Source organism: Catharus ustulatus, chromosome 2, assembly GCF_009819885.2.
Source record: "Catharus ustulatus isolate bCatUst1 chromosome 2, bCatUst1.pri.v2, whole genome shotgun sequence".
In the NCBI taxonomy this organism is placed as follows: domain Eukaryota; kingdom Metazoa; phylum Chordata; class Aves; order Passeriformes; family Turdidae; genus Catharus; species Catharus ustulatus.
Genome location: NC_046222.1, coordinates 88854853 through 88925826, shown reverse-complemented (window position 1 = coordinate 88925826; position 70974 = coordinate 88854853). Strand labels below are relative to the sequence as shown.

Here is a 70974-nt window from a genome sequence, read left to right as displayed (position 1 = left end):
CACTTATTAGTGTAAAAGGCATCCCATAGAAATAGTCAAATCCATGTTTTAAAGGGTGATGGCAATGGTCATTGCGGGATTCACAGTTAACACCTTGATGCCACTTCCCTGAAAATAGAGGTAATTAAAATATAAAGAGATAATATTTTAAAAGAATGGACTTTTCCTTACACAAAAAAATTCTCAAAAAGTGGCTAGTTCTTTTCTGTTCGTGATAACTACTTCATCATTCATATAAATATACCAGTAGTGTGTATATATATATGTAATATATATATCTATATAGTTATAGTAGTTATATAATGAGATTGACTCTAAACCTCTACATTTCTAAATTTTCAACAAATTTATTGGTGCTCTGTATATACTTTCATGCCATATAGCTTTGATCAAACATTTTTTTAAAAAAGCATATAAAGGCAATTAGAAATTGAGAAAAATTCCAAACTGAACAAAAATATATGGTCTTCCTGGCTACCTGTCAAAAGTATCAAATAGGAGGAAGCAGTCCTTTTGTAAGCATAGGGAAAAATAACCTTGTTCTGTTGCCCCTTTACCTTCAAAGTGCTGTGCAGACTTGTTCCTGGGAAGTTTTGAAGTACCTGATTTCAGGGATATGGCAACACTCAGTGTTGGTGCCAGATTGATAAGGGGAGATATGGATAGAGCAGTCAAACTGGCAGCTCATGTTACTGTTTACCAGACAAACTACTGGATCCAGAAAAACTTGAGCTCAGGACATTGGGATTTCTTATGAAGCAGTACACTTGTAAGTAACTTTGATGGTCATTACATCTCCATATACTGAATGAGAACATAAGAGTTTATTTTAGAAATATTGTTGCCATTTATTTGTCTTTAATCAAATTGTAAAAAGTTAAAGTCTTCTTCTTTTAGATACTGAAGTCTTCATATATCAGAAGGAGCACCTTTTGCAAGACAATTTGTTCTTCATTGTGAACATACCAACTACTATCACAAATGGCACAACAAAACCATGCTTTTGCTTCCCCTCTAGTCTATTCAAACAGACTGGTAAAGCACTTACATGGTGACATAGCAAGTTGGCTCATTGGTTCAAGCACTGAGTTTTGAGAATGTCTGAATTGAGTGAACAAAATCTACCACTCTTTAGAGGTTTAATTGCATTTTATGCAATCTTGGATGTCAGATCAAAATGGACACTATGAATTTTACTCAAAAACTAATTTGAAACTATCTCTTATTGTAGAGAGGAACTGTGCACTTCCAGGATGATGTTATCCTCAAGAAATGGTTCAGCATGTTATCAGTACATATAATAGCAGACAACCCTGTGTAGGTTTCATTAGAATTGCAGTGTATTACAACAGGAGCAGAAAAACTGCCCCAGAGCAGAAGAATTGCTGCTTCTCAGCTGTAAACATAAAGAAAGAATGGAAGTTCTAGCATGGGTGGATGAATTGCTTTCAGCTAAAATCTCTACCCAGTTTACCTTCTGACATATTTAGAGCTCGCTGTTGAATGAAACAGGTTTGTAATCAATACATTGATGAGTTGGTCATAAATACAGGTGCAGATAAAGTATTCTTGGGATTCAGATGCACTCCAATACCTACATCTCCAGCTGAGGTCGATGCTAGAAAATAATCAAATTTCCAGAAGCTAAACAAAGTGTATAATTAAGATAAATTAATCTCTGGGGGCTTTAGTTATACAGCATTGGTTTTCTGACTAAAAAGAACCTTCAAAGCATTTCCCAATGAAAAATCTCATTATCACCTCAAGCTGCAGGTTATTAATAGGATTTACCTTTGCAATTAAACTGGTTGTGCTCAGGGCAAAACAATCACAAACAATTCAGGTGAGACTACTTAGTGCTCATTCAGCTGTGGTGACATGGGTAGATGTTATGCTAAGATTTTTTTTGCTTCATGACTTGAATGTAAAATTCTCGTGGCATTTTGTGAGTCACTCATCATTGGTGCTTTTCATCAGCCCCTGTGGTGCAATTAATCAATATCTGTCAATCTGCTTAATCTAAGTGATGTTTTTGGCATCTGTCATGTGATTTTAGCTGAGATGTGCTCAGGGAAAATGCCTCCCCATTTTGTTTCTGGGAGGCAAGCAGCACAACTCTGCTGCAGGGCAATTCCCTGGGGAGAGTGGAGACAAATCTGATTGTTTTGCCTGTGATAACATGTTGAAACCAAGATGGGGCATTCACAGTCTGCTTTACGAGCTGATTAAAACAAATAAAATAATGCTGTTACAAAACGAAGAGGGGATGGAGCTTCAGTAATGTAGAAATTAAATTGCTAGGAAGACTTCTTTTAGTTTTGTCCCATGTGGTTTAGATTTAATCTGTTGAACGAATACAAATCTATCTCTGCAGGAAGTTTTATTAATAAATTCAGTTGGTTTGTGCAGCTAATATTTTTATGTGCCAGATACAGATTTAGGCATTTTTACATGCTCAGATGAGGTATGGCAAATAGCTGAAAAATCAGACAGAAATGTTTGTGCTTTATCAGTCTACGGAACTATGTGGCAAAATATCATTTGAAACAAGGTCATGACCAAAAGTTACAACTGTGCTAAAAAAATAGCACTGTAAAATATAAATTAAAATGAAATTCACGTTGATGCTGAAGAAGGCAGTGTGTTTGGGCTGTACTGAAGTCTTGGTGAACTACAGTGGCATACTGTGACTGAAGAAAATAACAATTTGTTTCTGTTTCTGAAAGGCCCAATCTTGTGACACTATTAAATGTCTTTAATGTTTTAAGTAGCAGCTGTTCCCTTTTGTGTGAATCTTCACTGAACTGTGTAAAACATCATCATGCATATTTAAATGACAGTCATATTTTTACTTTTTAAAAATGAAATAATATTGGGATTATTATCTTGTACCTGGTATAATAATATTCAGGAATTAATAACATTTTCTGTTATGTATTTTAACAACCACAGCTGTGATTGAAAGTGGGTCAATGGTAAAAATTGTCATCTTTATCATATGCTTGTTCTTTTAAGAGAGGTACTTTTTGGTCAGAGTTTCTTTTTACGTATTATTCTTAATCAGAAAATAAAAAAAATTACAACTGAAGTACAAGCAGCTACTAACTAAAACAAAGGTTTGAGTGAGATGTTCAAGTGAAACACATTCCAGAACATCCTTAGGAGAGGAGTGTTCCCATACCTATCAGTCCTGTGCTGTAGCCTTGGTGCTGCAGTATTTTGGCAAAAGTGGTTTCGTTTGGAGGAAGCCCTCCTGAGCCAGCATTCCAAAAAATAACACGGTAATCATTTATAGCATCCATCCCTAAAAATGCAGTAAAAAACAATCTGAGTAAGTATAAAGGGTTGAGTACTTTTTATACAACATACTTTTTTGTTTCCTGATTTCATTGAAATGATAGTGTTAAACATTTGTCTTAGTGCTGTTTGGTAAAATGAATCTAAGACCCTGGACAAGATTAGGAAAGAGATAAGACTCACCATAGTTCCTATTCTCTCCATGTATCTCATATTGAAACTTTTTTCTTTAATTTCATTCCAATTGGAATGACATGGTTGTATAGGAGATTTTATAGGTCACAGTGGCACCTAAGCTATCTGAAATGCACTTGCTTAGTGTGAATGTGAAGGCAGGGAGGAGTCTAAGGATATTTCAGCCCACTGTCAGTCTCAGACTCCAGCTCACCAAGAGCTGCCAGGGAACTCAGGGCTTCCTTGCACAGTGGCATGGCTGGTATGTGATCTCCGAGCTCCACAGAGTAGCTATCTTCTCTTCACCTGCAGTTTTACACCCTCCCATTTAGTATTTTATCCTGGCATAACCCCATCATACCACACTTTGTAAAGTTCAATCTGTCATTGCAGCATTGAACATCTCTGGCCCTGTTGCAGTGGGAAAGGGTCGGTACAAGCCCGTGTGTGTTTTCAAACTACCAGTCTCAGTGGGAGCTGTCATGATAAAAGTAGGATGACACAACAGCTTCAAAATGCCTCAGGAATGAAGGCTCTGAAGATAATTTGCAATAGAACAAGCATTTGAAGGCTGCTGTTAGAAACATGTAAAGCTATTTGTTTTTCATACCTCTTCATCTCAGGGATGCAGTTTGACAGGATAGTGTTTTTTCTTCAAAAACACAACCGGGAAAAATAGCATTGCTGTCAAACTGTTATCTCCTAGGACAGATTAATTTTGACAGATACATAAAGAAGCTTTCCCATGAATGACTAGCTCTGCACCTTGACTGGAGGGAATGGACACACATCTGCACAGGCTCTGCAGAGCTGAGCTGCTTCTGACATCTGATGAGACTCATCTATGATAGAAATTAATTTAACTAGTGCTTTGTAAGTGTGTTGTTACTGCTCTTCATGTTTTGTGTAGTGACTTTTTTGAATGTAACAGTTTGCTTTAACTCCATTGTGGCTGCCATCTGTACATCAGGGCATCAAAACATAACCAGAATTGTGCTTTGTTGGGGAGACTAAGGTCTCTGCAGAGCTGGTTCTTCTCTACTCTGCTTTTCCCCAAATTGGTTCACAGATACCCTACAAATACAGAAGCCACCTCAAAGGTAGTTAGCCTATCTGACATCTCTGTGACATCCCTATTTGCAAACCCTCATTTCTTCAGTGCCCATTGTATGATACTGCTCACTCCAGCAATAAAGCAATATTCACAGGCTCTGTGGCTTTGCAAGGCAAACCTGATCGGAGGGGATATCTGCCAGTGAGGAAAGCTGCTCTGCTGGGAGTGCAAAGTGGAGCTGCAGCGATGTGTTGGGTCAGCTTCACTCCTTCCTTTGCCAGGCGATCGATGTTCGGGGTCCTACAAGTGCAACCAGTGCCACCAGATATCACCCAGAGAGTCTTTCACAGAAATAATAAATTATAGACTTACCTTTATTTTTGGAAGTTTCCTCTATTTGAAGATGATCCGGGAACATTTTTGTAATTTATTTTAATTGTATCAAGTGATGGGGAAATATTTATCTTTTTCTTTCTTCATGTATTAATTTTAAGACAATTTTTCTTTTTTTTTTTTCCCTCCATGTCCTATGAAGAGTCTTGCAGAAATCATAGAATTGTAGAATGGTTTGGGCTGGAAGGGACCTTAAAGATCACAAAGATCCAACTGCCCTGCCACGGGCAGGAACACTTTCCACTAGGTGAGGTTGCTCAGAGCTCCATCCAGCCTGGCTTCGAACACTTTCAAGGATGAGGCATCCACAGTTTCTCTTTACAACATGTTCCAGTGCCTCACTACCTTCACAGCAAAGACCTTTCATGCCTCCAGAGCTGCCTTTTCTACACTAGCTTCTTACAGAGAGGTGTATCAGCCTCAGTGTTATCAGTGTCATGGTAGTTTAGTTGTCACAGGGTGACAGTGCTTGACTAGACAAGATGCTACATAACTTACAGTATAGATAAGGAAGCTAATAAGGTATTTCTCATGACATTTATTAATGAATGGAAAAGGAGAAAAATTGAAAGAAATCCTGCATGTTTTCACACTGTAGTGGCAATCTTTCATGGCACCATGAATTAAGCCATAGGGTGAGTAGGTGAGAAGGGAGTGTTTTTCAAGCAGCTGGCAGCCAACAAAAACAAGCTTGCCTAGCACACTAGTTACAGACAAGATAATATCTTACATTTCAGAATACAATATCCCCCCTCCTCCAATTCAAGGTGTGCCTACTTCTATTTTAAATTAGATTGAGATTCAGTTTTACAATTTTGTTTTTGCAATTATCAGTTCAGTGGTGTTCACCACTGAACCTTCAGTAGGATTTTGAAAGATTCTGAATGTTTTGCTGGTTTGTACTCATAGTGTTACAGACTCCTCCCTCAAAGATGTGCTGCCAGGAAACAACTGCAACAAGCTTTTACTCTCTACAGCCTTTGGCCAGAGGTGCAGTCCGGGGTAACTTGGTGAAGCAGCTGGTGCAGTTCCACCCTCCAGCACAATTGCAATCTCGGCTGATAAATACTCCTCCTCAAAAGAGCACTAGGTCCTCCTGCCAAACTGCTATTTTGAAATCCAAAATTGTTTGCATGGCAGAGAACCAGTTGCCAAGAGAGCCCAGATACTTAGGCGCCCTGCTAGTACACCCTGAATGTGTAAAAAGAAAATCCATGCCTTGGGGATGATGCTGTGGAGGCTGGCTTTGCAAGACTGTCAGCTACCTATGATCAGCAGCTGCCTGTCAGGAGCTTGCTGACTGGAGCCTTTCAGGGTAGAATTCCAAAAACTTTGCTGGATGAGGGGAGGGATCATAGCAAATTTGGTTTTGTTCAAACATATTACAAGCCAGCAGGCAATACTGTGGCACAATTTTCAAAGAGAAAGCAAATTCAGTCCTTGAGTATGAAAAAAAATTATTTCCTGGTTACATTGCTCATTGAAGTAATTTAACTGTATTTTGATGTGAGACTGGGAAACAATGGTAACATAGAACTAAAATTAGGTAATGAGTGTTGAAAGAGGGGACAATATTTCTATCTTTGGATATAGCTGGTTTTTAAGTGTTAGGTAATTAATAAATACACAAGAATGATTGTAATAATAAAGCAGAATTTAGCAGCAGAGATGGCCCTAGGAATGCCCTCCAGGCTATGAGATAATCCTGGGCAGAGGATTTCAGGTTTACATTGAATGTCACACCAGATCTCTTCACCCTTAAGGTCACTTTCCTTACCTGATGGTATCATTCCCATAGCAACCTATATCCCCTATGCCGAGATCATCAGCCAGCAGCAGGACAAAGTTTGGCTGTGTGATGGTGGAAGGCTGTGTGAATGGTGCTTGCAGAAGCAGACCAAAAATTAGGGGTGTAACCACGGCTGACCTGAAACACAGAAAAGGGAAAGAAGCCAGTGACCTGGCCATTCATCACTCCCCAGAGACCCTCTGGCTGCAGACCAGACCACTCTGTCCAGACAAGAGGGTGTGCTGAGTGTTTATCATTTACCCAAACTGATGTAATGAAGAGGAAAATGTGAGGAGCATAACTTTAAAATCTCCTTTCCTGATTGTTTCCTGTGAGCAGTCTCACATGGGAATTTACATGTAGCAGATGGCATACAAGTGATTTTGCTTCATGGCTTTGGACGTTTATAGAGTTGTTCTGGGAAGATGAGAACGGGATCAACTTCCTTTGACATTGTTTTTGCTCAGACTGGGACCTTTAGGTTGTGAAAAAGTTAATGACCAGAAAAACAAAGAAAAATCCCACTGTGAGATAAACAATGCTACTCTTTTATAACACAGCATTACATCATTATTAAGCTTTGCTCACTTTAGATTTAAGTATGATACAACAGTAACTCATGATTTTTTTCTTACCAATGAGATGTTAGTTGCCAAATCATTTCTGCATTTGGAGTGTTCACATCCAAGAGTACTTTGTCATAGTTGCATCTTCCTAGTAGTAAATGCAATAAAAATAGATTAAAAACTTATTTAAAGCCTGTTAACATTCTGTTTTATTTACTCCAGAGCACCTCAGATCAGACCCTAAATAAAGAAGTGTAAAGGTATTACTGTTATTTTTATTGCTAGCCCTTCACTTATCAGAGGGATTTTTCCTTTTGTGTAAAGAAGTTTAACTCAAAATAGTGAAATAATTCTATTTTCTAACATGAATCATCTATATAAAAATACTTACTGATCAGAAAGGAAAAAAATGTGTTTTAAAATCTAGTCCTCAATATAATTTATTTTTCTATAATCATAGACAGTAGCAGCATTGTGCTTTTTCACATAATGTCCTAAGTTACTTTTCAGGCTTGTAAGAGGTATTTTTAGTTGTAGAAATTCTAGTAATCTTTTTCCAACAATTATAATTTCTTGGAAGAATTCGTGACCTCCTGTTGTTTAACTCCGAGAATGAAGAGGTTTCTCTGGGCTTTTACTTTCAATGTCAGGACAGTGAGATAAACAATTTGAAGACTTGGAAGTAGGGGCCTAGTGAGCTGTGTTCTAAAGCTTTAAAATGGAATTCTTTAAAATTTATCCCTGGCTGAACTGTCCCAAGCATCTCAATTTTATGATTTATGTTTGCTTTATATTTCTTTTTGTTTTCCAGAAACGATGTATTGAGCAGTTTAGTTAATATTTATAGTTCTTGAATTTTACCCATCAACTCTACAAGCTTCAATGGGAAAAATTAAATTTCTGTGCTTAGAAAATGCCATCCAAGCACCAGAACTGATGCAGCATTGCTATCTAGAGATACTCAGTTTCCTGCATTTGAGTTTGTGCCTTTGCTGCATCCTAAGTAGTTATAGGAAAAGTACAAGAGAACACTTCAGCCATCTCTAACATTTACATCCTATGAGCCTCCAAAGCAGTTGAAGAAAAAGGAGTTGGAAATAATCAGATTTAATTGTGCAGTTGGTTGTCACTAACTGCTTGTGTTTCATGGTAGACACTGATTCAAAGCACAGCCTGGAGCTCAAGGCTGAGCTTTCCCAGAAGCTGCCTGTGAAACAGCAGGCACTATACAGAAAAAAACTACTGGTTTATTAAACTGTCTGGTATTATCCCTGTCAAGCCATTTCCTCAGTGAAAGGTGATGGGAGTTCAGGCAGAGAAATTTCAAGCAAACAGTCCCCTTTGTTATCTGAATTTGGCTTGGAGCAAAACTCTTTCCTCCCTCTCCCATTGTTAATCCCTCCCCCAAAGTAACTCAGTTTTTATCCCTCTCTTCATCTATTTTAATAATCCTAGGGGGTATAGCTTACACATCTTTCATATTTTATCGTTTTCCTGTCTTGATTCAAAGCTTTTACTCAGTCTTTACCTTTGCAAAAAAATACTTACAAGATACTAAAATCCCCTAAGAGAAAATATTCATGGTTTTAGACATACTCATATGCACTCTTCTTGAAAACAGTATGCATTTGTGGCATCAGTTTGGCAACACTCAGTGAAAAGTCACACAGTTTATACCACTCAATTCAGTACTGTTTAGTCTGTGAAAATTTCTTTAAAAATTCCTCTTTTGTAAACTAGGTACAGATAAAAACAAACCCAGACTTGTAAACACATAGCCTGCAGCTCTCACTTTGTACATAGCCTTGTATGTGGATAATGTTGTTGTAAAAGGAAAAGTATTTTAAAAACTTCCTTGAGATATTTTTATCTACAGAAGGAAAAAAATAAATCCAAATAGCCACTAACATTTTCCTGTGTATTTTCCAACATAGTAAGGGAGGAATACAGTACCTGGTCAAGTTATGTGCAAAGCAGGCAGCTGATAGACCGGTGATTTAAAATGATTCCAAATTTTTCAGCACGAGGACTGCTGCTACTGCGCAGTGTTTCTGAAAGCAGTCCTGAAATCTGCCCTAGCTGCACGTCCCACAGCTGACCACAGGAAAAGCTTGTTATGCCAGAGCTTCCAAGCAGCTGGATGTTCTGGCTTGTCGTGGAGTCTCAAGTTGCACAGCTCTGACATTCACTCAGGGCTTGAGGGTCGGGCTGGGGAACACCACAGAGCAGCTAAAATGCTTTTTGTCTAAACCAGCAGTGTCTCAAGGGACAGGAGTTATTCCTTCAAATCTGACACTCTCCCATGAAAGGTACTATAAATAACAGTTCCCAAAAAACCTCTCCTCACTTCCACCAAGGAAAAGAGAAAATTGCTGTACTTACAGAGCAGTAGTTTTTCTGTTGTAGAAACAGAAATTGAGCTAATTTCTTCACTTGATGGCACTCCTGAGTGCATGCTGCAGTGAGGTAGCTGTCTCTGCACACGCTGGGAGAAATAGTTTTAGGGTGGGGAGGAAATGCCAGTTAAAGGCTTGAATTTACTTTTTCAGAAAATGAGTCATTCAGCTTCACTTCTGAGTGCTGCCTGTTTACTACCTATCGCTCAAAGGGACAAATTAAGGTTACATGCTGGCTAATGCTTACTTTCTTGATTTTTTTCTTGTCTGAGTGTTCTTGTACTGAGCGTTTTGGGACAGCATGAGACATTACCCATTACGCAACAGCAATCTTGCTTTACCAACAGAGATTTTCCTCCATTTTCTTATGAGAGAAGGGAAATGTTGCGGTGAGTTGGTGCTATCAATTGCAATGCTGAGGTTTGATTGCTAGTGGAGTACCTCTGAGGCAAGTTACAGCACCACAGGTGATCCCTTCCCTGTTCCCTCCCACCACAGCATTAGCATGCTGGAGTGGTTACAGCCAACATGCACAGAAGTGATCTGCCGGGGTTTTCTTCTCTCAGTGTGTGCTTCCTGCAACCCCAGCTGCATGACAGAATCCTAATCTGTACCTTTCTAGTTCCCATTCCCCTCACTGAGCCTTTATCACTTCAAGGATTCATTAAGGTCTACGGGATTTCTTGTTGTCTGATGCCCTCTACTGCTGCATGTTTTTTAAAAAGAAACACCTTCTGAGCTGCTTCTGGATTTTTCTTCCAGGCTGCAATCCCTGCAGGGCCCCGTTGACTGAGAGAGCCTCTTTTGCAGCTGAGGCCATCTCCACAGCTCTTACATCCTTGTGCTTTTTCCAGGACTTCTTGCAAGTTCGATGGAGTTTGTAACAGACAACCGCAAACTGTAACTGCTATGTTATTTAACTAAATTTAGAATACAGCAGAAAATGGAATGCATGTCTGCAGTTACACTACAGGAACATGCCTTTGCTGTCTTTTACACAGCCCTCTTTAAAAACAGAGAGAGCCAAACCAGTTTGCTGCTCTGAGCGACGCTTGTTGAAATCTGGCTGCTGGAAATTGCCACTGAGCACACCTATGGTGTTAGGAAGTTAAAGGAAGGAAGGTTGTGCTTGCGGTCTAAAGATGTTCAGAGTGACAACTTCTACCCATTTTGGTGTTTGATCTTTGAAGGAGGGAAAGGTGAGAGGGAAGAAGGCATTCCCTCTCACTGGTGCTACTTAAAGATAACATTTCTTAAAAGGTCTAGGCAAAGCTAATTCTGTTCCCAACCTGAATTTGTTCCCATTGAATTTGCACTAGCAGGTCTTTTGTGGGGAAATCTTTAAAAAGTTTGTATTTTTTCAGAATGTGGAATGAATGTCAAATTTTGCAGAAGCCTTGCATACTCCTGTCTTTTTCCCTTGTTTTCTTTACCGAGTACCAGAGGCAGTAACACTATGCTATTGAAATGCTTCAACATCTAAGAGCTGTAGTGGGATTTGATGAAGGATATGATGATTAAGGGGCTCCCTCTAGCGACTTCTATTTGTTTCAGAGAACAGTGGATCCATACTCACCTTTCTAAAAGCCGTTGCACAATGATGTTGTGATGTTATTCCTTGGAACTCTGATTTACACTAGGTCTTCAAGGCCTGGATGCCCAGGAGCAATTGCAGAGCCTCAGCTGTGGTCCTGGAGTGCACAATACAGGTTTATGACTCCGGGAAGAAGCCTGGTTCATGTATTGCAGGACTGCTCTGCAACGTGACCCAAACTGCAGGAGGTGGGGGTGAGTGGGAGAGGTGCTTCAAAAGTGCTTTCCTGGTCTGGGATAAAGCAGTAATTCAGATGCCCCAATTCCTGTCTCAGACTCGGCTTATAGCTGGTAAGTAATGCAACTAATATACTTAGAAGGCTGTAATGCAATTAATTGTCCACATGTTTCCAGTAGGAGACGTAATCCAGTGTTGTTTCCTCACACCACTGAATGGGTTCATATCACCTGGGTTTCACTACAAAAAATTAACTGCTCACATCTAAGCCTGGCCTCTAGATCTGTGATCAATGGTGAAAGACAGTCACATTGAGGGAAGTCCAGCTGTCCTGTAATGCTGTTTGAGGAAGAGATGAAATATCCTTTGAAGGTTCCAGTCTATCTTTAATGCCTATACAGAGAGAATTTCTATGGCTCTGTATTCAAGCTAGATTGGAATTGGTTAAAGTGATACCAAACCACACTGTTAGTCGTTCTAGTAACAAATCAAACAAAGGAATTCTACCATACAAAACTACCTGGGGGTACTGGCTGACAGCCAGCTGAACATGAGCCAGCAGTGTGCCCTGGTGGCTAAGAAACCCAATGGCCCCTGGCCTGTATCAGGAATAGTGTGGCCACAGGAGCAGGGCGGTCATTCTTATCCTGTACTCAGCACTGGTGAGGCCACACCTTGAGTGCTGTGTCCAGTTCTGGACCCTCAGTTCAGGGAGGACGTGGAGATGCTTGAGCACATCCAGAGGAGGCAACGAGGCTGGGGAGGGGCTGGGAACACAAACCCTGTGAGGAATGGCTGAGGGAGCTGGGGCTGTTCAGCCTGGAGAAAAGGTGGCTGTAGGCAGGTGAGGGTCCTTTCCCCAGGCAGCAGCTGACAGAACGAGTGGACACAGTCTCAATCTGCGCCAGGGGAGATACAGGTTAGATATTAGGAAAAAGTTTTTCATGGAAAGAGTGATAAAGTACTGGAATGGTCTGCCCAGGGAGGTGGTGGAGTCACCATCCCTGAATGTGTTTAAAAAGGGACTGGATGTGGCACTTGGTGTCATGGTTTAGTTGACGTGTTAGGGCATGGGTTGGAGTCAATGATCTTGAAGGTTTCTTCAAACCTAGTCATCCTGTGATTCTGTGATTCTGTGATTCTGAGACATGCCATTTAGCTTCCCTGGAGTATATGTGTTGGCAGAAAATTTGACATGAAGAAGTTTTACCCACGGTGATTCAAAAGCCTACAGACTCTGCTACTTTAGGCTGCCTAAATAGCTCTGTGAAGTTTGGATGAATTGTGTACTGGGACTAAAATGACTTTCATTTCATCTGAATCATGCTTTTGTGGCTTCCAGTACTTCGGTACTTCAGTTTTCATAGTGCTTGTGTATCTCTCTACCCAGGAGTTCACTAAAAGCATCTCTTGGACTAGCATGGCCAGTTCAGAGAGTGTGCAGATGAAATTCCTAATGGCCAGTACAGAGGCAGTGAGTCTGCTCCAGGGCAGCTTTTGCTGCTGGGTGAGTGAGTAGTGGAAGTTAGATCTGTGTCTATGGGTTGAATAAACATGCAACAGCTCAGCTGTTGAATGAGCTGGTCTCAGTTTGGCAGGAAAAATGATTTTGTAACAGAATTAAGGAGAAGGTTGTGCCTTTCTACAGAAGGTGCAAATAGACAGACACAGAGGCAGAACTTACCTGCCACTGCTGAGGATATCCCCAAGACATGAATCTCTCTTGCTAAGTGAAGAAAAGGCCCTATTCATCTGCAAAGTCAAGGTAAAGCAACTATCCATGCATGCTTGACATGACTGGGGGTTTTGATTTTGTCCAGAAGGAGAAAAAATAAATTAATAACATTAAATTTAAAAAAGATGGAAAGAGAAAGAAAAGGAGAGAAACTATTGCACGTGTGGAGTTGGCCAATATTTAAAAGTAATCGAGAGATTCAAATAAGTTAATTTTCATATATTAACTATTGTACAGATAGTTGAGAGTACTTCTATGCATCCCCTCTTTACAAAACATCCTGGGTAACATCAGCTGGTACAGCCTGTCTCTACAAGAGAGGTGCTCCATCCCTCTAACCATCTTGGTGTCCCTCCTCTGGGCTTGCTCCAGCAGGTCCATGTCCTTCCTGGGCTGGGGACCCCAGAGCTGAATGCAGCACTGCACGTGGGGTCTCACCACAGCAGAGGGGCAGAATCCCCTTTCTCACCCTGCTGCTTTTGATGCAGCCTAGGACATGTTTGGCTTTCTGGGCTCCAAGTGCACATTGATGGGTCAAGTGCAGCCTCTCACCCACTACCACTCCCAAGTCCTTTTCAGCCAGGTTGCTCTTGATCTGTTAATCCCATTAAAAGTCAAGTTACAAATCATGCCATGAAGGCTATCCTCTTTCATTTGTTTTTATATGCCATTATCTGCTTATTCTAAGTTTGGATAGCTACATTGTACGAGGTGTTGAGTGTCTTTTAGTCACAGAGAAAAAAAGAGGTAATTCTCACTATGACTAACCTCAGCCATGAATCATTTACATAAGTAAAAGTCAAACTGACACAGAAGTGCCTCTCTATGGGCTGCAGTTGGGCACCAGATAGTTACCTCAAAACATGGAGGTGAGGCCTCCTCATGGCAGATGCTGATTTCTTCAGTAAGTCAGAAGAACCTTGTCCTGAGTGTTTAAAGAAGGTCAATGTGATCTCCTATATTCATAACCATTAGGGTAAGAAAATTGAGCAATAAAGCACTGTTTAGCCACAACAGTGTGTAATATTGCCATTTTGCCTGGCTGTTCTGCACAGTCAGGAAGTTTGTGCATCCCAAGGGATCAGTTTCACAATTCCTTTGTGAAGAGAACTAATGAATACATATAAGCAATCACCATCTCTAAAGAAGCAAATATTTGACCAGACTAAAACAACATATCAGCTCTAAAGCTCTGAATTAGAGTGTAGGATCAAAGGGATGGGGTTTACATTATTCCCAGTTTAACAGAAAAGAGGTTTTCAGCTAAAATGAAAGGTATATTAGAAACCAATGAAAATGTGAAGATAGATATAGGCACTCTATTCTATGAAAAAAGGTAAGATATTTATGTCAATAAAAGGACTTATTTTTCTTCTTGCCTCTATGATATTAAATCAAGGCGAGCAAAAGGATTTATAGAAAAATTCTCAAAGCAGTGGCTTCTAAATTACAGAAAAAATATTCTTCTTTCCAACCTTGCTTTTCAACCTGGTTAGCAAGAACAAACAAAACAAATCTTTTGGCTGTTCAGAGGTTGGAGAAGGATCCATTCATGGAGGGAAATGATGGGTAAATAAATTATAATTTCTCATACCAGGCTGAGCTTACATATGCATTGAGAGTGTTTAGATTCAGGTATGTGAATAGACGTAAGTGAGAATTAATAACAAGGTGGGCCTAATCCAACCAGAGCAGTGACCAACATTCTTAGAATGTTTGTGTGTGTTGGTGTGATTCTTGGGGCTGGCCTGAGCAGGGCCAGGAGTTGGATTTTGAAGATCCTTGTAAGTTCCTTCGAACTCAGGATATTCCATGATTCTACAAGAATCACAATTAACCATGGAATCTGGCAGAAAAGCTTACTTCACTGGCACTGGTGCTCCAGAAGCTTTTAGTTCCTTTTTCTCTTTTTCTTTCTTTTTTTTCCCATTTCCATTTGCAGTGTCAGAAGGGATACAGTGTGTTTATAGGGGAGAGGAGTGTTCATGAGCAGCTCATTCTGTGCTGGGATGGAAGGGACGGGAGCTGTGGCTCGGTGCCCTGGTGGGGACAGACCCATGGGTCCTGCCACACTTTGCTCTCTGGTGGTGAGGATGGTGATGACTGTGTGAGGATATCCAACAAAAACTAATGATGGAGGCACTAAAATTATCTTCTTCTCCCCACTTCCCCCCCTTGTTTTTTTTGTTGTTGTTTTTTGGTTTTTTTTTTTTTTTTTTTTTGTGTGTCTGTGTTCTGAATATCATAATGATAAATGCAAGAGAGCACTGAGACAAATAAGGATGGACAAAGGGATTTTGGAAAGGACAAGTAAAGAAAGAAAGAAAACAAGAGATGGAAAAAGTAGCAGACTACACGCTTCTCCTGTTTCTGCTGCTCATTGCATACACTGATGGTGGAAGATGTATTTCTGGCAGCCTAAGAGGTAGGGAAGTGTACCATCATACTTTTACAGACAAAGAATGTCAGACTCAACCACATTTCTCATCTGCCTGCTTTGCTTGTTTGCATCAGCCCTGACTCACTTCCAGTGTAGCAGCCCAACAGAGCATCACTGGTATAATTTTACAGATTGGGCACTGATAATTTTGGCTGGTATTTGTGACTGATAATTGAATAGAGATGTAAGTGTGACCTCTCAAATTACCAGTTGTGATTAAATGCCACACTACCACAGGACTGAAAGGTTGCATGGAGCAATGAAGACAGGCAGCAGCAGCAGCAGCAGCAGCAGCATGACTGTTCTCTTGCTGTTGTCTCGTTTTCATTCATCCCTTCCACAACAGCTACATCTCTGTTACCTCTCCCACTTGCCATCACATCAGATGGGCACTTCACCCCATCCACTCACTTTGCTCTCATTATCTCCTTCTTGGGGTGGTGGGGAGATGGAAAATTGACTCTTAAAGAAAGGAAAAAAAGTTAAGAGTGTTTATTGCAAAACAGACTCATTTAGCTTTTCAAATCCCTGTCATCCTTGTGACTTTCCTGTTCTGAAGACGAACAAAGCTAGATAAGGAATTCTGAGACAGCAGTTTCCCACCAGACAGTGTCTATCTGCTGTCCTCTGGCAAAACTTTTCCCCTTACTCTTCCCCCTTTAAAAATGCTAGGTCTGCTCTTCGTGGTGCCAGGACTTATGAAGTGGCTGTTTTCAAGTTCCCTTAATGTCAAGACAAACACTTTCTAAGAACAGGTAGAACTGTCACCAACCCTTCCACAGCTACCTGAAGTAGTTTGTATGAGGTTTCTGAGGAAAGGAGCTTCCCTTTTTAGTGAAGGAAATAGAAAGAGGTCCCTGAATATCCTGTCTCAAACCTCCATCAAATGTTCCAATGTAACGTTAAATGCTCACAGTGAAGATGGGCCAAAATTGTATTTGCAGTCTCAGTCCTCCTACTTGTAGCAGAAGTTACTTGGTATACTCTCATATTGGCCTTCCCATTACGATCCCCGTCACATTCATTGCACACAATGTCCAGTACCCAAGCAATGATTTTAGAACTTTTCCTCACACTTTTTCCAAAGCATGCCTCTTGGCTTACTGCACTATATTTGCTTTCAGATCAGGATTTATTTCCCCTGGGGCTTTTTCAGAATATTTGTTGCTGTACTACTTCCACAGCAGAATTCTAGCAGAAATATACAGACCCCATGTATTCAAAGCATGCTCCTGCTAACTTCAGTTGCAGCTGTGTGTTTCAACACTTCTGCAAATGAGACCACAAGGGCATCAGTCAGTCAGACAAAGAATGAGGAACATTCACTCAATGACCATCTGTGAAAAATCTTGTTTAAGGAACTCTGCAGTAAAGGCTAGGGCAGTCTGGAAATTTTCAGACAAAATAGAGTTTGTCAAAACCACAGTTTGTGGAGCCCGGCATGCTTGCCTTGAGATATTTCAGAGTGAACAAACTGTTATGAAACTGAAAATTATGTCTGGGGGGAACTCATCTTAGACTTCAAAAAGGGCTGTTGGATGCTGAGCCAAGGAAATTAGAAGTGGAAGTCTCCAGATTCAAAGTAGCTCATCAGCAGTCCTCCCTAGGCTGAGAAGCTTTGGAAAGCAAGTACCCTGAGCACAGCTGGGAAGGTGAATTTGCATAGATGGTGTGATACAGGACTTCCCAAAGCCATTGGAATAACTGACACTCATCAGGACTAGAGAGAGGATCTGTAGATTAGCCAAAAAAAGTTTTTGTAGAAATGTTTTTAAGTCAAAACTGAAACAAATCTAGCCTTATAAGAAGAAAAAAAATCAACACCCGTGGAAAGGAAACATGCCTTTTCAGCCAGCTCTCACTGACAGAAAGGGAATGTTATTCTATTTAAACAGTACACTGTAATTTCGCTTTTTGCATGTTGTGCCTCATTTACTATTTCCTTTCAACATTTCTGAAATATATTTCTGGCCTTCAGCTTAAAACACTTTCCATCAATATCCCATTTTCCACAGGATAAAGTGCCTTCCTTATATCCACTGAGTGAACTGGGGAGGGGGGCAGGAAAAAAAGTCAAAGGAAACTTGAAAGAGAGTGCATGAAGGTTATTACTTGGCCACATGGTTTGATTCAATTTACACTCTTAGGTTTGAGGTCATGCAGTACCTGATGACTACTAGCAGCATGCTGTGCTTAACTGGAACCTGCTCTGCTCTGTAGATAAATGTTTGCTAATCCTGTTGAAGCACACACTGAGGAACCTGTGTTTCATTTGCACTCAGGAAGTGAACACCCTTCCTTCCCAGCAGGACCTTTTCTGACCCACCAGTTTCTTACATCTCCTGCTTTCTTATCAGAGAATCAGCAAGGGAAAAGGGATCATTTAGGAGGCCTGTACTTCATCCTGCTCAATGAAGGATCAACACTGAATTCTGACTACAGTAGTTTCACGAATACAAGCCGCACGGATTATAAGCCGCACCCCCGGTGCCTCGACAATGTTGCTGTCTTTGTCAATAGATAAGCCGCACCCCGAATATTAGCCGCACTTTCGTTCGTCGCGAGAATCCGTGCGCAGCTTTCACAAATTGGCCAATTAGTAACAGGATCGCGGCATAGCGGGCTTTACTGGCTCGGGGCGGGGCCAGGCAGGCTCGGCCCGCTCATGGTTGCCGACGGGGCCGGGTGGCCCAGCTCAGCGCCACGGCTCGGCGGGGCTGGCCGGGTGGTGCTGCCGCCGCCGCCGGGCTCGCTGGCCCCCCTCTCCCGTCAGCACCGCCCCGCTGCCGCGTTCGCTCGCCTGGCTGGCAGGGCTGCCGCCGCCACCGGGCTCGCCACCCGCCCCGCTGCCGCTTTCACTCGCCCTGCTGCCGCTTTCACTCGCCCTGCGCCGCGCCTCGCGAGCGCTGCGCCTCGCGAGCGCCGCGCCCGCCCCGCCCCGCGCCGCTTTCTCGAGCGGCGCTTTCGCTCGCCGAGCGGCGCTTTCGCTCGCGGCGCTTTCGCTCGCCGAGCGCCGCTTTCGCGAGCGCCGCTTTCGCTCGCCCCGCCGGCAGGGCTGCCGCCGCCGCCACCAGGCTCGCCGGCCGCCCCCTCCCGTCTGCACCGCCGCCGCGTTTCCTCGCCCTGGCCGGCACTGCAGGCCCCCGCACCGCCGGGCTCCCCCACGCTGCTGGCCCCGATTCTGCTGGGCTTTCCCTGCTGCCAGGCAGCCCCACCCGCCGGCCTTACTGCTTCTGCCATGCTCCCCTGCACTGCTAGCCCCAGTTCTCCCGGGCTCCCCCGCCATGCTGGCTCAGGCTCTGCCACCCTCCCTGCCCCGCCCTGCTGGCTCAGGCTCAGCCGCCCGCCCCCCACACTGCTGGCCCCGCCTCTGCCAGGCTTTTCCACCTCTGCCGGGGCCGGCCGGGCTCCAGCTTGGCTTGGGGCTGCCGCGGGCTCTCACTTCCGTGTTGGCAGCTTTTAGAATTTTGTTAATAGATTAGCCGCCCCGGAATATTAGCCGCACTTCCGGGTTTCCACCAAAATTTTGGTCAAATTGGTGCGGCTTGTATTCGTGAAATTACTGTATATTGCTCAAGGATTTATCCAAAAAAGTGTTGAAAATCTGTGAACAACCTGCTGCAGTGGCTGACTCCCCATGGTGTGACTCTTCACTCACTCCCTGCTCAGATTTTGGCTAGCACATGGCACGTGCTGTATATTATCCCCTAATGTATGCTGGGGTCAGTGCTGCTTGGCCAAAGCAAAAGCACCATGTGGGCTCGACAAGTGGCCAGAAAGGGCTAAAGGTCCCTATGCAGCCATTGTCACCTGCAGCCTGCGGTCTCTTGCAGCCATCATCTTTGCCTGTCTTTTGTCTGGCAATCTCTTCATAACCTGCTGACTCCCAGAGGTGGTGGAGACCAAATGTCCAAGCTAAAGGTGTCAGCTTACCCAAAGAGTTTCTGAAGAAGCTGTAGCAGCTGCTGGATTGCTGAGGCTTTCAAATTTCACAGTGTGACACCTGTGCCATGGCAGAGGAGGAAAAACAAGAGCTCTCCCTAGCAGCTCTATTTTGTTCATAGGTGCATGAGTTATGAGTTGTGAGCTATGAATAAGAGAGCTTGTGAATTAGAAATCAATCATTCAAGTCCCAGCTAGGGTCTCCTGTTCCCGCCGTCCAGCTCCAATTTGATTTTCCCATCACTGCTGGGATCTATGTAACCTGAAAAGTGCATGAGAGTCATTCTACATCAAAAATTTAGCTTCCCTCTTCCCTGTATTTGCTTCAACTTCCTTCTCACTGCTGTTTGGAGACTGATCTTGGAAAACAAGCTTAGACCTTACTGATGTAATCCAGACATAAAACTGCTTTGAAAATTTTCCTCTTCTTTTTGAAAGTTCCATAGAGATAGAATATGCTTAACATGACAAAGCATAAAATATTCTTTAGAAGCATATACCCTGTGAGAGTCCAGAAGAAAGAGAAGAAGAAAGAAAGAAAACTCTTTTTAAAATAAAGCAAAACCCACATTACACATATTTCTTCTTTCAAAGCAAAATCTCTAGACCTTTCCAATGAAAAAAGTGGCGAATTTTTAAAATAAATTCCAAAGAACACATTTTTCCTAACCTCATCTTTAGAGGAGTAACGCTTTGAGATTACCCAAAACTAAACATTACCCAAGGTAATTCAACCTGAGACACAAACCAGAGATACAGAAACAGTCAGCTCCAGCAGCATAAGCTTGGCAAAACTGTGAGACCTCTGAAATGGAAGTCTTAAATTGGCAGACACTGAGCAGTTTGAGAAACAGTCAGATATAGGAGAGTCACGTAACAAATATACTCTGTATGTTGGCAGGGTGTGTGACTGCACATTATATAAAAGGGATGAGATGCACATTACATTAAATACATTACATTCAAAGCAGCTGTATATCTGTCAACTGCTCAATATAAGAAGGAAAGAATGGTACAACTTCACACTTTCTGATAAAATGTACTGAAAAGAAAAAGTCCCTTATGTTTGCCACACTACTGCTTGACACCACATGGAAAAGAACCAGAGTATACACACAGTTTGTTGCACTTGCAGAAACCTGTCTTAAATGCTAGATAGCCTTGATAAAAATGTAGAGTATTTTATGAACCAACTAAATTCTAATTATTGCCCATCACACTTATTTAAATATTTCCCAAATGCAGAATGCTTCACTAACTCCCAGTCACTGAAGCATATGTGTGATGGTGGTCTGGATGCACTTTGCTGCCTTCTGTATTACCAGATTGTTAGCAGAATGATCAGCGATGAACTATTCTCCTTTCTTTTATGTTTTGATCAGAAAATGCTGATCTGTTAAAAGTCAGCTTTTTGAAGAAACAGGTTAATTTTGGGAAGACAAGCTTTCTCATGAACCCAGTAAAAAGCTAATCTGGCAGCAAAAAAATTGTCAGAAAATCTGAAATATCTGAACAGTCTGTCAACTTACACTGCACACATGTGGGAGTTCTCATGGTTCACAGAAAGATGATTCATATTTTTTGTGAAGAAACTTGAAGTTCAGTTTAATCCTTCTAAGGAAGGGAACACCTTTGAAATTTTTCTTTCAGAAGACAGGAATTTTCCTCTAAGCCAAATCGTGTGCCAGACCCCTTCCAAACTTCTGTACTTTGCACATTTGTCAGCAGCAGAAGGAAGAAATACAGCCAAGGGAATGGCTTAAGCTAAGCACACACAAGCCCACCAAAACCACTGGGGAAGCTTACACAATAAAAGTTAAATTTCCAAGTTTACCCACCAAGTTTCTGGGTAGGCAAGAGTAACAATGTAATTTTTCCTGTAAACAGACAAAGCTAAAATCAACAAAATTCTGGTGAAAGGTTCTGGGCATCATTAATGTATTTCACTAATAACAGACAACTCACTGCATGCTAACAGTTGTTTCACCTACATGAAGCATTATACAACCTTGGTTAGGAAGGCTCCTGTACAGGATATAAAATGTCTTTTTGGCAAATTCAGCACATCAAAGTTTAGTAGTAATAATAATAATAACAACAACAACAACAAAAAGCAGCTGCAGCTTCAGCTCTACAGCACATAAATAAAGACATTTTAAAAAATGAGACTTGCAGATATCTAGAAACTGTAGTTAGGCCTCATAAAAATCCCAATGTAAAAATCCAATACGTATATGCTCATTGCTGAAATGTCTTCCTGAAGCCCAGAGAAGATGATAATTGTTACATTAGTTTAGCATGCTTTATAATGCTGAGCTCCAAATCAATTAAATCACAATTCATAAAAACAAACAAGGAAAGTGCAATATACCGAGCATCTTTTCTTTACTAAGTGATCTCACATAACACAATTCTCAGGTCTTAAAAAATATTTTCAAATGAACTACAATTAATTACTTGGGGTTTTACTTTTTGTGTATTCTAATAGCACTTCAATACTTCTTTACAATTAGGGGAAGAAGTAAAATAGCTCCTTTGACCATACAATATTTGGGATAAAAAAGGCATAAATACTATCTACTGAACAAAGAAGCCAGACAAAAGAAAAGGAAAAAGGACATTTATTCTTTCTACAGATCTGAATACTTCTGTGAAATGAAGTTAAACACTATATTCAAAACTGCAGAAAAAGCCTCTGAGACACAAGTGTATTTTCTTATTTGCATGGCTGGTTCCAGATCTATTTTCTTCTTACTATATTGCATATAATGGATCATAGCAAGGAGCAAGGGAAATATAAAAAATATGTATGAAGTAGTATTTCCACCGGATAAACTGCTCAAAAGAAGATAAAATTCTATGCCCAAATGCCCAAGACATATGTGGTATACACACTTTCAAATGTATACAGGTATGTCTATATACTGCATATATCTACACACATCTGTGTATGACTGCAGAAATTATGGAGCCAAAATTCCAATTCAGCCATAGTACTGTGGCTAATATCACTGTGTTTGTTCCTGTACCAGCCTTCTTTACATAGAAGTGTACACACATTCCTTGACGAGCAGCAATGCTTTGAAGATTGAGCTGTTGAAGTGTTTTACGTCCTTTTTCAGTAAAATTAATTCTAATTAGTAAATGCTAATTGTTTTTCGTAATTTATTTATTTTTGTTCACTGGAAAGAAGCAAGACAGCGGCGGCTATTCTGTATGTTTGTTTTCATTATCCCAGACATTTAGAATTTTTCCTTCCCCAGTATCTCTGGGGAAAGGAAAAAAAAAACCAAAACTCAGAAGTCACCTAACAATTTCATTTTGTGGTGAGGAATCTACTGTTTGATGGTTTTTTCCCCACACTTTATATATTAAATACTTCGTTGATGAAATAATGCAAATTCAAGATAGACTTTTATTTTAGATTTCCTTTTCAATTGATAACAATATTATAGTCTGTGGTCCTGGTCATGCTATTATTTTTGGTCAACTCCTTTTTTAATTTACTATATGGACAACAAATTTTTTCAAAGCCAAAACCTCATTGATTTATAGTTGTTATCCAGAGTCTCCCATTGCCTAAAACAAATTGTCATTCTGGTAAATCACATGCTGGTTATATCACAAGCATGTCTGGTATGTTTCCTGTTTGGGTTTGCACATTAAAGTGAAGAAAATTCTTAGAAGCTGGTGATAAATTGGGAGAGGCTGAATTGGTAGATTTATTACAATTCAATATTTTTTCTGACAAAGGCATAGGTAGAGAAGAAAATGGCATTAAGCATAGTCACAGAAATGAAGGGCTTCAGAGGAGTCTTACTGCACCAAAAAAAGTACCATCTCCATCCAAGGATATTTTAGCCCTTCTCCGTGGTATTGTAAGTTGAAGTTCATCTCCTTCTTCTAATTTTGCAATGCCTGGCAAAATATTTGGAATATTTTAAAGTTAATATTTCAAATACATTGTTTTATAAATGGCATTCAAAAGTCATTATGTGTCATCTTCCAAATGTAAGCATGGCTTTTTACTTGTGATCAGCGCTTTTATCTTTAGGCACAATCTTAGAGTTTACAGCCTATCCAAAACTGACACTTAACATCCTGTGTGAAGATGGACCTAATTTCCACACTGCACTTAGCATAACACAATTCAGTTAAGCAAACTCTGAAAAAATTTCTAACAGTGGTGTACCCAGGTTCCTCATGTTCTGGTGATGAGACAGTCAAAATCAGCATTGAATATTACTGGCCCCAGACTACTCTGTTCCCACACTTCTGGAAGAGGTCTTATGAGCTTTACCAACCTAATGAAGTTACCACACATCAGCTGATACACTGCAACTGCAGAGCACAAAAGTTGGCTTCCTGCAAGCCATCAGCACATCAGCTGATATGATAACCAAGATCATGTCGCCTTCAAGCTGCAGCCACTGAGCTGAGAATTCAATCTGCTGTGACACATGCTCAACAGCATGAGAGAGAGCAGTCAGACTTTTTTTTTTCAGGTGAAAATAGAACAGTGGGAATTTTGGAAGCAGGAATCATGAAGTGACAAGGTAGAGAGCCTAGTTAGGAATGGGGAGCAGTGATACAAGGGTAAAATCAGAATATAGATGAAATTGAAGGTGGTTATGTTGCCAGAATGTGTGACTGAAGGGGCAAAAATTAAAGGAAATGTTTGGACAGCCTCAATTACTAGGACAAAGTATGTAGTTAGTTAGTTAGCTAGTTAATTAGTTGAAATTTATTTTTATTTGGAGAAAAAATTAGTTTCCTGCCACATCCCATTTTTTTAATGTCATTACTTGCCAACAGTCAACTCCGTCCCTCAGTGTCACCCACTTTATCATAAGGCATTGAAAAAAAAAATCTTGCTGGAAAATTACCAAAGAGAATATCCTCAAATCCACCATTAAGGTGGAAAGACAGACAGACAAGAGATGATATAGGGGGTTTTACAGGCTTTGACACTAATTCCTTAAATGTTACTGCAGGAATATACACATATATTGATCACTGAGCCTGCTGGACTTCCATTAAATTTTCTATTTGGTTTTTCTTGTGGGGTTTCTAGTTTGTGCAGTCATAAAGAGCACCTCATAGGAATTAACTGTTTTTTATCAAAGCAAAGACTGAAAATGCAGCAGCCTTTATAAGGAGTAGAAATATCACAGTAAGGTATGCAAGTATTGAATGGCTAAAATCCATACACAACATTTCAAAGAAGAATATAGCTTAGCTCTTTAATATTTTCTTGGGATAACTTAATGTGGAATTCAACTCTTAAGTTAAAATGAGTTCTTCAATAAGGATGGTATGTACTCCTCTTGCCTGCCTCAGGCATCCAACTGAAAGTACCAAAATGTCTAACCACATTACAGAATCAATGGAGAGAGCAAAACTGTTCAGATCACCAAGCTAGATGCATAATCTCCAGTTGCTGATACTTTATATGAAACTGTATTTTCTGAAAGTATTCTGTAATTTTTCAGTTAGCCAGACCCATGACTGCAGATCCTGTTCTTTATGACTGCCTCAATACAATTGCCCAACACTACAGATTCCATTTGATGCAGCTTATTTGGAAACAAAGAAAAGGAAAATGCAGATATTTACCAGCAGTATAGCAAGAATTATTTGGATAAGACTGTGGCATATTTTGGATGCAGCGAAACAGTGTCACCAAGCTGAGATCATCACCAAACACATGAGCCTTCTTCCTCTGTATTAGGTGTCCCATAGCAAATGTTGTATCTGTATATAAAACCTACAGAAAGAAGCAGTGAAAGCTCAGACTTGTTGCACAGAGGTATTAAAAAATCCTGACAAAAGTCAGGTGCTAAAGTGAATTGTGCTTTCTCACCTGGCCATATATGAAAAAATAACCTGTTTCTTTGATCACTATTTTATTTCCTTGTTCTTCCAGAGCTGTTCCACGTTTAAAGCTCAGGAGCCAAGGGACAATGCTTGAATCATCTAAAAGACAAAACAATTTTGGGTCATCAGAAAGGTTATTTTCTTCATTTTCACCTGCCAAAAACTAACAAAGCTGGCTTCTAGACAGACTTTCCAGTCTCCCTAGGTGGATTTCCCCACTGAAAAGATGATATTTGCAAGAGCCGTCTAGATACAGGGACCTAAAGATGCAGGGACTTCCATGTCGATTTTTGATTTTTAAATATTTGTTGTTGTTTTTCTTTTTGTAGTTTGTTACTTTTAGAAAACAAAATTGCTGTCAAAACTCAGTTACTGCTTTGAAGTTGGGGAAAAATTTGTTGAAACAGTTATCCCATGGAATACAGTAGTTTCACGAATACAAGCCGCACGGATTATAAGCCGCACTTCCGGTGCCTCGACAATGTTGCTGTCTTTGTCAATAGATAAGCCGCACCCCGAATATTAGCCACACTTTTGTTCATAGCGAGAATCCGTGCGCAGCTTTCACAAATTGGCCAATTAGTAACAGGATCGCGGCATAGCGGGGTTTACTGGCTCGGGGCGGGGCCAGGCAGGCTCGGCCCGCTCATGGTTGCCGATGGGGCTGGCCGGGTGGTGCTGCAGCCGCCGCCGGGCTCGCTGGCCCCCCCTCTCCCGTCAGCACCGCCTCGCTGCCGCGTTTGCTCGCCCTGCCAGCGGGGCAGCCACCGCCGCCGCTGCCAGGCACGCCGGCCGCCCCGCTGCCGCGTTTGCTCGCCCTGCCGGCGGGCCAGCTGCCGCCCCTGCTGCCAGGTTCGCCGGCCGCCCCCTCCCGTCTGCACCGCCGCCGCGTTTCCTCGCCCTGACCGGCACTGCAGGCCCCCGCACCGCCGGGCTCCCCCACGCTGCTGGCCCCGATTCTGCTGGGCTTCCCCCGCTGCCAGGCAGCCCCACCCGTCGGCCTTCCTGCTTCTGCCATGCTCCCCTGCACTGCTAGCCCCAGTTCTTCCGGGCTCCCCCGCCCTTCTGGCCCGGGCTCTGCCGCCCCCCCTGCCCCGCCCTGCTGGCTCAGGCTCAGCCGCCCGCCCCCCACACTGCTGGCCCCGCCTCTGCCAGGCTTTCCCACCTCTGCCGGGGCCGGCCGGGCTCCAGCTTGGCTTGGGGCTGCCGCGGGCTCTCACTTCCGTGTTGGCAGCTTTTAGAATATTGTTGATGTATTAGCCGCCCTCGAATATTAGCCGCACTTCCGGGTTTCCACCAAAATTTTGGTCAAATTGGTGCGGCTTGTATTCGTGAAATTACTGTAGTTAACTATAAATCAAGGCACATATTCTTACCTTTCTGTTGGATATCACTTTTGCTGTCAGCAATCAGTTGCAAGCAGGCCTGCAGCACTGCACAGTGAAAGCATTTTGAAATCAAAAAACATAAATCAGTAATAGAATAAAATTATGAAATTACTTTAAGAAAGAATAAAAGGACACGAAAGAAATCTCTCAGTCTCACCACTTATCTTAAAACAGGACATATTTTTTTTAACACAGGTCTTATTCAAGTGTGCAAAATGAAAATTCCTGTCACAGCACATACCAGATGACTTTCAGAGATCATGGAGCTAAGTGGGAGGCCTCAGGTAGCAGCACAAGTAAAAATGGCTTGTTTTATATCTGGTCCTAATATAATTATGTAGCAGTAAGTCAAACAAGCTAGAAATCATCAGGTCGAGTAGCCTTGCTAATTTTCTAAGCGAAAGCATGAAAAAAAACCCAACTCCACCAGCTGCGATAGATAGCAGATATCCTAGCTGTGTTTGTCGTATTATTTAGAGAAATTACTTTCAATTTATAGTTGCTGCAAAATATTAGTCATATATACGTTCATAATAAATTCACAAAGTCCATATATATGCACTTTCAATATGTTTTCAGATACCTACACTCAATCAACCTATACTGAGACTAAGAGGGAAAATAGATGACTCCCAGCAAATGAATGCACACATAACAAATAGCTTGGTATCTGTCAAAATGTGTTGCTAAAAATTGTAGAGATTGCTAACACTAATGAGAAGTTAAGTATTTGTTCAGAGAAAAATACTGCAGAATGTTAAATTATAGATTTGCAAGTGAAACAAAGATCTTGTAAAAAACACTGCTAAGCATAAGTGTCAGGCAACAGGTTAAAAGTAAAAAAGAATAGCTGTATTTTCCTGGAGCAGATTTTAATCAAAACATCTGGTTCTTCTGCCACTTTGAAGGATGGAAAACTGGAAAGTAGTATTTACTGCACATGACAGAGAACAAATGAATTTATTAAGAGTCAAGAGAAGAAAATTCTGCCATGTATTGCTCCATTTTGTTTACTGCTTTTCAGACAAGAAGGCTGTGGATCAGATTTGGCCACCCAGATTTGGTTATAATGGGGAATGCCATGGATATGTGGGATCCCATTTCTGCATCTGTCAGTGGTACCTATATGAACCAAGTGTTCAGTAGCACAAACCTCTTGCTGCACAGCAGGTAGCAAGAGGATTTGGGTGCAAAGTAGTCTCTTTCTGTTTCTAAGTCTCCTTTTTAAGGGGTCCTTCTTGAAAACAGCAGAAGAGGGCTGGATGCTCACCAGCACTCAGCAGTGCCAAGTAGCAGCACACAAGGATTTGAGTGCACATCTGGGAATGCTCCAATGCCAGAATGATCACACTACCTGCAAGCCCTATTTATGGTGATGGGAATGCTATCATCCAAACTCTTGTCTCCTACACAGATATGTGTCCTTGAGTCCTACCAATACACATCAATAATGTGCTACCATCTACAGATTTTTCAAACCAAGAATTTAAAGGCATCTGAATTACCTACTTTCTGGTAAGATATTAAAAAACTCAAGCCCACACAAAATTAAAAACAGTATTATACTTCATACATTTTTCTATCACACTTGTAAGCAAAAGAGTTTTCTGGAAAATAAACTTCTAAATAAAATTAAAACGGGATTTTATGGAAACGCACAACACAGCATATCAAGCAATTAATTTTACGAAGTATTATTTCTTCTTTGGAACAAAATGCCTTCCTAGTGAATGGAATTTGCTGATTCCCTAGTATTTCAGTAAGCTAAAACAAAATTTTAATTCCTGCTTTTAAAAGAGCTTGCTAGTGTAGCCACCAGATTCTTCACTTATCAAATAAGAGGATTTGTGATGGTTCCCACTAACCAGCTGCTATCCAGCTGGGGACCAGTGAGTAGTGTCTACAAGCAGAGAAAACTATGGCAACTTTAGCAACTCTTGTTAAACTCGCTCTTCAAACTTGGTGGGCATTCTTCAAACTATCCTAATTCTCAGTTTGCAAGTCTTGATTTCTGCTTCAGCTGGTTGCAGCACTGAAATTCTAGTCAGCATTGCTGAGAATCACTCACAGTAATTAAAATCTGCAAGATCAGAACAGTTTGAGATCACCTCCACCTCTTTTAAAAAACATACCACTCTATTCTACAGACATCAGATCTGCACTTAATCTCTATAAAAACACAAACTCTTTTCTTTTAATACATGCAGATAGGAACAAGCCTCCAGAGAATACAGCAAGCTTCTTTTTGGAGAAAATGCGTGCAGTACTGTCCTTCATGACAACAGAAACTAGCACAGTGGCCATTTTGCCTAAAGCTACAAAGGACAATGTCTAAAAAAGTGCTTGAAGGATTGAACAACAAGGTCCTTCACAAATATGTTCAGAAGCCAAAGCTGACATAACTGCTTCCAGTATATACAAGTACTTTGACTTCAGTGGAACTACTTACATGCCTAAAATTAAGTAATTCATTGAAACAAATTCCAAGTAAACACTACTACTATTCAGGAGAAGATACGTATTTACAAAGTACATTTTCTGAGTAAATTAACAGGAATTTTCAGGAAAAAGTAAATGTTATTAAGAAATGTTAGTAATTCTGTTCCAAGAAGTGCCCTAATCTTACCTTAAGTACAATATGAAGAATACACATACTACAAAACACACATTAAATACTTGCTGTTGAATGTCTTTCAGCCCAGTGTAAATCAAACCTGAGAAACATCTTTGTAGTATAAACGATTTTTGATTAATTATGAAAGAAAAATATAGGATTAATAAAAGACATCTTGAAAATATGTAAAAATATATAAACTGAGTGTCACCATGAGATCTATCTGTATAAAAGTGTATCTAGAATGATGAAGTGTGCCCCATCCTCTTGTGACTTTCTATAATGGCTTTGCTTTGATGAACATTTTTTTCCCCACTGATTTTAACTGCTCTGCAGATTGTGGGATGGCAATTCATTTCAGAGTCTGTCTTACTCCATGAACAGAAGATGCAATTCTGAAGACATTAGTCAGTCCAGATGCCTTTATAAACCACCGCCAGTACATGAAATGATGTGTGCTCTACTGGTTGAGTAATGCAGTCACCACTTAAAAAAAACCTACTATCTTTTGCTGAAGGACAGCAATCCAGATTTCTGCATATCTCCATGACTTCAGATCTTATATTGGTAAAATAAAATTTTCCCTCATATACAAATTTTGTTATTATTTAAATTGCATAATAATTTTAGTATTTTGCAATCTCACTTAATGATCCATCCAAACAAAATTTCAAGTTTAATATTTGTGAGTTCATGTATAAAATTTAAAGTTTGTATATCTGAGGCCTGAGACATCTGTGCCAATTTTTGCTGAAATAAAACTTAGGAAAAACCCTAACCTTGAAAAAAGAACAAACCAAAACCATCCAGACCTGCTTATTTAAGTTCCTTTTTTGTTTAGATCTGTTCTCTGTAGGTTTCCCAAAGCACATTTAAACACCAGACAATATTATTTATAAATGACAAGCATTTTCTTGAACCATTTGCAGTTCTTCTTCCCTTAACTTCTTGATTTCGCATCACAAGAGAACTTATTCTAGTTTTTGCTTGTGCATTTTTATAAACTGGTTATAATAAACTCTATCACAGCAGAAATCAGAACGACTGGTTAATTTGGTGCTTTTTAATAGAGACATCTTTATATGGTATTAACTATGGATTCAATCAGTTCCTGCATTGAAATGCCTTCATCATAGTTGCACATATGACTGAGATGTAACAAACATCTTCAAAGAATTAGTAGCATTATTTTGACCTTCACAGTATTGCCAATAATATGTTACATTTAGAAAAGCAAGGGAATTGTTTACTAGGAATTAAGACTTCTATTATACAGTATAAATGTCCTAGTTTAGGGCAAATTTAGAGAAAAAGGACACCCCAGGACAATAAACCAGAATGTTGGCTTTAAAACTTAGAGCCTATTTGGTGTATTTTTGACTGTAGTGTTTTGCATAACATGCAGGACTGATTTATTCACTCATTCATTCAGTTAAATTCTTCACGTAAAATCGCAGGAATTGCATCAAGTAATTTTCTCTCCTCTTGCATAGAAGGGTCTATTTTCTTTTGAGTTAGACTGTTGTCAGCAGAAACAAATAAGGATAACATCTTTTTAAGAAGTAGGCCTTTCTTTTGCCTTTTTAATTTGGTTTTTATTTTTATTTTATATTTGACCTCTTAAAACAATAAAATATGAAGTATTGTAAATATTTGGTATAGGAATTTTATATGTGGCATTTGCTTAAGCTAGTAAAAAAAGCTTATATCTCAATTCAAAGATCACTAAAGTTAAGAACCACTTGTAAAACCTCTTGCTATCCCTCTGTCACAGATATCTAAAGCAACAACAACAAAACACTTCCAAACGACAATGTACCAATATTCCAGCACAGCAATTTTATCAAGAGCAACGGCAAAATTCTCACACCATGTTTGGAAGGCAATAGTTACTTTCCATGGACACAAATGATATTGGATTAGAACCTGAGAATTGCTAATAAAAAAAACCAATTGCCAACTCACATGCCAGGTTACCCTGCCTCATTGGTTTGTGGAATTACATAGAATAGCTCCTCAGCTCCTTCATACATGCAAGAACTTGAGCACTCTCAGTACACCAAAGTAAATGTAGTCCATGGGGGCTCCAGTCTGATCCCAGCAGGCCACCTGCATTTGCATTTACAAAAGACCTGATTTTCACCTCCCTAGGTCATGGGAATCAGAATCCCACAATAATGATCAGAATGAGGCACAGAAGGAGTGTTAAAATGATACCAGACATTTGTACTTTGGCTTAGGAAACGGGACCTAAATCTTCCTGCTAGACTCAAGTGCACAGGCAGCTTAGGGAGAACCACACAGGCAACACAATCAGTAATTGTGAATAGAATATAAAATTCAGCAGAGGTCTTTTGTTGTGCACCAATTTTCCTCCACAGATGAAATTTGCAAAGAGAAAGATAAAAAGTACATCTGTTGTATCCTGATATGACATTTGCCAGAAGCGTACATTTCAAAATCACCCATTACCTCCTACTCATTGCATCAACAACTCTGGTTCTGACTGCTAACTGTGCAGCTTTATTTGGAATTGATGCTTGAAACACTTCTCTTCAACCTACCCAAACTGGAAAGTTTCACAAGACACAAAAACCGTGCAGCTACTGATGACTAATAGTTTTATGCATTAGCATAGATACATAAAAAAGGAAACATTGTGTTAAATCCACTTCCGTTCAATTTTCCTTTTCATTAAAATGCTAATTCGCGGCCACTTGTGTGCGTTAAAATGTAAATTCAGTATGTCCAAGAAAGGCTGTGCTGGGTCTGAAAAAAGAATGATGGGTCATCCAGTCCTGGAATTTAATGATTAAAGTTTAAAGACCCCTGAACTGAACAATAGTTTTATTTATAAACAAAATATTAGTTCTATATTTTTCTTCTGCTCTTTGTTGAAGCACAAGAGAAGCAATTGGATATTAACTTTCTAAAAAATTGATCCATATAAAAGTAAAATGATGGGTCAACAATTATGAAATCAGATTCTACTTTGAGACTTTGCTGAAGCAAACAGAAGTAGGACAAGAACAGGCACCTCACTCAATAATCTGATTTATTTGCCATTATAACAGAATGAGTGCCACACATCTGCAGGACAATTTGGAGACTGATGGGATTCTGAATGAATGTCAAAAGATCAGGGTCTGTAATCCTGTATACATGACCAAGTAGTAAACTGGATTCAGCACCATGAACAACACCATGTTCTTCTATCTAACTCACTCTGCTAAAACAAAATTAAACATTGACTAGTAGGTTTGTGGTCATCACAGAAATCTGATATGAGAAAATATGTTACTGAACTCTGAAAAGCTACATTTTTTTGCAATTAGAACAGGCAGACAGCTAAATTCTAACAGACAAACTTTGATATAAATGCGAGATTTGCAATTTACTTTTTTTCTTTTTTATATGCAAAAATATGAGATTCATATCAGAAAACAATTTTATAATAGGTCAACTTATGTAGCTTTTCCCTTTCAAATGAATGTTCATATTCTGTGTTTTCTGTCATCCATCCTAAACAATTTTAAAGCCAGTGTACCTCAAAAAAAACTTAAAGAAATAAGTAGCTCAATTGAAATTTTGCATGTTAGAGGTAAACAGATATAATCAAAGATGGCTACATGATGAGAAGAATCTAAAGTTTACTCAGAAGCACAGCTGAGGAGCCCCAAGCCCTGTTCACCTCAAATAGCAATTGGAGTAAGGGCAAAAGCTATTGTGAAGGAAACTGGATCACTAGTAAAGTATTGATGTTCTAACATTCTCTTACAAAAAGTGATCTCCTTATTTTTTATGATATTTGTACTTCAGATCACTTGCTTTTATTTGGGAGTTCCTTGGGTGGGGAGGGCAGGGGAGCTTTGTGGTTCCTGTGATAGGGAACCGGCTACAAGAAATACAATTTAAGCAATCATGACCTCAGTACTGTTTGCGAAATCTTTCTTAGCCAATATCTTGAATCAAAGACAACTAATGAAATAGAATAAATCTCATATAAACCTGTGGATTTTAAATGATGCCCTAAATTAATGAAGTCTTTTGAATATTGCAAGTAAGTAGAGCAATTATGCTCTAGAACTTTAATTTAATTTAGCTTATTGAAGCTCAAGTGAAACACATTTCATGTTAGTTGCTCACTGAGAAACACATTTTATGCAAAGCTTCATTTAGTCTTTACCTAAAATTTACTCCATTTCAACATCCCTAAACAGTTCCAGATATCAGTTAAAATAATATAAAAGTATACATAAGAAAAGCAAACTGATTCAGCAACTCAGGAATATTTTCAGTTATGTGTGTATTTTCAGAGTATGTGTGCAAACCGGTATAATAAAATTCTGCATTTCATCTTACAAGGCCTCATTGTGTTTGGAAAAAGAAAGAAATGTAGGCATTTTATCCTCAAAGGAAACAATTATATCCCATTAATATGTCAACTCTATAATACACATCAGAGGTCTTTTATGAAGCACAGTCTTCAATATTCTTTGCAGAACTTTTTGAAAAGGAGAACCATGACCAAAAAAAAAAAAATCTTGCTGTATAGGCATTCCTTTATTAATTTTACTGTTTATTGACAGATTTTATTAATGTAGAAATGCTGCTAAACTTCTGAATTCCTTGTAGTTTGCCTCTTTTGTCAGGTACAAGCCAGCCTTTCTTCTTCAAAGCTCTTATTTCCCTTAAGTTCTCATTACTTCTCTCTTTTAGGGCAAGCATTTTTTTCCCAGAAAAGTGAATTGGCATTTTTATTAATAGATTTCCCTCCCTACTTTAATCAGAGAGAATTGAACAGCTAAAAATCCAAATAAAGTTGCCTTTCTCAACTCTAACACATCATGCAGAATTGGGATCTAACACTCAAAATTTAACCTGCAGATAGCATAAATATCTGGTACCTTAAACAGTAAGTCCCTACTCATGGCAGGATGGTTGGACTACAGGATCCTTAAAGGTTCCTTCAAACGCAAAACCTTCTGTGATTCAATATTCTGTCCGTTAAGAGAATATGCCTATGGTTAACACCATTCATCCACCAATAATTTTGGAAACCAGAATGGTCTCTGGGACCATAGATCGACTGATAGGAGAAAGAAAACATGAATCATATACTCCTGATTTTCTCTAGACAGTATCCCACTGCGGCGCCCCAACCCACTTCCTCAGCTGGAATTTACCTTTTTCTTCTGTGTTGGCAACAGACCGCCTGCCCCTGTTCCTACTCCCGTTCCAGATTTCCTTCTGGAAACTCTCAGCTGGGCCAGTACCAGCAAGCCTGCTCTCCTAACAAGGAGAAGCCACAGTCAGTGAGAGCAGCCCCACATTTGTCCATGCCCTGCAAGCCAGAGCCCATCCCTCCAGCTCACCTGTGCGGAGCCAGCTGCGGACACTTGCAGGAAGGGAGAAACAGGGATACCTGCCTTCCTTTCGTCGGGGGACACGAGGGGCTGGTCTAGCGGAGACCTTGCCTGGACGCTGTAGATCAGCTCGCTGCGCAGAGCTTCTAGTTCTGTTTTCAGGATGATAACATGGTAAAGAGACACTGCTGCAAGACAAGAGGACAGGAGCATTGCAAGCCACAGGAATGTGACAGAAAAAAGTCCCGTGGCGCCTGAAGCAGCACCAGGGGGGGCAGAGGGAGAGGAGGCGGTATCCTTCTGTTGGATGACGTGCACACAGTCCACGGATTTCATCGCTGCTCTTTCCTTACTAAAGCCAGAGGGAGAGTTCAGCTGTCCCCTTCCGAGGTGCAATCCATGTTACCAGTTGCTCTCTGAAACTAAGGGCATCCAGAATAAGTGAACAAAACGCCCAGATCATTTCCTGTCATATGAAGCTGTTGATAGCACCATTAAACTTAATGTACAGAGTGAACGCCTAAGATTCTGTCTTCCCTTTGTTTTCACCTCTCTGAGCAGCATTTTGGAAATGAATACTTTTTCACAAGCTGCCTTCCTCCTTTCACTTTCCACTAGTTATTTATGTGGCAGCTTGTTATAGCCATTTCCCACAATCTTTAAACTTAGGCACAGCCAGTACCACCAGTAATTTTGAGCCTTATCTAGAAGTGCAGAAACCATGTAAAGTTTCCTGGCAGAATTTCATCCAGTGCTACTTAAAAGACATACATGTATGACAGGCACGTGCCTCTGTGCATATGAAGGTATATAGATGCACTCTGTATGTACATTATATAATCTATATTAACGTGTTTATATTCATATCTAAAGTGCCAATACATCTACAGAGGAGAAAAATTATTTAAAAGAAATTTTTTATCCTTTCCTAAAAACAATAGTCAAAAACATTCCCAGGTATGAGTCACAAATTACAGGTTTCTCAGTATGGAGATGCAAATTCTGCAGTTCAGTTCATCAAACTAACTTGAAAAGGGATGACATTTTATTAAACTTTGTTAATAAATACAGTCTCACTAAAGAATTAGAAAAACTGCCTTAATGCAAAAGGGAACATGAAGAAGCAGGGAGAGGAAATTTGGCAGAGTGTAACTAAAAGAGGTGAAAGCTAGGGTATAGAAAAGAATAAGAGAGAAGGAAATAAGAAGAGGGTGAAAAGGAAAACATTAGAGAATTTATAATTAAACACAACCCAAAACTTTAAACATGCATGTTGATAACAGGTGAATCCTGAATTTAAATTAATCTTTTAAGATTTTATAAGTCTTTTCATCCTAAAACTCTATATTAGAAATTTCTTTCTTCTCTGCAACAGCAAGGCTACCTAGATATCTCACATATGTTCATGTGATTTTTTTACTATCTTCTCACACAAAATTCAACTTTTACCCCTATGTTAAAAGTTCCAGTGGTGTAGGACAGGAAAAAGATAAACAGTATCACAATTATGGCTAAAATGAAAGGGGTCAACCCCTCTTACCATGTAAGTAAGCATTATCTTTTCAAAAGAGAAAATTTTTACAGGTCAGTCCAAGTACTGTGTAATAAATCCTGATGACAACACCTACCAGAGTAGCTCAGATAAAGTAAGTTCTGTTGGGAAGGAGAAGGAAGAAGGAACAACAATAGAGTAACAACTTCCGTAGCCTCTCTCTCTTCTGTTTCTTAAGGCTACAAGAGATTTAGTGTGATTATAAGCTTTATCATCTTCCGTTGTGATGCAAGGGGCTCTTTTCTTTATTTTTCCATCTCTAGCAACCACACACATCCTGCACAAACAAGTAAATCTGTTCCTAAATGCAAAGGAAAAAAATATACCCTCTATCTTGTGCCTAGAAGCCACATACATACTGTGAAAAATTATATAGAAATTAGTGTGGGGTGGAAAAAGTAGAATACCATACCATTTCTGTTCCTATTTTAAAGGCTAAGTTTAGCTGTAAATGGAGCTGCATTTTGAAGTAAATTTAATATGAACTAATGTAGGGTCTTTTTAACAGAATAAGCAATTATTGGAGCTAAGCAGGTATGCCTTCAAGTATCCCTGGACATCAGAACATTACCAGCCTAGTACTGACTGTTCCAAAAATAAAAAATAATTTGACAGTTGAAAAAGAAGTACTATTTTAGAAAATGAGACTGAGTGAGAGAATGAAAGTTTTAACTAGCTATCCAGGAATACCAAGAAACTATTGGCCAGTGAGGTCTCTGCAGTCATTAATGTATCAGAAAATAACAGACTGGTATATAAATAGCAGTGCTCTAGTCACTTCTAGAGAAAATAGGCTGTTCCCAGCCTCCACAGCCTCTTTAAATGGGGTCATTATTTGAGCTGGCAAAGTAATTGTGGTGAGATAGAGGGGTAAGACATCTGGCTCCATCTTGCTTATAATTCTGATCAATGAGAATTTCAAAGGGGAAATGAGGAAAATCACAACACATGGGAAAATGTTAAATTCAAGAGGCATTTGTAGCTAAGCATCAAAGGGATCTCACTGTTGGCAACCTTGTGCTGTTCTGTAGATTTATAAGCAGTTATGTGGTTTGAAAGAAAATGTAACTTCAGACAACCTCTGTGATGACAAAAACAGAGGAACAATAACTATCGACAATAGGACATCAATCATGAAAACCAGTATGAATTACCTAGAAATATACTTAATTGAACAACTTCTAATATAATCAAAGGGAGCTTTAGTTAATTGCAGATTGCTAATTACATCCAAGTAAAACACAAAAATTACTTCCAAAAAAACCCCCCAAAATCACCAAACCCGAAAAAGCCCCCAAACCAAACAAAAACTCCATTCTATTTGCAGAGCCTAGAACCAGGAGTCAGTGTCTCAATGCTTGCCACTATGTCTTGTCATAACATACTCTTCTTATGATTCCTCTCGTTGGCAGAGCTGCAAAGTAGCCCCTAGCCTGCTTAAAGCAAAGTCAGTAAGATTAGCACATGCTGTTTCTGCTGTGTTTTAAACTAAGGTGTGACTAAAGAGGACTAAGGAGTGCTCGGATCAGCCTCCCATCAGCAGACATGGGAAGGTGATGATTTCAGCTGAACACAAGCTCTCAGTGGATATTCTAGTTGAAATAGAGGTATACTATTTGGATATATATGCTGGGGGGAAATAGCATCTGCTTTTCTATTTGCACATAGCTAAGACTGACAAAATTGAACTGTTAAAAATCCAGAATGAATATAAGAGACCTAAGGAGCTAATCTCAGAAATGGTATTCAGGTTATTGTTAGCAGCCTGCTTCTACTGGACGGCATTCCTGAAAATCCTTTTGCAAACTTTTATAGCACATCAAAAATTTTGGACTCAAGACACACATGGAGTCAGAAAACCTTAGGGGCTGCCTCAAGTCCAAAGCAGCATTTTCCAAGCTATATCTACAAAAGAAAATATCATTCCATTAAATTGCAGAAACTTAGTCCTGGCTATCTAACTCTGCAAAAAAATAAGAAAAAACCCTTGTAGTAAAGGTATTCTGAAAATATGTTCTTAATTTGCATGGACAGTACATGATCTGTGCAGACACCATAGTGTCTACATAACCCAAAGGATGAGCTATGTTGAATACTCAGATTTACTGACAAAAAATACTCTTTAATTTAGCCAAGGAAAACTATTAAGAGATGCCTTGGCTAGTCTAAGAATTCTACTTAACCAAGTTCTTTACTTCCAGGAAAAATAGCAAGCATTTAGGTACAATTCAAAATAATGAAAAAATGAAAACCAAACCCCAATGCATTACCACTGAAGACTCTTAAAGGTGAGAATGTTTCACTACAAGACAGGAAAATGGGTTCCTGAACAAAATTAAGGCTGGTTAAAACTTCCAGGATACAACAACAGAAACAAGCCCTGTAATTTTATGCAGGTAATTAATTATTTTAATTTCCATTATGCAGTGTATCAGATTAAATTATCAAGATGAGTCCTGCTAATCTGAAAATTTATAAAAGATCAACATTGCATCTGTGGGGAACCAATGTAGAGATAGTAGCTAATCAAACAGGAAATTTGGGGTTTAACCAGAAACTGAATTCTTGATTTCCTGAAATCCAGTTATGTGCTTTAACCACAAAAGCATCTTCTTTGGGGAGGAGGAAAAACCCATAATGAAGTTCAACATATAAAAGAGAAGCAGTTGATATGACTGTGAAGGTTTAGGTAAAAACCCAATTTAGTGAAGAAACATGAAAGTTTACTTAAAAACAAGTGTTTTGTTTTTGAAAAGGAGGTTGTGCAGATGCTGCAACCCAGAGATCCAGGCAAGCATGTCGAAGGCCGCATTAAAAGTATACCTCCAGTGGCAAGGGTCCAGCTACACGTACTTCTGAGGCAGCCACAGAATGGTCCCTGTGCTTATTACAAAAAAGAGACCACGATATCTTGCCTTACCACTTAAGACAGTGCAGAGCAGAGAGAGGAGCATAAAAAAAGCAAAGGATCCATTCTGAAATTTTCCATTTAATTGCAAGCCCTTTCTGAAGGCAGACAAAGTAAAAGAAGATCAGAATAAATATTATAGTTTTCTGCTAATAAGGAGATCTATCTGTGTTAAGAGTATCCACAGATTGCCTTCTGAAACAGTACACATTCCCTTCAAGAACACTTTAATTCTTTCAGCCATTAACTCCAACTTAAACAGTAGCAAATCCAGGCAAGTTCTGCCTCACAAATGGATCAAAAAATACTCTATTTCTGTATACTCCACTCCCGTGGCTGTATATCTTACTTCCTACTATTTTAACTTCTAGGAAGCTGTTGAATACCTTGTGCATAAAGGATGTGTTATATAAATGGTTAAAGCATTATTTGATAAATTACCTTGTTAGAAGGAAACAAAAAAATTCTATGAGATTTTTCTGAGGCGAAAAGAGTAATTTTTTCTCTTTCCCTCAACATTTCAAAATTGCCAAGGATAACACAAATGTCTCTGCACGTTTCAGGTATACCATCCTTGTTTCATTCGTTGCAATATTTTATTTCTCAAGATACCTAGACAATTTGGGTCCAAATGCATACTACACAAAGTAAACCTACATCTGACTTGCAGTCACTGTCACTTTTTACATGGTTATTACAGTACTTTCAAAAAGAAAAGGAACTGACACAGAAAGGAAAAGCAATTATTATAGGTGTCTCTCAAAGTATGCAGAACCAGCTAGAAAATAATTTTTAAAACATATAAAAAGATAATCCAGGATTTATATACCACAGCAGCTTAATCCCAGCCTCCCTCCCTTCCCTCCCCTTCCCATGATGTTACAGCAGTTACTTCTTACTGCCCAGGGAAAAAGGAGCTCTGTCATACAGCTGATGCCCACTTCTCTTTAGTCTCGCCGGCTTTGCTATGCAGCAACAGGGAGAACTGCATTTCTCCACCTCTTTGACACTATGCAACTTACTAGATTTTGCACAGATGGGCTAAAAATGCTTCTGTATGGTAACAAGATAAACACGGAGACATGGCCCTTCATGTGGGAGTGGCTGCTCTGCTGCTCCTACAGTCTGGAGACCTTCAATAGAGGGCACATGACAAGGATTCAAGTATTTTCAAATCCTAAAGTTATTTCCTCGTAGCCGTGTTTGCTACAGTGTCCTGATTCCTAGAGGACAGACAGGAAAGGGTTCTCTGCCTGACCTTTCCCTTTGAATTTTTGTAAATAACTAGCCCACACCAGTAGTTAAGCGGAATTCAAACCAGCTGTAAAACTTCCTATCTTTCTGTCCTCAAGCAGCACAACTCATTCCTTGTCAAGCTAGCAGCAACATCTTTCTGAACCTGGTATGCGAGCATACTTACTTCTGTCAGCCACCTTGCAGCTTTGCATTATTCAGCTCATTGCTTCAGATTATTAAATATGTATCCCAAGTTGGGGGTGAAACTACATTCTTTAACACAGTAAAACCAAGTCTGCTCTTAAGGTGCATTGCCTTTCAGAGAAAGAAAAATTGCTGTTTTTCCAAGACATACAAGAGTTATTCTGCCCCCATCCAAGCTGAAGCATAACAAATTAATCACATCAATGTTTTCGAAACAAATCCAGAAAGTAATCAGTGTATCTTCCTTATCTACTTACAGAGACAGAACTCGCTACAAAATCTAAAATGAAGACCCTGAATAGGGTCCAAAAAGAGATGTAAAGCTCAGGCATGTTCAATATCTTTGGAGCAAATAATTTCTGCTAAGCCAATAGTTCAGCATTTTCTCAAAACCTTATCTGTCTATACTTGATCTTTTTAACAGACAGCAAGCCTTTGGTCTCAGTTTCATTTTACAGGGTTGGAAGCGACCTTAAAGATCATCTTGTTCTAACATGTCTGTCATGGCCAGGGACAATCTCCACTAGATCAAGCTGCTGACACCTTCATCCCGCCTGGCCTTGAACATTTCCAGGGATGGGGCATCCACAACTTCTCTGGGCAACCTGTTCCAGTGCCTCACCACTTTCACAGCAAAGAACTCCCTCCAAATATCTAATCTATACCTACTCTCTCTCAATTTTAAGCCTTTCCCTCTTGTTCTGTCACTACATGACCTTGTTAAAAGCCTCTCCATCTATCTTGTAGCCTCCCTCAGGTATTGTAAAGCTGCAATTAGGACACCCAAAACCTTTCTTTTCCAGGCTGGACAAGCCCAATTCTCTTAGTTTTTTTCTCATAAAAGAGGTGCTCCATCCCTCTAATCAGATTGGTGGTACTCTAGATTCCCTCCAACAGCTCAGTGTCCTTCCTGTGCTGAAAGATCAAAAGCTGGATGCAGCACTGCAGGTGGGGTCTCAGCAGAGCAGAGCAGAGCAGAGGGGCAGAATTGCCCAGCCTTGCCCTGCTGCCCACACTGCTTTAGATGCAGCCCAGGGCACGTTTGGCTTTCTGGGCTGGGAGTGTCCATGGCTGGGTCATGTCCAGCCTCTCATCCACCAGCACCCCCAAGTCCTTCTTGGCAGGGCTGCTTCAATTTTATTTTAGATGTTCATACACCCTCATGAATGTTTGCTATGACTTAATCAGTGAGAAAAATTCAAGTACAGTATTTTGTCTGATATGAAGGCCTATACCCACCTGCTAAGCAAATGAATATAACATCATGAGACATTGCAAAACACAGTGTGTGTTGCACTTTGTAGCCTGGCTGCTTATCAATTTTCAAGTAAGAGAAAGCAAATGCAAGACTTGTGTTCTCCACAACAGCACTGTGCAAGTAAGTTTTAGTGACACAGTTCACAAGACAGCAACCTGCTTCTCATTCAGGGAAATATTCCCATGAAGTACCCAAATCTGGAGTTGCTCCTGTACTGTCATTTCTCCCCTTACAAACATTAGAGGTTTTTTATTTTTTTTTTCATTTCAAATTAATAGGTATCTTGAACAGAGTGTCCAAATGTACCACACCTACACCCCACACCCACAGCCCTGTTTCCTAGGTACTGGGTTAAAAATGAACTACAAGCCTTGCAGTAATTCAGGAGAGGATGCATATTTTACAGCTTTAGAAAAGAGAGCAGTAAGGCCTTATTTTTTTGATATTTCATATTAACCATGCTGAAAGTGAGCAAAACTGATATAAGCTTAGAAAAGCATCTCTCTGTAAGAAAGCAGAAATTGCTTCAGACTGAGTATCCCAATCCAACTGTATGAACTGACTATAAATCTAAGTGGCACTGTAGGATTTAAAATTGACATTTAAAATATTGCCAGCATAGGTGGTAAAACTAGTCAGGAACACTTAAAAATATTTCCTAATGGGCATAATGTTTAGAGCATCTCTCAGAGCTCCAGACAATAGAGAAAATTTCAAATGCAAAATGTGTTAGAAAGTGATGGAGAGCTACCACATATTAGATTTACTTACTAACACTTCCTGAAAGGGAAGATACATGACAAAGATTAGAAACATGTTTTTAATATGCTTCTCCCCCTGCTGCAAATTTTCCACAAAGGCCACATCTAACAATGCAGATGTCTAGTCCATGTGCTCTGGCTTTAGTAAGTGACTCAAAATGACACCTTGGGGTAGATCTGTTACCATGCAAACAAAACTACCTGTTCACACACACACTGAAGACAGGCCACAAACTAGAACAAGACATTAACAGCACTTTTAATGTATCAATTTATTGCATATGTCAGTACATAAAAATAGAAAAGTGTTTTTTTGTAAAATTAACTTTATTGTAAAAACCAACTAGAATGATAATGTAAAACTTTGCCACAAATAGCACATATACAATAACATTTATGCTTTGTCTACAAAAACTAAGAATACTTTATAAGACAGTTTTGCCTTAACTATACATTAAAGAAAAATAAAATAAAAAGCTTGCATCTCAATCAGTGACTGTTTCTGAATTCAAAACTTAAGTGTTATTTAGAACTTTAATATGCTATCTCTATTTACATTCTGTGGAGTTCTACTCTAAATTATACAAGCAGGATGGCATTGCAAATTATACCTAATGGGATACATCAGGCCGATCCCACTACATGCAAGAGGCACCGACTTTGTATTTGGCAGAAGTGCCCCTAGCAAAATTACCTGTCCTCAACAAAAAATAAAACTGAATTTTTCAAGAATTGATGAAATACAAATGGAGGTACACCTGCATCTTTTTGCTAACAGAAAAGACTGTACCTTGGACTCTCAATTCTGCCTTGCATTCCTTCACTCTGAACATCCACCATGACCCAATTATTAGCTTAGAGATGCTGATATGCATATTTTGTATAAATACTTAATCCTTCTGCCCTTCAGCTGACAGATTGTCCGTAGCCTACCAAATGCATTTGTGCTCTATTTCTAATTTTACCTGAGAAATGGACATGAGGGCAGCTAAACCAGTTAATGTTTCTCCAGAAGAAAGCACAGCTTATCTCTCTGCATTTCACAGTTCAGAAACAAATTCTGGGAATGTAAACTTGGGTTAGTAGGAAGCCTCAAGTATTTCCACTAATTAAAACCATACACATGTGTGCACTCACAAGGTTTTATGCTTCCTTACAAGGAACTCTACTGCTACAGCTGTTCAACTCCTGACCCTTCCCAGGAACTTTGTTCTTACTTTTTTTTTTTTTAAAAAAAAACTTAAATTTCCTCTTATAAAGCAGAAAATTCCTTTAATGAAGATATTTAAACCAAGGTTTTCTTACAAACCTGTGAAAAAAACTCAACTCCTTCCCAAACTATAAATTTTTATCTACAGGACAAATATTTGGGAAACAACTATGCACAAATGGATAACTGTTTGGGAAAACATATAATGACATTAAATAAAGTAAATGCAACAGTATCATAACACACTATTTGGCAATTTAAAGTTATTATTACTATGTTGCTTGTAGTTCAGTTTTTAGCAGCAGGTAACTGTGGTTTCCATCACACAGTCCATGAAATAAAAACAAGTCTTCACTTGCCAGAATAAGTTTCCTCCTCTTTGTTCCTCCCTCCCTCCCTTAAAGAATTGTATGCAGAGCAGTGGAATATTTGCATAAAACCATCACTTCCTTCCTATTTTCCTTCAGTGGACTTCATAACCAATGCAATGAAAAATAGCATATAAACATTCATTCACAAGTATACTTGACCAACCCATTAAGTGAGAAACAAAAATGTGCCCATGTAGAAGGGGGAAGAAACCACGTAAGTGTAAAGGATGCATATATGACAATTGTGTCAACTCACACCCAATACCTGCAAAGTTTCATTTTTACGTCATGCAGACAACATAGTGAAAAGATATATGGCTTGATAATAAAAAATAATGTTTAGATACAGCCCACTTTGAAGAGTTTCAGACTGCCTAATAATCTAACACCACACATTCGACTCTGTCTTAGCAACTGTGTGCTCAAATAGGAACATGTCATTTGTATACAAGTACCACATAATACTAGGGATATTCTGGGGTTGAGTTGTGTTTTGATTAGTGGGAAGTGGGGTTAAATGCCATGTTACTTAAGAAATTGATGCTTTGTGAACACCCACCCCTACCCCCCAAGATATGTCAAGATATGACAACTTCTGAAACAATTACTTCCTCTTAATTCTGTCTCCAACAATTAATCTACTCTTTTGGCTTTATCAACTGATTTTTAGAAAAGCAGTATTTGACTGATAGTATTCCTTTTCTCCATCTCTATTCTAAAGCAATGTGAAGTAGATGAAACAATCTATGCAAGCAGCTCACATCTCACTGTAGAATACATCAGAGGAAGGAAATGCTATGTCTATCAATTCCTTTCTGCTATACAAATACAGCCTCATCTCCTAGCCCCAGTTTAATTCTTCCAATATACCTTGCCCAAATACCCCTCTCCCCAAAAGACTAAAAAAAAAATTACCACTGTAAGGCTGAAAAGATAGTTTTGGTTTCACTCTAATTGAAAAGTATGCGCTATGTTTTTACATCCATAGATCCAGACAGATGTATGTTTTTTTGAAGGAGGCATAACCATTAAGGCACTAGTTCATAAAAGCAGTTTTATTCAACAAGAGACCTTAATCACGAGCTTAAAATATGACTTAAAATATGTCCCTCAGGAAACAGATTTTAAGTGTGTGCTGAGATGTTTTTCTGAATCAACACAACATGGCAGAAAGGTTTACTTAAAAATTTGAATCCAAAGGGCAACTTTATAGATTGCATGGAAGATTTTCCAATTTGTTCTTTCCATTAAAAAAAAAAAAAAAAAAATTGAAGAGGCAAACTCAGCTGCAGCAGATGAGTAATTAAACCTGCAGAAGAGAACTAAACAACTCCCACTCCATTAGAGACTGAGCTAACAGCAGATGTCTTTGATCACAGAATCAACAAAGTTGGAAGAGACCTTCAAGGTCATCTGGTATAATCATCAACCTAAGAAAAACCATAATCATGCCTAAACCATATCCCCAAGGGCCACATCCAGACAACTCACGAACAATTGCAGAGATGGTGATTCCACTACCTCCCTGGGCAACTTGGTGCAATGGTTAACCACTCTTTCAGTGAAATGTGTTTTATAGTATCTAATTTCAACCTTCTTTAATGAAAGGCCATTTCCTTTCATCCTTGCACTTGAAACATGGCAGAAGAGGCTGATCCCTACTTTGCTACAGCCTCCTTTCAAGTGGTTGTAGAGCAATGTCATCCTAAGCCACCTTTTCTTCAGGCTACACACCACCAGCTCCCTCAGCTGCTCCTCAGAGGACTTGTGTTCCAGTCCCTTCCCAACATTGTTGCCCATCTCTGGAGTTGCTCCAGCACCTCAATGTTGCTCTTGTAGTGAGGGGCTCAGAACTGAGCACAGAATTTAAGGTGTGGCCTCAGCAGTGCCAAGTACAGGGCTACAGTCTCTGCCCTGGTCCTGCTGGCCACACTTTTTAATACAGGCCAAGATGCCACTGGCTTTCTTGAATACTTGGACACACTGTAGGCTTACATCCATCCATCACACCCAGGGCTGACCAGCACCTCCAATCTCCTTTCTGCTGATCAGCTCTCAAGCCACTCTTTCCCCAGCACGGGGTTGTTGTGACCCCAGCTTTTCCTCTTGCTGAACCTTGTGCAAATGGCCTTGGCTTGTTCAAACACTGCTTACAGAGCTTTCCTATCCTCTATGATATGACCATCTAAGACGACCTGCTCATTTTCATTATGGTCACTGTAAGAACTATACACATTTATTGATCATTTATATCTCATGTTATCACTGGTAATTATTTGAATGTGCTTCCTTAGGAGGTATAAAGGGAACAGATATTTAACTTCACAAGCATAAAAGTCTGAACACAAAAACCTACTTTTATCTTGTATGACCACCCATCTTGCCTTAAGAAATACTACCTCAAATGCACAAGCAAGCTAGTACTAACAAATAGTTTGCCTGGACATCAGTGAGGAGAGCTTGAGGCAGAAAGGAGCTTAGATTGCACTGATCTCTTTCAGAAAAAGTTACTTCTATTTTCTATAGAGAAATTGCCAGGGTAAAGTCCTCAAGTCACGATATTAGGCACGTACAACCTTCTGGGCACTAATATTATACAAACAGTAAATGAAAATAAGGAAAGTATCTTTTCATCTTCAGCTGCAATTTGACATATGTAAGTCTGCATAACCATAGAAACCAGTAATAACCCAGGATAGTATACCTGCAAGTATACTCTACCATTTATGATATTTTATATTATTTAGCACATTAAAGACTTCCCACTTTGCATAATATAAAATTTCAAGAAATAAAACACTAATCTCATGCATGGCACATTTTAAATAAATTCTAAGAGAAGCAACAAATCATTGTGCTAACCATGGCTGTCCAAAAAAGCTCACACATACAGCAGTGAATACCAAAGAGCCTCCCAATGTTCTAAATACATTCTGTACTACTTTTGTAGCAAGTTTCTTTAATAGCATCTGTTGTACATATCAAACAAATGGAATATATGGACAGAGATACCAAAAAAGTATGAGAAAGACATAAAATGGTTCATTTACAATGCTGCAAATGTAAAATTTATCTGGAACACCTTAATAAAATATCAGACCTTTCCAAGTTTAATTTCACTCTTTAGGCAAGTACAGACATGACATACATTTAAAAACAGACATTCTTTTACCACTTATCACAAATCAAGATACAGTGCAGGTACTTGCCCCACCCCACCCCCAAAGAAGAATATCAATTATATTATTGTTACGTTAGATGATGTTTTTGCCATTTCCTCAGGGGAGTGACTCTTTATTACTTCTTTGATGAACTGTTCAAGTGCAGTGAAATAACCCTGGCACTGCCAAGTGTCATTGTGAGTTCCATCAGGAAATATTGCCAATCTCTTAGTCCGAGCTGGGGATAATTCATAAAGTTGCTTCATCATAACAGGTGGAATTAACTGGTCAGACAACCCAGAGATGAAGAGTGAAGGCATTCTGCACTGAGAGATTTTTCTGTAGGATAGAAATTTATTTTTGTAGCACCATAACGGAAGATATCTCATCGGAAAGAAAGAGAACAAAGTGCTGGCCATGTATGGGATGCTGAGAAAGGTGTTCTCCACCACGATGGCAGAAATCCTATGGGAATTTTCAGAAGCTAAGTGAATAGCTACTGCTCCCCCCAAGGAACGGCCAAAAAGAAAAATTTTTGTTTTATCAAGATCAGACCGAGTCATCACATAGTCTAAGACAGCCTCAGAATCTAAGTACAAGCCTTCTTCACTTGCTTCTCCTTCGCTTTTGCCATACCCTCTATAATCGACCAGAATTAAGTTTACTTTCAGGTTTACCAGCATTAATAAAGCATTTGGCAACCTGTGGCCAATGTTGCCTGCATTGCCGTGAAAGTAAATGATGGTTGGAGAATACGCTGCATTGTCCCCCGTGTATCTCAGCAGAATAAGATTGAGGAGAACTCCATCTTTGGTTTTGATGAAGATGTTTTCATGTGGTATACCAGTAGGCATGGGAACATAAAGGCGTGATGAAGAGGGCTGTTCAGGAAAGTAAAGCAGAACATCCTGGAATTTATATAATATACCTGCTATTGATACAAATATTAATATAAGGAGTATAATGCCTCCGTACAAGTGAAAGGTCACTATCAAGGGCAAAAGACAAATACGGCAGAGACTCCAAGACCAGGAAGCCAAAGCTAGTAGCCATCTTTTAACAAAGGTCCAAAGCATCCATGATTTTTCCATTGTAGAAGTCAGTGATCTTTTACTCCAAGTAAATCCTGCAAAAGAACCCAAATGTATACATATAAATATAGGAAAAAGGAAAAAGGTGAAAGTAATTTAAGCATTTGTACTTGAAGAAGAATAATGACAAGTCAATGTATTACAGCATTAACACAAAATTTGGTGGCAAGCTCCCTCTGAACTTTTGGAAACCATTTGACTATGTAAAACAAGCAGAAATGCAATCATAAGGAAAGGCTTTAACACTCTTCAAAATTCCATTTACAGTATTTCTGCAGGCAGTCCATTAACAGTACCAGAAGACCGGTTGACTGAGACCACAGTGACTTCTGCTTTCCCTCACACTTTCCTACTAAGCAAGAGAACAACCATACAGATTGTATCACCAGTTTGTCAAAGATGCTCATACAAGTAACTCTAGAATTCAGAGAACACAAACAAAAATAGCCTTTATTTCTAAGTTGCTAAGTAGCATGCAGCAGCCTGTGCACGTCACTCTGCAGCTAGTGGAGGCTCACTCACCACACATCCCAGCACTGCTATGGGTCAGTGGCTGTCTTCCAACACCTCAATCAACTGTGGTTACAGAGCAACACCTGAACTGCTCACAAGAGACTCCTCTATACTAAGATACTGCACGGTAGTTACATTTTTGCTGTATTTTGATTGCTTCTGATTTATAACAATAATTTTCTACTATCAGATCAGTAATCTGCATTAAGTCCTTAGCTGAATGGAAGATTTTATCATCATGCAAGACAAGTGAAAACATTCTGTTAACTACATTATTCTCTGGTCCATGAGAAGCACTGCTGAAAATACCAAACATGAAAACAGACTCATGACAAAAACATACACACAGCATGAAATGAGAAGAGTGATGTTAATGACAATGGATTAAACCTTCTTTCCAACCAAAGTTTGTCTCTCAGCATTCATCCAAGATCTTGCAGTATTCACTCCTGGTTCATATGGAAACAGACAAAAACTGCCTAACCTACACAAAAAACTATAGTAACCGTTCAGTCAGCACTGAATTGAATAATCACACTACCTGGAAGGGAGAACACAAACTCAATGTTTGAGAACTAAGCTATATAGCAGGTAATAGTCACACTTTAGACACAAAATTATAATCTTCTGAAATGATACAGCACAGAAATAATCTGAACTCCATCTCCAAAGGAGTCTGACATACACAGCTGCATCCAAATATTTTATATCAGCCATTTTGGTAGGCTCGAGTGACAAAAGGTACAGCCTTTGCATTCCACAGATATAACCTGATCAGGACAAACTGCCATCTCTATTTTATGCAAAAATTAGAATTAAATCAGAAATGAAAGTAAATATGTCACATCTTAAGATTCATATATTAACCAAACCAAATAAGATATTAAGCTTTTATATAGTGTATCTACTCTGAATACATAAAACTGGTGAAATATAAAGCAGTCTAAAAGAGCAGTTCTCAACTTTGTTCTTTTTTATTATTTTTACATTCATGATTATTATCCATATTCGAGTAGGCACAAATACTGTCTATAGGAAAATTTAATTCTTGTGATCTATTTCCCTTGAAAAGAACTCATAATGATTAGAAGATATCATTAGACTTCCTAAAGAAGTTAAATATTTCAAACTATAAGAACATTAATAACGACACAATAAAACCGTTCTCCTTACCTATGCTATTCAACATTTTGCTTTCTTAAAAAATGAAAGAAACTCCAAAAATGCTTTCTCAACAAGATATTCACAAAAGTAAGAGATCTACTGTTAAACAAAACTACTAAGAGACAAAGAATTAATAAAAATCTCACTTCAAGTGATAAAGTTTTGCAATGGCTATCCCATACACACTAGGGATCATTATTTGGGGAATGATACCCACAGCTGATTTTATAAGCCATGTGACTGCATGAGAAGGGCACCAATTCTATTTTTATTTCAGCAGGCTAATATTATCAAATATTATACTAGTGAGATAGTGCTGCTGTGCAATTACTCCTGATGTATGTATATACACAGGTGTACATATATATGTGTATATATGCTTATATAGGTGTATATACATATAGGTATATACAAATACTTTGCAACTGGAATTGCAAAGCTAGTGCATCCTACAACTAAAGCTCAAAATACAGGAAGTAGCTAACTACAGAGCAAACTACACAGCCATAAATGTTTCACACTCACTGCATATTTAAATAAAGCCGACTACACTGCAATATTGAACAATTACAAACATTGAACAGTTACATTACTACTAAAGTGTTTTTCTCAGCTATGTTAAACCTCACTGGTTCTATTAATTTCCAGGCCTTCCTATCTTGTTGCAAGATTTGTTAGCTAGGAAAATAAGATAAATTTTTTTCCTGGGTTCCTCGCCACCTTTCAATACCAATTCAAAGCTCACTAGAGCAGAAAAGAATGGTTTCTCAAACAAGCATACAGGCCTAGCAGAGACTCTAAGCCAAATCAATAATCTCATTCTCATTAAGGCTATAACCCACACTTTCCACAGAGCTCAAAGCAACAGACCTTCCAAACAGTATCTTCGATAGCAGAAGTTGATACAAACAGAACAAAATCTCCACTTGAAGGACAGAAATAAAAAGTGCAAGCTAATATAGTAACACTCAGTGAGCAGTAAGGTCAGCACTTTTTGAAGTCTATAGATTTGAGATGGTTCAACATACTGCAAGACAACACACACACACAACATTCTCTTCTTGGACTTTATTTCCCACTCCTGATTGCTGGATGGGAAGTAATAAGCCTTTCAAGCAGTTTACAATGTAACATCTTATGATGCAAATACTTGGTCATGAATTATGAAGAGCATGTGCTGCATTTCTCTTGCATCTCTAATTTTGTGACTAATAGGGGGCCAGAATAATCTGGAAAAGGCATGAGAGGGGAGAACAGTGTATTTAGACTTTGATGTCTGATGTGGTCAATTTGAGAAACAGAGCAGACCCACCAACACACCACCTGCACAAACCTGATCCTCTCTCTAGACAAGACTGCTTCTGTTCCTAGACTATAACCACTAGTCATGGACTTGCCCCATAACTGTCTGATGTCTCAGTTGTATCAAGAAGCATTCATCCCTTTAAGTTCTTGGAGGGCATTTCTTGCTCGACCAAAAAAAAAATATTATTTGGAAAAAATATTGTATTACAGCACTGTATTTCACGTAATTGTTGTAACTTTGAAAGCAAAATTTTCCTGTAACAAGGAATCACATTCCATTTTACAGCATTCACAATATTTCGTAATCACTGATTATTTAAACTAAGTAAAAGGCTGGGTAAATTAGTATAAGGTCACAAAACTTTTTTTCCTCTTGTCCCTCTGATAATGAGCATTAAAAAGGGTAGCCTTTGGGAATCCTGATACTTCCTACAAGTATTTATTTGGTGATGCTTGTAAGCTTAAAAGCCAAGCAGCGCTGAAATACAAAGCTTTACTGTGGAAACCACTGCCACATAGGAACAGCAATGAAGCCCAAGTCAGCACTAAAACCTAATGAAAGTAAGACTTAGCCAGACTGCTGTTGTACCTTTGGCTTAAACTGCCATGGAACTGTATTGTCTCTCAAGACAGAAAGGAAATTTGGAAGTGGTGAGTTTCAGCTTTGTGTTGGGATATACACATATGTAGATATATACATACACACCCCTATATCTAAACATCTTCACTGCTGAATCCACAGTCTAGGAACTATTGCAGACCTCTATGTTCTATCACATGAGCCACAAGTCCCAAAATTAGGTAGCTACTGAAAATACAAATCACTCACAACAATAAAAATTTTGAGAAAAAAAAAATCTCTTATGATCAAGGTGTTTTAACAACATTCTATTTTGCACTAATGTTATTTTAAAGTGGTTAACATCATTATCAACTGAAAAAAAATCACAAAAAAATCAAGCGTATATTGAAAGCACTAGGGAACAATTTTTCTTTCATTTTGAATAGCAGCTACCACAGATTCAGTTGATCTGCCTTTGCCTACATTTTTATTAATAAAAAGTAGTATTTTCATATACTAATCATAAAACATTTACCTTTAGATGTGATGATTTCCCAGGCTTCATCTCTGCCTGAAAGACAATTCCATTTATGAATTTTGAGTAAAATTGTTTTGAATTACACATGTAATTTACTGTTTACCTTGTTACTTGAAAGATGATTAAGAAATTATAAGAGCCAAACCCCCTAGAAGTTACAACTGCTTCACTAATGAAGCTGTGAATCTCATGCTCCTCCTATCAAGCTGAATGCTTGTTTGAAACACTTGATGAAATTGAAAACATCTTATAATGAAGTTCAAGAATCACAATAAAATATTTTGGACTATATACACAACACACAGTACATGACAATATTGTAATATTATTATACATAAATAATTGTAATAATTTTAATAATAGCATAGCACATATACATAGTGCATAAAAACAAACATTTCATTCTCTCCTTAAAACTAACTTTTAGTGCATAAGTAGATTTAAGTTAGTGCTAAGAAGCACAATAATGTTTAATGGCTGCTTCCTCATTAAAGAGCTTAAAAAACAAAGTTAAGACTAACACTCACTGCCATCCCTTGGATTTCAAAACAAACAAAATCAAATATTTCTCTGTGTTCTTAAGAAATACATAATGACATATGTTTGTCTCCACTTCCTTTTCCTAGACTCTACCTCCTCCAGATACAGACAACATTTGCTCAAGCATTACATTTACATAGAAGACATCTGCAAGTAGAAATATTAGGTGCTCAGCTACAAAAAGTTAGTTTCAGAGGGGGAACTGACCTGGAAGAAAACCTACAAGCTCAGTGAGGACCAGAAAAAGACGCTTCCTTAGTACTAAAATTATACAGAGATATTAATTTAAAAACAAACAAACAAACAAACAAAACAACAGAAAAAAAGCTACTCCTAACACAGGAAAAAGTACCGTAAGAGTAACTTAAGAGTCATACATTTCCTGGCTCTGGCAAACAGCCAATATCCACAGCTCTGCATCAAGCTGTACACATTGATAACTGAAAATGTTTTTCCTTGAACTCGCGTGACACTTCTCGTCCCAGCTGACAAATGGTACAAACTATCATCGTGATTCAAGGTCTCGATTTACGCAGATACTGCGTAAAAAAAAAAAAGAACAAAAACCAAACAACAACAAACCAAGGTTGGGCTATACCTTACCTTGGAACCTGAACTTTCTAGGGACCATAGGCTCCTAAAACAGTAATTTCGAAGCTTGTTAAATTGCTTCCTTTGTGATTTAAAAGAAACACGTAGTTCAGTCTTTCCAAAGCAATCATTTGACCCATTAAGAACACTACAGCTACCATCAGCCCCACCTTCTACAAGCACCCATTTGCAGGAATTGCTTAATCTGGCAGGGGAGACAAACGAAACACCGGAGCGAGCCTTTGCTGCCAAGAAGCTTAGGATCTCCCGGGGCTTCGCAGGAAAGCACCCGCAGGAACTTTTATCGGCGCTGTCAAGCGAGCAGCTCCTCGGCAGCCACGTCCCGCTGTGCGGGCACAGGAGCCGCACAGCGCCCGGGACAATGTCCGGCCCCAGGGAAGAGCCGCGTTTAGCCCCGGCGAGACCTCACATCGAACGCGAACCGCAGCCCCGCCGGCCGCCCCCGCCGCCCCGGCTCCCCCCGGCCCGCCCGGCGCGGCCTCAGGCCCGGGGCCGCTCCCCTGCCGTGCCGCGGTGGCGGCGGCCCCGAGGCACCCCAGACCCACCCGCCGCATCCTCCCGGGCGGCGGCCGCCGGGGCCTCGGGCCAGTGCAGACCCCGACGCGTAACTTCAACCGCCGCTCCTTCCTCCCGAGGCAGGAAGTCACCGCTCCGCGGTTCCGCTTCCAGGGCACAGCCCGGCCGCTCTCCCTCACTTCCCGCCTTTCCCCGCCCCGGGCTCCGCCGCCGCTCCCCGCCCCGGCCGGGGGAGGAGCGCAGGCCGCGGCGTCACTGGGCTGGCCCTCCTCTTCCGGGGCGGTGGGAGACCGGTGTCCGCCCGGTTCGCCGGTAACCGCGGCTCCCCGTGAGTGTCCACTGGGGTGGCCGTGCCTCCATCCTCTCGGCTGGCCGGTGCCTGGGGCGGTGTCCGTGCTGGGGGTGTGGGGTGCGCCGGTGCGATCCCTCTCGGGCCCCTTGGACACCACTCCCCCCGGAGCAGCCGCGGGACAGGGACCGAGGCGGGTGGTGACGGGCACAGGCTGCGTTCTCGGGGAAGGTGGAGGAGGAAATCGGTGTCCGAGCACAGAAAGCTCCTGGCTGGGCAGCAGCGGGAGGGGAGCGCGGTGCCTTCTCCTGCCGTGCGGACCTTTGTCCAGCTAATGCCAGTGTTTCGGTATCGCAGCCTCCCTGCTGAGTTTGACCCTTAAATGAGGAACCAGCTGGCGACCTTTAAGATAGCGGCTAGATCTTAGTTAGAAAAGTGAGAAAAACTGTAAATCCTAACTAGAGCATTTATTTATTTATTTATTTATTTAAAGACATAATAATGTGCTGGCGTTTTGTTTATAATTATGTAATTTTATTTTGTTCCCAGTGAAAAACAGATTGATGGCTTCTGCACCTGCTTCGCAGCCTCCTCCTAAAAAAACAGTGGCCTCTCTTGTGCCTTTTGCAGATCTGTGTTCTACTCTGGAGCGAATACAGAAGTGCAAATCTCGTCCAGAGAAAACCAGGTATTTCAAGGACTTTCTAGATTCCTGGAGAAAATTCCATGATGCGCTTCATCAAAAAGAGAAAGATGTTACAGATTCTTTTTACCCAGCTATGCGACTTATTCTCCCACAGCTGGAAAGAGAAAGGATGGCTTATGGAATTAAAGAAACCATGCTTGCAAAGCTCTATATTGACCTGCTTAATTTACCAAAAGATGGAAAAGATGCTGCAAAGCTTTTAAATTACAGAACGCCTACAGGCTCACGTGGAGATGCTGGAGATTTTGCAATGATTGCATACTTTGTGCTAAAACCTAGGTGCCCAAAACAAGGCAGACTGACAATAGAGCAAGTCAATGAACATTTAGATGCAATATCTAATAATAATGTTGCTAAAAACAAGGGGCAGTTAAAGAAAAGTCTTCTTCAGTTAATTAGCCAGAGCACAGCACTGGAACAAAAATGGCTTATCCGAATGATTATAAAGGATCTAAAGCTTGGTGTTAGTCAACAAACTATATTTTCCATTTTTCATCCTGATGCTGCTGAACTGCACAATGTCACTACTGATTTGGAAAAAGTTTGCAGACAATTGCACGATCCCTCTGTCTCACTTAGTGATGTTTCTATCATGTTGTTTTCTGCCTTTAAACCAATGCTTGCTGCTATTGCAGATGTCCAGCAAATTGAGAAACAAATGGGTAACCAGACATTCTACATAGAAACTAAGCTGGATGGTGAACGTATGCAGATGCACAAAGATGGGGATGTGTACAAGTATTTTTCCCGAAATGGGTTTGACTATACTCAGCAGTTTGGTGCTTCACCCCGTGAAGGTTCATTAACACCGTTTATTCATAATGTATTTAAGAACAATATACAAAATTGCATTCTTGATGGTGAAATGATGGCTTACAATCCTGAGGCACAAACATTTATGCAAAAAGGAAACAAATTTGACATAAAAAGAATGGTGGAGGACTCTGATCTTCAGACCTGCTTCTGTGTATTTGATGTGTTGATGGTTAATGATCAGAAATTGGGGCATGAAGTACTAAGCAAAAGATACGAAATCTTAAGTAGTGTATTTACCCCGGTAAAGGGCAGGATACATATTGTCCATAAGAGAAGTGCCAGAACAAGAAAAGAAGTAATTGATGCTTTAAATGAAGCTATAGATAACAGAGAGGAAGGAATTATGGTGAAAGATCCCATGTCCACCTACAAGCCTGACAAACGTGGGGAAGGCTGGTTAAAAATCAAGCCAGAATATGTCAATGGACTGATGGATGAACTGGACCTTTTAATTGTTGGTGGTTACTGGGGGAAGGGGGCTCGTGGTGGAATGATGTCTCATTTTCTATGCGCTGTTGCAGAGACACCCCCTCCAAATGAAAAACCGACCATTTTCCACTCCATTTGTCGTGTTGGCTCTGGCTATACTATGAAAGAGTTGTATGATCTAGGCTTGAAACTGTCTAAACATTGGAAGCCCTACAATAGGAAGGACCCTCCTGGTAACATCTTGTGTGGAACTGAAAAACCGGAAATGTACATTGAACCTTGCAACTCTGTCATAGTTCAGGTCAAGGCAGCTGAGATTGTTGACAGTGACATGTACAAAACTGACTGTACTTTGAGATTCCCCCGAATAGAGAAGATAAGGGAAGACAAAGAATGGTATGAGTGCATGACTTCAGACATGTTAGAAGACCTCAGAAGCAAAGCACAAGGAAAGCTGGCCTCTAAGCACCTTCATATAGATGAGAATGATGAGCCACATGAGAAGAAAAGGAAAACTGTTTCAAAGGTGAGGAAGGTAATTGGAATAGCTGAGCAGTTTAAAGCTCCTGATCTTTCTAGTGTAAGCAAGGTTTCAAATATATTTGAAGATGTTGAGTTTTGTGTTATGACAGGAACAGGAAAATACTCAAAGCCTGAGCTGGAAAGCAGAATAGCCCAGTGTGGTGGCAGTGTGGTACAGAACCCAGGGCCAGAGACTTACTGTGTCATCGTAGGAGCTGAGAATGTCAGAGTGAAAAACATCATTGCTTCCAACAAATATGATGTGGTGAGGGCAGAGTGGCTCCTTCAGTGTTTTCAAAGCAAAATGCTGGTGCCTTGGCAACCAGCCTTTATGATTCACATGTCTCCTGACACAAAAGAACATTTTGCTCGTGAGTATGATTGTTATGGAGACAGCTACACAGCAAACGCAGATGTTGCCCAGCTCAAGGAAGTGTTCTCAAGAATGAAAGACAAAAAGGCAGTGCCTCTGGACTTGATTGCAGAGCTAGAAGAACGTTATTGGGGGAACAGCTGTCAGCTCGGCATATTCAGAGGAAGCACCATTTATGTGGATTGTTATGCTGTTCTTAATGAGCCCAAAAGTAAAATCCCTGGAAATGCACTATCAATTAGAGGTTTGGAGCTCCGTTTTTATGGTGCAAAAGTAGTTTCTCACCTTGAAGAGGGTGTCTCCCATGTTGTTGTAGGAGAAGATCACTCACGGATAGAAGAGATGAAAGCACTCAGAAGAACATTTGGGAAAAAATTTAAAATTGTATCTGAGCTGTGGGTAACACACTCCGTGGAGGAAGGACTCGCAAAGAATGAAAATCAGTACTTAGTTTAAAGCAGTTTTTAAGATTGGAGCAAAGGCATGACTGGACTTGGATTTTGTGAGGTTGTCTTAATTTTTGTGCATTTTCATGTGTGTTTAAAGCTGACTCTGGCTAAAGAATAACACTGAATTGCTGAATTCGGAGGAAGACAATTTTACTGTTGCAGAAGCAGGAAGGTGCTAAGCTATGTTGGAGGGGAAAAACACACCACAAGATAAATTGTTTAAGTCTTTTAATCCACAAACTGGTCTCAGGAGAGATCTAAAATTTTATTTAAATAAAATGTATTTGAAACTGGCTAGCTTGGTCTAGCTTTAATAATGCTTGCCTCCATTGTTCAAAGTGGAGACAATAATTTATTATTTTATGGCGATTCTGCTGTTTATTTATTGTTTAGCTATCGATTTGCAATCACATTCATATTTTTGTGGACTTGCTTTGTATGTATTCCATATGCTAGAAAATTCAGTAATTTATAAACTTCATCTGTACTGTTTTAATTTTCTTACATTGGTTTTAGCATTAAGCACCACACAGCCTCGGAAGCACTTTGATTTTAGGATTTTGTGTAGATTCCATGTTTCTATGTGTAAATAGCCTTTGTACCAAAGAACCTAAGCTTTTCATTGAGGTGATAATGAATTAATAATGAATTAATAAATATGTATGAAATACAAATCAATTACTTAAACACTGTAATAACTTCCTGTGCTCATTACAGTTTAACTGTGAATTGTGACAGGACTAGGCTTTTAACATTAACTGTCAGTTTATTTTTAAAAAATGCTTCTTATGTTATTGGAGGATTAATTTCCAAATATCCAGTTCAATATATATTTTTCTAATAGCTAAATAAAATCTATTTTTAAAGTCTGCCTGGTATTTATTTTTAGTAAGAAGTCACTTTTGAAAAACGCAAAACTTAATTTCTTGTTTTACTGTTAGATAATTCATGCATTAACTTTGAGGGGAGAAAGGTTGAGGCCTTGTTTCTTGTTATGTCAACATTGGTATAAAACAGAAATGAAGTTGGGTAGATCACATGGAGTCAGTTTTTAGCTGATCTCTTTCTTCGGTGCTTTCCATGCTCACGTTCATGCAAAAGTTCCTGTGAAAGGAATTGGAGAATGTTATATTAAAGGTTAATTGGAAGATCTGTATTGATATCTCTTAGTGTATTAGCAGCTCCCTTATTGTATGAAATATACTCAATAGGTAAAATGTAATAGCCACTGTCCACAAATTTCCTGTCACCAGGCCTGCTTTGGTCTTTTTCTTGAGTGGGGCTGGAATTGTGGGATGTGCTTTTTGTTGGTGAGGATACTGCCTTGTGCCTGTCTTGCTGTTCCCTTGTGGAGCAGCCCAGAGCCCCCCCTTGACCCAACAGGTATTTGAATGAATGAAGAAAACCTCACCTTGCTTTTGTCCCCCTGTGATGCAACACCCTGGCCTTGCCCCACTCCTCAAATATCCTGCAGAGCTGACCTCGGGTGCTATCATGTAGAACAGATGAGATATTAGAGGCTCTTAATCTCAGGAGTTTGATTCTTAGGCTTCCATGAGGGCAGAGCAGGAGAAAAAGAGGAAGATCTTCAAGGTCTGAGGGTTTTCCTATGGGTCAGGAAAAGGGGAGGGGATAATCCTGTCTTCTTGCCAATCCCCTCGCAGGGGTCAGTCCATAGGTCTTGCAGGGGTTACAGGGTCAAAGGGACATACCATTCTTAAAGCATCAGGGTACAGGGTTACAACATCTCACCCTTTTTTTGTTTAAAAGAAGAAAGAAGGATATTAGGTTATTCTGGATACAAATTATGATCTTTCCCACCACTTGGAGTTAGTAGGAGCCTTAGATTGTTTCAGGGTTTTCATCTCTATGTGATTCACTACTGCGACAGAGGGCATGAGGCCACTAATGGCCTTGAGAACCGAGTGACGAAGGATTCCAAATGCCAGTATTACAAGGAGAAGAATAACAAAGAATAACAAAATAGTTTTAACTACAGAAGTCCACCACCCTGTGAATTCCCAGCCCTTGAACAGTTCGTTGAACCAATCCTCAGATTCTTGCTTCACTTGTCCGATCAGGGTTTTCATGTCTCGGAGGGCAGCATGGATGTTAGGAGCTTTCGAGGTCAGGTTCATGCAGCAAAGTCCTTCAAATTCCTGGCACTCATGTCCATGTAGCAGCAGGAGAAAATCTATGGCAGCACCATTTTGGAGTGTGGCCTGCCTGGTAATTTGTTCGTCTTCTAGGAGGGAGCTGATGGCAGTGGATGTCAAATTTGCCTGTTTGACTACCCAACACTCTAGGTAGCCCAATTCACCCAGAGCCTTGGCTGCTGCTACCCATGGAAGAAACGGATACAGCAACTCTTTTTGACTTGGCCCAATGGAAAATTTCAGAGTCACAATCTTTGTCCAAATTGTCTGTACTTCTCTTTTGGATTTTATTCACTGATTTGTTTTTATGAATCCAATCATTAATTAAGGTTTCGTTGGGCGCCAACAGGGACAACCGCCCAAAGGTACATGGTCCTCCTAATAGCTGAGAGGGAATTCCTGCCCATGCCCGATCTCCACAAATCAAGAACAACCCCTTGGGGAGGCTCTTTGGTTTTGTTAGAGATGTGGAGTCTGCTGCAAGTTGACTCAAAACCTTGCACCACTTTTTGGCCATGAATTCCTCTCTATATTGTATTACATGGTGGAATTCTTTGGTGTCAGAAGGTTTTGGATAAATTACAAGATGAATGCAGTATTGTGCCGGATAGGAACCTAACAGCTCTAGTTCCTGAGGTTCCTGAGCTGCTTTTGGCAAATTGGGCAGCAGTTCCTCCATAGGATTCTTTTCTGTTTGCTGCCTACGAGTTTTGTATACTGAAATTGTGTGTGTCTCGGGAATTTCATTTGGCATCTCTATTGCAAAACCAGCTGAATATTCTCTAGCCTCCAAGGGAACTCCTACCAGGCAGGTGGACATAAGATTTTCTGCTGCTGCCGAGGACAGGCGTATGTTTTCCTGTTGGAGTGTCTTTGCCAGGGTCACCCAGATGTTTTGACGTGGCTGAGGGACGATCCATGCGGCTGCCTGACTGTTCAGTGTTAACAGGATGATAACTCGGATGGGGTTCATCATGGGTTGAGTGGAAGGGAGGTATTCTCTAAAAAGAAAACAAACATTTTAAAACATGTTAAGTCTCAGTCTGCCGGAGGGTTGTCTTCTGTGTAGGTTCTCTTTCCTCTCCCGCGGAGTCTTCTTTTTGAAGCAACTGCGACTTGCTTCTCGTCCCCTTCAGCTGGAGCTGGCTGTTTGGGGACAAAAGGCTTCACCCATTTCTGGGGAATCCATTGAGGGCCTGAGGGAGTGGATACGCACGCATAACTACATCCCCAGGTGACAAGTTCATAGGGACCTTTGGTTTCCCATGTTTCTGGATCCCTAATCAAAACTGGTGGATGCTGAGACAACTTGAACCGTTTACCACTGTTAAAATGACGAACCACAGGTGGATCCATGTTTTCAAATGAACAGTTCAAGAAATTGATAGTGAACAGGGCTTTACACAGCTTCTGCTGTGGAGACATCCACACAGTTGAACTGCTCTGTCTAGCCAGAACATGCTTGAGCGTCTGATGTGCACGCTCAATCACAGCTTGGCCAGTGGGGGAGTGGGGGATGCTGGTCTTATGTTCCACTCCCCACTGCTGAACAAATTCCAGGAACTTCTTGGACACATACGCTGGGCCATTATCTGTTTTGATTTCCTTAGGGATCCCCAATACTGAAAAAGCTTGCACTAGGTGTTGTTTGGCATGCACAGCTTTTTCTCCTGCGTGGGCAGAGGCATAAACCGCACCTGAATATGTGTCAATGCTTACATGAACATATTTGAAGGGACCTAAACTGGGAATGTGTGTGTCTGCCACACCTCACAGCTGCCAAGGCCGCGGGGGTTAACCCCTGCACCTAGCGATGGCATGGCCTGGAGCTGGCAGCTGGGACAGGTGGCCACAACGGCTCGAGCCTGACTCCGTGTTAGCTTGAACTGACGGATCAGACCTGGCACATTCTGATGGTATTGCTGGTGGCTCAGCTTTGCCTGTTGGAAGATGTCTGGGAGGCGTGCTTGTTCTGCTGGGGTGGCAAGGGAGTCTGCCTGACGATTCCCGTCTGCGATCTCACCTGGCAAATCGGTGTGTGACCTCACGTGCATCACATAGAATGGATGTTCTCTATGAGAAATCAGATAGATTAGTTTTGACAGCAACCTGAAAAGCTGCTCATTGTCGATCTCTTTGAGCACTGCCTGCTCCGCCCTGGACACTACTCCCGCTACATAAGCTGAGTCTGTTACCAAGTTGATTGGCTCTGAGAACTTCTCAAAAGCTCTTACCACTGCAGCCAGTTCAGCTACCTGAGGCGATCCCTCCACAAACTCAACATCAGCTTCCCAATGCTGAGTCTGAGGATTTCTACAAGTCATCACCGACTTGTGGGAAGCCCCAGAAGCGTCTGTGAACACTGTGAGAACTTTGAGTGGTCTCCGACTCCTCTTCTCACGAGGAATGAGGTGGAATTCCTCATTGAACAGCTTGTGAGACGGGGCATGGACTGATATTTGTCCACTGTAGCTGTCCAGAGACAACTGGAGACTGGCATTGCTCTGGAGCAAGTGCTCAAACATCTCCTTTGTCAGCCTCTCAGGAGAGTTCCTTCCCTCCTCAGAGAGTTTGACTGGAAGGTGAATACATGTGAAGTCACAACCTGCCAGCTCATACAGTCTCATCCTTGCCTTACGAATCAGCTGAGCTATGAGTTCTTGTGGCTTTGTGATGGTTTTGGATCTTTGGTGGGAGAGGAAGACCCACTCTATGATTAAGAGCGAATCTCTCTGCCCCTCGATCCACTGGAATATCAGACCGTGTAAGTGTGGTAGTTTTCCCAGAATTATGAATTTGAAAGGCAGTTCAGGCTTATAGCGATGAGCCTGCCTCTCTGCTAGAGCTTTCTGTATCTTTTCAATTGCAGCTTTTGCCTCTGGGGTCAGTTCCCTGGGAGAAATCAGCTCTCTCTCCCCCTTCAATAAATTGAAAAGGGGCTCTAGGTCCTCATTAGTGAGGCCTAGCCAGGGCCTGACCCTATTCAAAGACCCACACAAGGAATGGAGATCTGCTAAGGTCTTTGGATTACAATTAATGTCCAATTTCTGAGGAACAACGGTCCTTGCAGTGATTTCCAAGTCCAGGTACTTCCAAGGTGGCATCTTTTGGACTTTATCCTCCTGCAATTGAAATCCAGCAGAGGTTAAAACCTTAACCACTAGGTCAAGCATGTGTTGGAGTATAGAGTCATCGGGGGCACACACAAGCAAATCATCAACATAATGCAAGATGATAGCTTCCTTTCTCTGAGCACACACTGGGGACAGCAATGAGGCCACATACCACTGGCATATGAAAGGACTACACTTCATCCCTTGAAGGAGCACCTTCCAGTGGTAGCGCTTCATTGGGGCTTCTCTGTTGATGATAGGAACAGAGAAGGCAAACCGTGGAGCATTTTCTGGGTGTAAAGGGATTTGAAAGAAACAGTCCTTAATATCTAAAACTGCCGATTTCCAATTTTGAGGAAGCATCGTTGGGGAGGGCATCCCTGGTTGAAGTGATCCCATGCCTGCTATAATTTTGTTTATTTCTCAGAGATCATGTAACAACCTCCATTTGTCCTTCCCAGGTTTCTTAATTACAAACACCAGGGAATTCCAAGGGCTTGTAGTTTCTTCTATGTGTCCTTTTGCCAATTGTTCTGCTACAAGCTCCTCCAGTGCCTTAAGTTTTTCTTTACTCATCGACCACTGAGCTGTCCATATTGGAGAATCATCTAACCATGTCAATTTGTGGGCAGGGCACTCCTCAGTGGCTGCCTTCAAAAATCCTGGGGACTTTTGGGGATTACCATTTTCATCCCCCACTGGGACATGGTATCTCTTCCTCACAGGGGGCACTTATAGTCTGTAACAAACGGACTAGCTATTTTTCCATCCGGCCCCTCAATTTGCATGATGCTTTTTGATATTTTTGCCAATTTGATTCCTCCTATACCTTGGATTTTGCCTGCCACAGGTTGCAATTCCCATTGTGACAGCCACGTCCTTTCGGGTATGATCGTCACATCTGCCTCTGTGTCCAGTACCCCCTCCACATGGAGATGGTCTGAACCATGGGTCAGGTTGCATGCCACAGAGGGTTTTCTCTCACCCACCACTTCTGCCCAATAGACTTCAGGTGATTTTCCTTCTGCTATGATTTCCTTTGGAACAGGAATGGCCTGGGCAAGGATTTGCCCCTCGTTCAGGTAATATGGTGGTTGAGAGCAGCGTGCTAAGAGAACGAAACCTGAAACATTTTCCTTCTTGGATATGGGAAGTAACTCCATCTCCAAGGGTGTGTGTGCTGTGTCCCCCATAACTAAATACTCACAGCGCAGTTCGAATTGCAACAACGTCAGGTCCAGTGGAGTGCTAGACAGATCCACTGTAATTGCTGTCCACTCTGTTGACATAAAATAAACACCTTTAGTAGTCTTAAGGTTGAGACGACCAAAAGGCATCCAACCCTTGCTAATTGAATATTTAACATTTATGCTATCTTGAATCCCCACACTATTTGTCCCGTCGTCCCCCTTAGTTTTAAAGAGAGAGGTTTTTTCCCACGTGGAACCCGCTGTATTTATATCCTTGCGCGTTATGATATTTATGGCGGGTACGCGCTGTACACCTAGTTTTTTTGTTTGTTGGTCTTCTTCTGTTTCTGGTTGTTTGGGCAGTCCCTTGCATAGTGCCCTGTCTTCTTGCACTGGAAGGAGGTGATATGCTGCAGCTGTTGTGGTGGTACCGGTTGCTTCCTTGGTCCTGGTGTCATTGCTGCTGCAGATCGTGAGTGTGCTGGTCCTGGATTCCTCTCTGGTGCACTGAACAGTTCTGCCTTTCTGGTGCAGGCTTCTATCATCTGTGCTAAGCTAGGTGATGGCTCGAGGGGAAGACTAAGAATGACCCTGCGGTAAGCTTCATTAGCGTTTTTCTGAGCCATCTCCTTTATTATCTCAGCCTGCACCCTTGGGTCCGATATTTGTCTCTCCACCTGTGTGCGGAGGCGATCCAGAAACTGCAAGAAATTTTGTGAAGGAAACTGTTTAATATTAACATAACTACCTGTAACTTCAACAGTAGGTAATTGATTGAAAGCTTTTTCTGCTACTAGACAGACCTTATCCAAAACAAACTTAGTTAATAACCGTGCCTGTTTCTCAGGGCATTGATATTCCCCTTCACCCGTGAGGTGTTCCTGTGTAATATCATTATTATCCTCATCTTCTGCACTATCTGGGCTTTGTTGAAGTTCCTGCAAAAGCACTCTTAATGATCTTTTCCAAATGCTTTCCCATAATTCAAATTCTGAAGGACTTAACAAACATCTGAATAAATCCTTAATATCATTGGGTACCACCTAATTTGAACTAAATGTCGCTTTTAAAAATCCTTTAAATATTTCACTGTGTCTGCCAAATTCCCGTTGAACCTTACGAATTTCCTTTTTATCTTGATATGTTAGTGGCTGATATGTTCTTCTGCCATTTCTCCTACCCATATAAATGACAGGACCCACAGACGGAATCTGAGTTTCCAGAGTAAAAGTTTTAGGGATGGGCACTGCCCCTCCCTCTTCTTTGGACTCTGTTATCTGTTCATTCTGTCCCTCTGCAGAGACAGTGTCCTGAGGGGTGAGGGGTGCAGAGGGCTCTATCTCACAGGCAGGTCCTGCAGGGTCTCTACTCCCTTCCTCCTCTGTGCCGCCCTGATAACTTGGTGGAAGGGATTGTGAGACCTGAACCGGGTTGGGGAGTAACCATGAAGACCCAGGGGCCAGGATGGGGGTGGGAGTGGATTCAAGGGTGGTACCAGGGGGCAAGGGGTATTATGGGAAGAAGGAGAGTTGAATGCCACATGGCTGGAGCCATGCTGAGGTTTGCATTCGGCCTCAGCAGTACGAGACGTGTCTGATAGCCTGAGTCAGAGGGGCAGGGGAATCAGAACTTTGCTCTGATGGAAGGATAGTAGATGAAGAGGGACAGATAGAAGAACTGGTGAACTCTGAGGTAGTTTGCTGTGGCTGGGAATATCCCAGAGCAACACAGACCATATGGTCTAGTTTAGTTAGCACCACATCTTTATGCATGGCCCTACTAAGAGGGAATATTTCAATTTTTTTAATTGGGAATAATATACTTATTTATACTTTGTCTAGCATTTTGTGTTTTGTTATAGCACAAGGGCAGCTTGATGGAGACAAGTAAAACTCTAGATGTTGTTTTTCTCAGCTTTTGGAAGCCTTCTGACACTTTCCTGTAATATTTTTATACACAGCTAATGAAGTATGGGCTAGATGAGTGGACAGGGAAATGGACTGAAAGCTGGTTGAAATGCCAGGCTTGAAGAGATGTTATCAACAGCTGAGATACAAGACAAGAGGCTGTGGGAACAAAATGGAACAGGAATTTTTGCTTAAAACTAGGAAAATTCTTACTGTAAGGGTGGTGAAACACAGGAACAGGTTTCTCAGAGGGGTTGTGGAATCTCCATCCTTGGTGACATTTCATATGCCATTAGCTACAACTTTCTGTATCTGACCCTTCAAGTGGACAGTGTTTGACTAGATGATCTCAAGAGGTGCCATCCAGCCTCAGTTATTCTGTGAATCAGGCCTGAACTAAATTTTCCTTTCTGATTTTAGATGTCTTGTGAATGGTCAAAGTATCAAGTGGTGACATATACATTGCAAATGTAAAGGATTTTTATTTTTTAATTTGCAGGACAACAGATATTAGTATAGCTAACTCTCTTTATCAGCTTGACTTTTAAAGCTACACATTAAACCGGAGGAAAAAAACAAAGCAAACCAAGAAAACCCAAAGCATAAACCAAATTGAGTTAGAATGAACATGAACATCAAGGTTACTCAGTCTCCTGAGCAGTGGAAAGAACTCTCTAAGTGCTGTGTATAAATAAATATTAGCCATGCCTGAGAGAACAGAAAAGCTGGTTTTCAATTAGAGATGATATATAACTGTACCAATTGTGAAAGTGAAAAAAGGTTCCAGTAATTTAACCACTTTCATCTGATTGCCCAGTCTTGATTTGGGAGTGCTAAAGGGACAGTTTCTTTCTTGTGATGTTAGACTTTACAAATATAAACACTGCAGATCCAAGGAGAAGGTAGGATTTCTCCTCATTCTTGCACGTGGAAGCTTCCTCCTGTAGCTAATATGCTACAGCCTCAGCAGACTTTGCTATGCCAGCAACAGCAGCAAGCAGAGGCAATGTGTTCTTTGAAATCTGTGGTTTTAGGCTGCACATCTTACACCTGCACTTAATGCAATAACTGTCCGGTCAAAGGATGCTGAATAGCAGTTCCTGTCGATGCATTAATACATGTATTCAGGTAAAAGACAGCAAATAGATGTGTAACACAGCTAGTCTCAGCTAAGTTTTTGTGGTTGCTTTTTTCCTTCTCAGTCTCCCACAGCTTCTCTTTTGAGCTGGCCTCTTTTGACTAGTGTATTATACATTTTATACGTCAGACCTGTATGATGCCAAAGTGGAATGAATTTATGCATACAGTTTACAGCTAGTTTGCATACCTCTTTGTTTGTTTGGGGTTTTTTTTGTTTGTTTGTTTTTGGGGTTTTTTGTTGTTTTTTGTTTGGTTGGTTTTGTTTTTTGGTTTTTTTTTTTGTTTCATTTTACTTAAAATCTCTTGAGTGCTATTAGAGTAATAAAAAAGATCATTCAAGGCAAAAGTAAATATGAAGATGATAGATGTCACATTGTTCAGGTCTCTGAACATGGTTGTATGAAGAAAAGAGAAATAAACAGGATAGCCAGTTTTGCTGATTACATCTCTGTAACTGAAACACAGCAGGTGCTGGGAATAAACTTCCTGACACACTGCTATAGAAGCACCCAGGGCAGAGCAGTGAGGTAACAGGCACTAACAGCATTAACAAAGTTAATAAATAAAAGACTGTGAATAAAAAACCATAATTTTAGTCTTTTCCCCCCTCTGAATTATGTGGTAACTCGAGAATATTTTTTTTCTATATCAGTTATCTAAATTCTCATGCTTGGTGATTAAGAGCTGTATGAACAGAACAACTGCTGCATACAGATCTCACAGATTCCTGGCAGACACTCAGGCATCTAAGGTGCAGAACAGATAATATTTCAATCTTTAAGATTAAAATATTTAACATTTTTAGTGACTGGGAGATACAAAGAAACATTTTACCACTAGGAAGAGATCTGGGTCTTAATATGTAATAGTACAAGAGAAATATTCTGCTGTGTTTTGGATAACCTGTCTTCCTGACCTGTGTTTTTGGAAGACATGGCCGATCCAACCTTTTCAAATTCATGCTTACAATTTGCTCTCAGTGCAAAATGCTTTTAGAATTATGTGCTTTGTACTGGGTTGTCTTTGTTTATGAATTCTGGTCTGACTTACACAATTCTGTGTTTCATTCAGGATGCTGAACCCTTGGCCCATGTTTTGGCTGCAGGGATGGACTGGCTTGGTCATGACCCTGCTCTGAACTTCTGTAACTGCATGATTATCTGTCCAGCATGTGAGCAAGCTCTAGGAATTGCATGGAGGAGAGGGGGATTTCTAAACCACAGTAGCCAAAACCTGCTAAACACATCTACCTGGGCATAAATGTGCACACACATATAGAGTGTATATACATGTATGTGTGCACACATAAATATGTGTGTAAATATTGAGAGAGAGAGATATGTGATGCTTATGATTGCTCTCTTCTGCCCTCACCTCTTATTATTCCTTTATCTTTAGCAATGCTGAGGAATGTTTTTAGAGATTCCAGAAGTATATGGGAAGGCTAGACAGCAAGAATTTGTGACAGTGTCACAGGATTTTGTACTTACAGTCTGCCCCAGGCGCCAGCACACCTACACACGGTCACTGGCATGACTGTGCCTTACACACAAACCTCTTCTTCCCCATCCACAAAATGGACTGTGGAAGTTTTACTTGGTCAGTAGAAACAAGAAGTTCCCAGGACTCAGCACAGACCATTTCTTGCATTCTGCTGCCTACACTAAAGTGGTTCCCAGTTCTAGTTCTTTAAACTATATTGTCAACTGCCACCAGCTGTTCCTCATTACATTCCTTAAAATAGTCTGGTCATGTAAAAACTTAGCCTTGGTCAGGCCATACTAGCTGATGCTTCATCACTATTTTAGAGCATATTATAGCCAAGCTGCATTATGAATGACAGCATGGTAGTGGCAGACAGTGCCACTAATCTGTATAATCAGGATGAGGAATTGAGCCTGAGCTGAGCATCTGACATGAAGCAGAGCCTTGAGACCACGGAAAATCCATGCTATGCCCTGGATATGTTTAGGAGCAGACCAGAAATATGGGGAGGCGGCTGGGTTTTGTGGTTCCTGAGCATGGGCACAGCTCTCCTGTGAGAATTTGAGCTCGTGGGAAGACAAGTAAGTGTTCATGATTGGCTGTGCAGTTATAGGTAATGTCAAAACAGAAGGAGTGCACAGAGGCCAAGAAAACAGACCACAACTGCCTCTTACACAGGCTGAGGAGAGATAAATAGTGCTATATTGATGTAACCACAGTGTTCTCTGTGTATCTCCAGCAAGGGCAGTGGCAACACTTTGCTGCTGTTAACTTAAGCCTTCACCCACAGTTATCTGCCTTTTGGCTACATTCCAGAATTTCCATAGGGGATTTCAATACTCATTTATTATTTCACAAAGGTTTTAGCGATCAGACAACACACACATCACATATTATCTTTTACAATTATATTAAAAGCTTACAGGAATTAAAATAAAGATTAAAATCATTTAGCAGCATTCACACAATAACAGTTCCCCAAAGATCAGCACAGGCAATCAAACATTGGCAGGAAATAAATATTTAGGCAGGTGGCCAGCATAGATAACTTGGCTCATCAGTATTCAAGCGCGAACAGCTTTTGCATTATTAGTCAGCCTAATTTCTACCTCCAAACCACAACCACCTCCAACCCTAACCTCTCTTCTATTCTTTACTTAATCCTTTTACGTGGGGTTGAACCCTATAGAATCCTGTGCTAGGCCTTTTTTTAAATGCTGTTGAAAGAGAGAGAGAAGCTATTTCAATTAATATGCTTATCAGGATGACTTGGAAGTTAGTTAAATGCAAATAAAGAAGTTTATATGCCAGCATTAAGCAGTATGTGCTGTTCTGAAAATGGTGTGAAATACTTTCTGTGTACAAGACAAATAGGCTGGACTGGCTGTTTTACATATATGAATATACTGTGAGAAGGTTCAAGATGATCACAAGGAAGAAATAAGTTATGCCAATATATCCTTCTGACTTAAATGTTGACCCATCAATATTATGTGCATCTAGCTTCAAAGCAGAACTGCTTAAATTTGCTAAACAGCCTCTGGAGATCTGCAGAGAGAAATCAGGTCTGCCTGTCTCCAGTTACTTGAACAAAAATTTTCCTTACTTCATGGTATCATGAGATCACTGATTTGGGTGTCCAGCCTGTTCACTGCACCTGTAAGCTTAGTGCTCTGTGAAGAAATTCTAAGATAAAGTGGGCCGTGTTCCAGGAGTTCTTTGTAAAATGGTCAACATATGCTCCAGAAATTCAGAGGTAGAAAGCCTGTCTTAATCTGTCCCAGAGACATCTATAAAAGTGAAATCTGATTCCCTTTCATTCTTCACAACTCTTTCTCCTTGACGTTCTTAATTATGCATGATCCATATTTTGGGAGAACAGTTAAAAGAGCTTTCATCCTTCTATATATTCCACCTACTTTATTTGCAGTCCGTGATTTGAGTGTTTCGCAGGAATGGGAGGACCATGCTACTGTTGTATTGTACAGAAACCTCTGGCTGCCCGATTCTCTGACTAATGGACTATTATACAAAAAGGGGCCTCTAGAAACCCCACAAACTGGATGAAACACTGTGTGAATAGACTGGTTAATGA

At 40.4% G+C, this 70974-nt stretch overlaps 4 protein-coding genes across 12 annotated transcripts in view; 1 reads left to right on the top strand and 3 right to left on the bottom strand.

The window, feature by feature from the left end:
* LOC116993013 (arylsulfatase D-like) overlaps positions 1–9845 on the bottom strand; it is a 17348-nt gene extending 7503 nt beyond the window's left edge. The window contains exons 1-6 of one of the 2 annotated variants that reach the window (XM_033053230.2): positions 9656–9845; positions 7343–7421; positions 6696–6845; positions 4704–4825; positions 3182–3304; positions 1–108 (exon numbers count right to left, since the gene is read on the bottom strand). The exon at positions 1–108 is cut by the window's left edge and continues 316 nt beyond it. In XM_033053230.2, the coding sequence (XP_032909121.1) occupies positions 1–108; positions 3182–3304; positions 4704–4825; positions 6696–6845; positions 7343–7368 (529 nt within the window). In that variant the 5' untranslated portion in view covers positions 7369–7421; positions 9656–9845. Of the gene's footprint in view, positions 109–3181; positions 3305–4703; positions 4826–6695; positions 6846–7342; positions 7422–9226; positions 9430–9655 lie in introns of those variants that run through there. The other variant, XM_033053229.2, reaches the window with a different exon arrangement.
* Positions 9846–22936: 13091 nt separating this feature from the next.
* TNFSF13B (TNF superfamily member 13b) lies at positions 22937–40323 on the bottom strand. Of its 3 annotated transcripts, none has more exons than XM_033053558.2 (7): positions 40285–40323; positions 34812–35970; positions 34623–34728; positions 26811–26867; positions 25421–25533; positions 25174–25324; positions 22937–23475 (listed from the first exon to the last, which is right to left on the bottom strand). In XM_033053558.2, exons 2-7 carry the CDS (start codon positions 35136–35138, stop codon positions 23363–23365), a joined length of 867 nt encoding a protein of 288 aa, XP_032909449.1. In that variant the 5' UTR covers positions 35139–35970; positions 40285–40323; the 3' UTR covers positions 22937–23362. The 3 variants fall into 3 exon arrangements, with proteins under 3 accessions (XP_032909449.1, XP_032909450.1, XP_032909451.1); XM_033053559.2 differs by lacking the exon at positions 40285–40323 and adding an exon at positions 40162–40201; XM_033053560.1 differs by lacking the exon at positions 40285–40323 and adding an exon at positions 40155–40183 and having other exon boundaries at positions 34812–35224.
* Positions 40324–43795: 3472 nt separating this feature from the next.
* Positions 43796–54492, bottom strand: ABHD13 (abhydrolase domain containing 13). 5 transcript variants are annotated; one of them, XM_033052602.2, is made up of 4 exons: positions 54334–54492; positions 53780–53813; positions 52634–52669; positions 43796–48589 (listed from the first exon to the last, which is right to left on the bottom strand). In XM_033052602.2, the coding sequence occupies exons 1-4, from the start codon at positions 54340–54342 to the stop codon at positions 47541–47543; spliced, it is 1128 nt and encodes a 375-aa protein (XP_032908493.1). In that variant the 5' UTR covers positions 54343–54492; the 3' UTR covers positions 43796–47540. The 5 variants fall into 5 exon arrangements, with proteins under 5 accessions (XP_032908493.1, XP_032908496.1, XP_032908495.1 ...); XM_033052605.2 differs by lacking the exon at positions 53780–53813 and having other exon boundaries at positions 52634–52665; XM_033052604.2 differs by lacking the exon at positions 53780–53813 and having other exon boundaries at positions 54334–54491.
* A 74-nt stretch (positions 54493–54566) lies between these two features.
* On the top strand, positions 54567–58757 carry LIG4 (DNA ligase 4). Of its 2 annotated transcripts, none has more exons than XM_033053212.1 (2): positions 54567–54632; positions 55143–58757. In XM_033053212.1, exon 2 carries the CDS (start codon positions 55157–55159, stop codon positions 57893–57895), a length of 2739 nt encoding a protein of 912 aa, XP_032909103.1. In that variant the 5' UTR covers positions 54567–54632; positions 55143–55156; the 3' UTR covers positions 57896–58757. The 2 variants fall into 2 exon arrangements, with proteins under 2 accessions (XP_032909103.1, XP_032909104.1); XM_033053213.1 differs by having other exon boundaries at positions 54585–54632; positions 55224–58757.
* Positions 58758–70974: the final 12217 nt, after the last annotated feature.

Bases quoted from the DNA above. Each gene is read 5' to 3' on its own strand.
- ABHD13 (XM_033052602.2), bottom strand. The intron at 52,670-53,779 runs GTAAGGTATAGC...ATTGTCTTTCAG, and splicing joins TAGAAAGTTCAGGTTCCAAG to GCAGAGATGAAGCCTGGGAA. The intron at 48,590-52,633 runs GTAAATGTTTTA...GTTCTTTTGCAG, and splicing joins GGAAATCATCACATCTAAAG to GATTTACTTGGAGTAAAAGA.
- LIG4 (XM_033053212.1), top strand. From the start codon at position 55,157: ATGGCTTCTGCACCTGCTTCGCAGCCTCCTCCTAAAAAAACAGTGGCC.
- TNFSF13B (XM_033053558.2), bottom strand. From the start codon at position 35,138: ATGAAATCCGTGGACTGTGTGCACGTCATCCAACAGAAGGATACCGCC. The intron at 34,729-34,811 runs GTGAGCTGGAGG...TCTCCTTGTTAG, and splicing joins CCGCAGCTGGCTCCGCACAG to GAGAGCAGGCTTGCTGGTAC. The intron at 26,868-34,622 runs GTAAATTCCAGC...TTCACTGTGCAG, and splicing joins TGCCAACACAGAAGAAAAAG to TGCTGCAGGCCTGCTTGCAA.